The sequence below is a fragment of the Euleptes europaea genome, chromosome 3 (genome assembly GCF_029931775.1).
Source record: "Euleptes europaea isolate rEulEur1 chromosome 3, rEulEur1.hap1, whole genome shotgun sequence".
Taxonomy (NCBI): Eukaryota; Metazoa; Chordata; class Lepidosauria; order Squamata; family Sphaerodactylidae; genus Euleptes; species Euleptes europaea.
Window position 1 is genome coordinate 7,102,752 of NC_079314.1, and position 70,959 is coordinate 7,173,710.

The following is a 70,959-nucleotide window of genomic DNA, read 5'->3' on the forward strand; positions in this document are numbered from 1 at the left end:
AGCCGGGTATTGGTGGGAAATGGCGGGCCACTTCAATCTACAATTTACCTGCAGTCATGTTAGCAGACAAACATTACGGGATGGGGGGAGCTCCTCGTGTAGCCAGATTTACTAAGAAGGAATCACTGCATTTGGGAGGTGACTCAGGAACATACTTCTGGAAGAGAGGGGGGTGAGCCATTTGTGGGCACAGGGACCTGTTTTGGTTGCTCGCTTCCGCTAGGTCCTCTTATTCTAAGCCACCGCCAAAACTACTCTGTATTGCCAATTTTCTAATAAATGAAAAACTGCTCAGGGTGGTGTCTCTTTGTAAACATGACACAAAGGTAGTATATTTTTCTTGGTGGCCATCAAGTCGCTGCGACCCCGTAGGGCTTTCAAGGCAAGATATGCAGAGGCAGGCAGTGGCAAACCACCTCTGAACAACAACCCTGGACTTCCTGGGTGGTCCCCCATCCAAGTACTAACAAGGACTGACCCTGCTTAGCTTCCGATATCTGACGAGATCAGGCTAGCCCAGGCCATCCAGCTCAGGGCAGAGACAAACAGAGGTGGTTTGCCATTGCCTGCCGCTGCATAACAACCCTAGACTTCCTTGGTCTCCCACCCAAGTACTAACCAGGGCCAATCCTGCTTAGCTTCCAAGTTCAGGCTAGCCTGGGTCATCCAGGACAGGGCTATATTTTTCTTAGGGCACATTAATAACATTCAGGTCATCTGGCACCAACAACAAAACCCTGTTGGGCTGAACTATACATGGCACTGGGAGCGCCATGAACAGCTGCTTGAAGTCTCCATAGACGTGGGTACTTCCCCCCCCCTTCCTATCAAGGCTTAAGGTAGCTCAGAGTAGGTTATGCTTTTTAATCAGGGAAATGGCACCACAAAAGTTAAAACCTCTTCTCCCCAGATTCATGTCAAGCTCCTGCATCTTTCATGGCCGTGTTACATGTCTGGAATTCTCTTGGGAGCACTCCTGCCTCACCTGTAGCTTGTCCCTTTGCAGCTGTGGTTGACTTCAAAGAGGCTCAAGCCTGTGTGGAAACCACACCCTTCCTTCCTACCAGGTGCCTTCGGGGAGTGCCAGTGGCTCAATGGCCGAACACCTGCTTTGCATGCAGAAAGTCACAGGTTCAATTCCTGGCATTTCCAGGTGAAGGAATTAACGGGGTTGGGAAAGGCCCTTCCCTTCTGTGAGACCCTGGAGAGTCGTTACCAGTCCAAGTAAACAATACTTAGCAATATGAACCAATGGCCAGTCAGGGCAAAACTAGACGTGAATGGGGAGTTCTGTGTTTCAAGCTCTCACACACACACAATTTAAGGAGCACAGGGTTCCAATCTTGATCACAACTGTGGCATAAAGGACAGAGGTCTTTAAGTTTTCCCTTTCCTCCTGGACCTTGCTACTAACCTCACACAGCTCAAGAGAGATGCTGTTTACCCCACTGAGTCCAAATTGCCCTCTGAACTAAGTTTAGCTCAGCTAAAAAAATAGCAGCTCTCTGGGGCCATTTCAAGTAGGGAAAATGTTGTGTGGAGGATGGAAGGCCTAAAGACTCCACAATGCCAATCTGAATCACCCACCCCACCCCCGCACAGATTAAAAAAACAAACACTGGAACCTCCATCACAGAACTTCCATGTAGGTCTGGTTTGTCCTCAGCGTAAGCCAGCTTCATATGCCTTTACCCCCAATGCCTACTTTGTTTATTGACTTCATTTATATTCCACCTTTCTCCCCAGTGGGGCCCAAAGCAGCTTACATCATTCTCCTCCTCCATTTTATCCTCACAACAACCCAGTGAGGGAGGTTAGGCTGAGAGTGCATGACTGGCCCAAGATCACCCAGCAAGCTTCCATGGTAGAGTGGGGGGATTCGAACCTAAGTCTCCAGATCCTACTCTGACACTAACCACCACAGCACACTGGCAGTGATGAAGGAAAGGCCCTGCAAGTGTCCAGGGATGTGGTCTCTGTTTGCAGAGAGGTGTTTGTTTTTTAATTTGAAGGGTCATTTGAAGCTAGAACCCACCATCTGAAGTTGCGCAGTCCATTCAACCACCCCAGGGCTCCTCCTCCATATAGGTAAAGATGCTTCTGTTTCCTTGGGCCTTTTGGTACCCTCACCTGGGTTATTCTTTTCAGCTAGGGATTTTTTGTGTGCATTCCACTGTGGATGCTGAGCTTTCCCTTTAGTTTCTAAATCATTGCCTTAATTGTGCGTGTGTGTGTGTACTTTAAAATAGCATAAAGCTGCCTTTGACACCAAAAATGAGGCAGAAACTGAGGTACAAAGACTTTAAATGAATGTAAACAAACAGAATGTTCCAAGCAGCTCTGATCTCTCCAACACAGAAATAAGCAGCAACTGTAAGAAATAATTGCCCAGGACCCTGTAAACCTAAAACAAAGGAAGAGCTCAGTTTAGATGGAAGCAGCGGGGAAAGTCAAATGGATGGAACACGTCATTAAACAAGCCCACAACATGGTTTGAGTTGCCTAACCTCGGTGGCTTGGAAAGACAGATGGCTGCTCTCCAGCACTGACAGGTGTTGGCACTTTTGATTCAGGGGTTGGCACTTTTGATTCCTGGCCTAATCAAGGCATATGCTGGGTGGAGCTCAAGCCTTACTTAGCAACTGTCTGCACCTCCCAAAGGAAGCCTGCCTCCTGCTTGTAGAGTTTATAACAGATCTTAAAAGTATCAGGGGGAGAAGAGAAACAGATGCAACAAGACTGTTAGTGAGTTTTAAGGCTAGTTTTTATTCTAAAAATAGAGACAAGGAATAAAACTGCTAATAAATATATAAATACATAAATACAACAGTGGAAGAAACCCAATCAAGTCTTTAACAGAATTTGAAATGCCAGCTGATTATGAACATGGGTGAAGTACAATTTAAGGGGGAGGATAAGAATGGTTGACTGAGAATTGCTTCCTCAATCAAAAGTCACACAGAAAGCCCCTGGTCCCTACACTGAACCGCTACAGTCCACACTGTTCACCCTTTGTCAGCTCAGTCCAGTGAATCTTCAAAGCCTGGTTCTGTCTCCCGACTCCACTTGAACCAACAAGACCTCTATCGACTGGCTCATGTCAGCACAGACGCCAAATGATCCAGAACAAACCTCGTTCCTCCCCACTGGTTTCCTCCAGGCAAAAGCAGAGAAAACACCAGAAGCAACTGGCTACGAAACAAAGCGGCCATTTTTGCCATACAGTAAGCCCACATGTTCTTCAGAAACTACATTTCAAGCCACATCAAAGCACGCAGTGGAGAAAAGGGGCCAATAACAAAGCCAACGGGGCTGGGTATGATTTAAAAAAACCCTGCTCCCCAAACTGGGGAAGGAGAGGTAAAAAGCTTTGCCAATAAATAGTGTTATGGAATATTTTAAAAACAGACACCCAGTTTTCCTCCTCTATTAGATATCCCTTCCCCAGTTATTTCACACAGAGCAGCACTACTAAATCCCACACAAATACCAAAACTTGCATGCTCTCAAATGGCCCACCACATTCACGTTTGCCAGATCCCCACACTTTCCTTCACCATGAAAAGGACACCACAAGAGGCCTGCTTTTGGGTCACAGGAACAGGGAAGGACATAAGGCAGTTACTGCACAACCTGGAAGTCAGCTGAGCTTTTCCTTGTCCAAAAGGAACAAGCCTTTGATAAGCTTGAGATAGAGCAGCTAATGACAGACTAGGGGAGGGAGGGAAGATGATTTGTAATCAGCAAATAGGAGCAGTGAATGGGGGAGGGTCCATGCTTTAATGGTAACATCAGAGGAATCATGACCCCCCCTCCCCCACACACACTTCACTGAACAATGCCCCAGCCTACGGGGTCCCTCTCACCTGGTAGACTGCTCCGAAGTGGGAAGGTGAACATTAAAGCTGACAATTCCTCAAGTGGAAACTCATTAACTATCACAAATAGACCAGAGTTGGGAGCCATCTTTCTAGTGGATGGATAAGCCATCACCCTTACGGTGTGACGAGTCAGGGAATGAGCTCAAGCAAAGAGAGGTCCCCAAAGTTCTGGGTGCCAGGAAGGGATTTCTCAGCCAACAGCAGGTGAAAAGGTTTAGGTGGCTCAAGATCTTCCTCTTCGTCACTGGAGAAGTCATCCCTCACAATGCGATTGTTCAAGCGGCTGAATCTCCGGGCTTTCATGCTGAAAAGGAAAAGGGACAGAACGTATGTGGCAAAGCTTATCAATGAATGAGTAGTTTCCTGATGACAATGACAGCAGCCTTTAATAGCGAAACTGCAAGATTCACCACCAAACCTACCATTCAAGAGCTGTCACCGTGAAGAAGCAAACAAAGATCATGGGAGTAAGCTTGCAGGGAAGCTCACATGTTAAGTTTAACAGCTTCCCATGAACACCTGTGAACATACAAAAGTGTCTTGCACTGAGTTACACCATTAGTCTGTTAAGTGGTGAAGAGCAGTGGTTTGGAGCGGTGGACTCTGATCTGGAGAACCGGGTTTGATTCCCCACTCCTCCACATGAGCGGTGGACACTACTCTGGTGAACTGGATTTGTTTCCCCGCTCCTACACATGAATCCAGCTGGGTGACCTTGGGCTAGTCACAGTTCTGTTAAGAGCTCTCTCAGCCCCACCTACCTCACGGGGTGTCTGTTGTGGGGAGGGGAAGGGAAGGTGATTGTAAGCCGGTTTGAGTCTCCCTTAAGTGGTAGAGAAAGTCGGCATATAAAACCAACTCTTCTTTTTCTTAGTATTGTCTATTCTGACCGACGGCTTGGGATCCTGGATAGACAAAGGTCTTCTACCAGCACCTGCTATCCCAGGTCCTTTAACTGGTGATGCCAGGTACTGGATCTTGGACCTCATACACACATAGTAGGTGGTCTGTCACTGAGACACAGCCCTTCATTGATCACAAAATAACTGATATTCATACTTAGTTTCAGAAGGGAGCAGTGTTGCTCTGCACTAGAACAGCCAGATTCAAGACCAATAGCACCTTGCGTGTGTCATCAAGGCACTTCTGACTTATGGCGACCCTATGGATTCATGACCTCCAAAATGTCCTATCATTAACAGCCTTGCTCAGGTCTTGCAGACTGAGGGCCGGGCTTCCTTGACTGAGTCAATCCATCTCATATTGGGTCTTTCTCTTATCCTACTGCCTTCAACTTTCCCTAGCATTATTGTCTTTTCCAGTGAGTCTTGTCTTCCTATAATGTAATCAAAGTACGATGTCCTCAGTTGTCATTTTAGCTTCTAGGGAAAGTTCAGACTTGATTTGATCTCGAACCCACCGATTTGTCTTTTTGGCAGTCCATGGTATCCGTAAAACTCTCCTCCAAAACCACATTTTAAAGGAATCTACTTTCTTCCTGTCAGCTTTCTTCATTGTCCAACTTTGACACCCATACATAGTAATAAGGAATACTATGGCATGAATTATCTTGATTGCAAGCAGCACATCCTTACCCTTAAGAATCTTTTCTAGCTCTTTCATGGCTGCCCTTCTCTGTCTCAATCTCCTTCTGATTTCTTGGTTGTAGTCTCCCTTTTGGTTGATGATGAACCAAGGAATAGAAAATCTTGAACAATTTTAATTTCTTCATTGTCAGTCTTAAAGTTGTATAATTCCCCAGTAGTCATTACTTTCATCTTCTTGATGTTCAACTGTAATCCTGCTTTGGAACAGTAGTCATTTCATGTCTTTATTATCTTCTGCCAGTAATATTGCGTCATCTGCATATTTCGGATTGTTAATATTCCTTCTAGCAGTTTTCACTGCACATTCATCCTAATCTAATCCAGTCTTCCTTATAATGGACTCTGCATAGAGATTGAAGAGAAAGGGAGATAAAATACATCCTTGGTCCGACACCTTCACCAATTGGAAACCATTGTTTCTCCATATTCTGTAGCCTCTTGTCCACAGTACAGTTTGTGCATCAAAACAATCAGATGTTGTGGCACACCCATTTCTTTTAAAACCAACCATAACTTTTCATAATCCACACAGTCAAAAGCTTTGCTGTAATCTATGAAACACAAACTGATTTTCTACTGAAATTATCTTGTATGCTCTAGGAACCACTGAAAATTTGCAACATGCTCTCTAGCGCCTCTTGCTTTTCTGAATCCAGTTTGAACATCTGTCATTTCTCGTTCCATATATGGTAACAGACTTTGTTGTAGGATTTTGATCATCATGATGGGTAGCCATGTCAGTCTGTCAATACCAGTAGAAAAGAGCAAGAGTCCAGTAGTACCTTAAAGACTAATGAAATTTCTGGCAGGTTATGAGCTTTCATGAGCCACAGCTCACTTCTTCAGATACAGCTAGAATATGATTCCATCTATGCTTAAGTAGAGAGTGAATTAGACACACAATGACAATATAAATTTCAAAAGCAAGTAAATGACATTCGCGGGTGTGATTGCATTAGGTGTGATATGCAGAGGGGTAGTAGGGGTGGAGAAATTAGCATTGGTAATGTGACAGGAATCCCAAATCTCTATTCAATCCAGGAGAATGCTGTGAGGGTCTGTACGCCTTTGCCTTGGGTAAGGCCTTTGCCTTGTATGGTTTCCCCCCCCCCCTTCCTGGACTCGTAAAAGCAGTCCAGGCCTCTTGTCTTTCCTTGGTTCAGACGTGGCGTCTGACAGGCCCAGGTTGGAATGTCTCTTTCCTCTTCCCACGTTCCCCCCCCTTGCTTTCACTGACTCCCTTCCACCGGCCATGGCCTTGGAAGGCAGATAGTACTAACAAGCTCCCTGAGGTCTTTGATGTTTTGTACCATGCACAGTTATCGCTTCCCATAATATGCGCTTGACATCTGCTTCCCTGTAGGGGTTATAATGCTGTCTTTGTGAATCTCTAAGCACTTGCAACTTTACCAGTGTAAGGCCTATACTACCTGAAGCTTCCAATAAAGGTCCTTGTTTCTGCATGACAGTCTGAGAAAGTGATTTTATGGAGTTTGCACAGGGAGGTTGGGAACCCTCACATTAAGTTGCAAGTCTTTTGCCTCGTTATCCTGCTCCTGTACTGTTCTTGGACAGCCATGGCAGGCAACGGGGATGACGACGACAAGAAGGACGACGCTGTACCCAAACAGCCCGACCTGGCCCCTTCGGAAGGGAAGTCGACTGGGAAGACGCCCAGTGGAGCCGATTCAGGATCGGGTTTGGGTGCAAAGTCCAAGCCCACCCGCTTGGAGACCTGGCTGGAATCTCCCCGGCATTGGTCGCTCCCGCAGAGTGACGTGCAGTCAAGACGGACTGTGGTTCACGGGTTGGGGTTCGAGGACGATCACGCCCGCAAGGAAGCCCTGCTGCTTCACCAGATGGATGAGGAGTGGCAGCGCTGGCAGAAAGAGCGCCAGGAGTTACTGGAACGGATGGATGCCATGAACGCAGTGATGCTGGACATGGCCCAAGCCATGGACGACCTGAAAGTTCAGGCCCCACCCGTGGACCCCGCGGACGGAAAGCAACCACCAGGCCCACCCGTGGTCCCCGCACCTCCTGTCCGTCCCGCTCCACCGGCCCGCCGAGATCTGAAGGTCACGTATGATGGGTTGAGTGACCAGCTGACGTTTTTTATGGTGCAAGTGGACATTTTTATGCGTGAACAGGCCCGGACTTTTACTTCGGAAGAGTCTCGGGTCCAATACATGGCCTCCCTCCTACTAGGTGAGGCGGCCGCCTGGATGGTACAGCAGTATGAGCTCCGCTCCCCGGTTTTGCGAAGTCTAGATGACTTCATGGTCGCCCTTCGACACCGTTTCGAGGACCCGCATTTGGGTGAGCGAGCAAAAACTGCCTTGCAACAACTGCGCCAAGGGACTAAATCTGTCACGCAGTATGCAAGCGAGTTCCAGTCACTCTCGAGCCGCATTTTGGACTGGAGTGAAGCTACCAGGGTGCAGTGTTTCCGCGAAGGTTTGAACCCGGAATTGCAACACTGGGCTTTCATGCAGGGCAACCCTCCTGATGTTGAAGGCTGGGTTCGCCACGCCGCTGACATCGAAAACTGAAAGCAACTGCTGCTCCTGTCCCGACAACGCACCGGACGGGAGACCAAGACCCGTGGAGACAGGCCTGGCGGTCCGAAGGACTCTCGTCCCCCCTTGGGGGGAGGACCCTCCGCGACCGAACGCCGCAAACGCTTTGAGAGCGGGGTCTGTCTCGTTTGCGGGGGGAAAGGACACTTTGCTTCTCAATGCCCTTCACGACCCGGACGTCCGGGACCGTCTCGTCCAGCAATGGCCGAACCTGAGAAGCCCCCTCCTGAGGGGCAACCTCGCCGCCGGAGCGGCGCACTGAGCCGAAGGAGCACACCCTCGGCCTTGCACGCACGTGCCGAGGTCGAAGCCTCGGGCTCTTCCGACCCATCGGGGCCACGGATTACAAATGAAGCCTTTGACTCATCGGAGTCACGGATTACAAATACCGCAGCTACTTCCTCCAGCGAGGAGGAGGACTGGGACGTGCCGGCAAAAAACGCCGTCGGTCTGCTGTAAAGGGGGCTCCTCAGCAGACTGCTCCAAATGTTGTGCAAGGAGCTCCATTGATGGTAAGCGCTCAAGAAGACAATGTGTATGTAAAGGTCAACCTCTCACTGCCAAAAGGGGGGCCCACGTTAGAATTTACGGCCCTAGTTGACTCGGGTTGTGCCCGCACCCTAATAAGCGAAGAGGCTGCCCGACAATTGCGATTTAAGCGCAAGCGGCTACCTGAACCCATCCGCTTTTCCCAGATGGATGGCAGTGACTTTAAAAAAGGACCTGTGACTCACCGCACCGCCGCGGTCGTCATGGCTATAGGGGAGCATTGGGAACGACTTTATTTTACCATTGCCCCCAACACCGCACCCGTTGTGTTAGGGATGAATTGGTTGCTGGGGCACAATCCCTCCATAGACTGGGTTGAGCGGACGCTCACCTTTCCCCGCAACCCGTGTGAACTTCATGACAAAGACCGAGTACTGCACACTCCCGTAGCCGCCCTCGTAGGGGCCCCTTCTGTCGGGACTCCGCTGCCCCAGCTTCCCAACGAGTATTCCCAGTTTGCTGATGTGTTTGACGTGCGGGAATGCGACGAGCTGCCCCCCCACCGGGAGACGGACTGTGCTATCGAGATAGTGGGGGATGGCAAATTGTCCAAGGGGAAGGTCTACCCCATGAGTCCTAGTGAAAAGGCGGTGCTGCGAGATTATTTGGACACCAATTTGGCGCGGGGCTTTATCCGCCCGTCTAAGGCTCCATACTCGGCCCCCGCCTTCTTTGTTAAGAAAAAGACGGGAGACTTGAGACTGTGTATTGATTTTCGTAGACTGAATGCAGTCACTCAAATGCATACCCCCTCCCTCTCATTCCAGACCTTCTCGCACAGTTGAAAGAGGGCTGAATCTTCACCAAATTGGATTTGGTGGAGGCTTACCACCGAGTCCGCATACGAGAAGGGGACGAACCAAAGACTGCCTTCTCCAGTTGTTTTGGAATGTTTGAGTATTTAGTGATGCCGTTCGGACTTTCGGGGGCTCCGAGTGTGTTCATGCAATTAATTAATGAAGTGCTTCATGATTTATTGTTCCGCGGGGTGGTGGTCTTCTTGGACGATATTCTCATTTATACGAAAACCATGAAGGAGCATGTACAACTGGTGCGCGAAGTGCTGCAGCGGCTGCGCGAGCACAAACTGTTTGCTAAAGTTTCTAAATGTGATTTCCACCAACCCTCCATCACCTTCTTGGGGTATGTGATTTCCCATCAAGGCTTAGAAATGGATCCCGAAAAGGTTCGGGCGGTAATGGAATGGGACCCCCCCACCACGCGCAGACATTTACAGCAATTTTTGGGCTTTCTAACTTTTACCGAAACTTCATCCCCAATTTTGCCCAAGTAGCGCTCCCCCTCACTTCGCTCCTGCGCACGAAAGGGAAAGGGGCGGGAGCCGCCTTGCCCTCGGCTCGGTTGCAATGGACTTCGGACTGCCAGCAGGCTTTCAATACGCTCAAGCTGCTTTTCTCATCCGAACCCGTTCTTGCGCACCCTGATTGTGAAAAGCCTTTCGTGGTTCAGGTCGATGCCTCTGACGTCGCCAGGGGGGGGCCCTCTTGCAATGGGACGAGAACGGTCGGCTGAGACCTTGTGCCTATTTTTCAAAAAAATTCTCCCAATCCGAAATCAACTGGGCCATTTGGGAGAAGGAGGCCGCTGCAGTTAAACATGCCCTCACCATTTGGAGGCATTTCCTGGAAGGGTCAGAGATCCCTTTTGAGGTTTGCAGCGATCACAAGAACCTAGAGGCCTTAAAAGGGGCTAGAAAGCTCACCGCGAAACAAATTCGTTGGGCACAGTTTTTTGCCAAATTCCGCTTTGTCCTGAAACATGTGCCAGGGAAGGACAATGCGTTAGCGGATGCTCTTTCTAGGCTTCCCCAATACCGCAATGACTTTGACCGGCCGGTAGATTCATTGTTTACCCCTGAACAGCGAGGGGAAGTCTCGGGACTTGCAGTGACCACCCGATCCCAGTCCCACCGCCAGGAGTTTCCCCCCCTCAATGGAATCCCGGAGGCTTTTCAACAGCGGCTCCGGGACGCTTCTCAGAGGGAGGCGGATCTGCAGGTCCTCCCCGCAAATCTCGACCAACAGGGCTCCTTGTGGCTGCAGGGGGGTAAACTTTATGTCCCCGAAGCGCTCCGAAAAGAGGTACTGGGACTGGTTCACGGGGCCAAGCTTGCGGGGCATTTTGGGTTTGTAAAGACTGCATCTATTGCGGCGTCAATTTTGGTGGCCAGGTATGAGGGCCGATGTGGAGTTGTATGTGCGCAGCTGCCCCATCTGCGCCACGGCCAAAAAACGGATGGGAAAGCCCCCCCGGACTCTTAATGCCTCTAGAGACCCCGACCATGCCCTGGGAAGTGATCGCCATGGATTTTATCACGGATTTGCCCCCGAGTCGGGGGAAAACTGTACTGTGGGTGATAACAGACTTATTTTCCAAACAGGTTCACTTTGTTCCTTGTGCGGGGCTACCATCGGCCCAGAAATTGGCTAAACTGTTTATTAGTCACGTGGTGAAGCATCATTCGGTCCCGAGGAAGGTCCTCTCCGACAGAGGGGCCCAATTCGTAGCCAAATTCTGGAAAGCCTTCCTGAAAGTCATGGGGGTGGAAGAGCAAGGACTTTCTTCAGCCTATCACCCCCAGACCGATGGCCAGACCGAACGTGTCAATGCTGTAGTAGAATGCTATCTCAGGTGTTATGTCAATTACCACCAGGATGATTGGGTAGATCTACTGCCTTTTGCTGAGTATGCCTATAATAATGCCCCCCATTCCTCCACAGGTTTCAGTCCTTTTCGTGTGGTTTATGGAAAGGACTTTGGGCCCTTTGGTTCCCCTAACATCACTCCTGAACTTGAAGGGGTGCAGGAGGTCCAGGATTGGGTACAAGTAGTGCAGACCACTTGGCCCTGGCTGCAGAAAAACCTGGAAAGGGCCAAGCGCAAATACAAAGACCAGGCCGATAAACATCGGTCTCCAGGGTGGGAACTCAAGGTGGGAGGGCAGGTTTACCTTTCCACCAAGAACCTACGGTCACTTCGGCCTTGCAAAAAGCTTAGTGACAAGTATGTAGGTCCTTTCTCCATCACCCGGGTGATCAATGACGTCACGGTGGAGTTGGAACTTCCCAAATCTCTTCGAGGGGTACATCCGGTGTTCCACATCAGCCTACTTAAACCGTACGTCGCTGCCCCTCAGTTCCACCCCCTCCCTAAGTCTGAAGTTCCTACAGTTGTGGGAGGGGAATCGCATCTTGAAGTTTCTAAAGTGTTGGACTCTAAGCTGAAAAAGGGAAAACTGTTCTATTTGATCCGCTGGAAGCATCTGGGGTCCGCCCAGGATGAGTGGGTGGCCGTTCCCCATGTGGCGGCTCCCCGCCTGGTTCGAGAGTTTCACTCTGCCTATCCTGACAAGCCTCGTCCGCCTGGACTCGGGGGAGGGGGGCCTTAAGGGGGCAGAATGTCAGGGTCTGTACGCCTTTGCCTTGGGTAAGGCCTTTGCCTTGTATGGTTTCCCCCCCCCTTCCTGGACTCGTAAAAGCAGTCCAGGCCTCTTGTCTTTCCTTGGTTCAGACGCGGCGTCTGACAGGCTCAGGTTGGAATGTCTCTTTCCTCTTCCCACGTTCCCCCCCTTGCTTTCACTGACTCCCTTCCACCGGCCATGGCCTTGGAAGGCAGATAGTACTAACAAGCTCCCTGAGGTCTTTGATGTTTTGTACCATGCACAGTTATCGCTTCCCATAATATACGCTTGACATCTGCTTCCCTGTAGGGGTTATAATGCTGTCTTTGTGAATCTCTAAGCACTTGCAACTTTACCAGTGTAAGGCCTATACTACCTGAAGCTTCCAATAAAGGTCCTTGTTTCTGCATGACAGTCTGAGCAAGTGATTTTATGGAGTTTGCACAGGGAGGTTGGGAACCCTCACAAATGCACTGTCTTGAGCTTCACTATTAGTTGTAATTCAGCAGTCTCTCTTTCTAATCTCCTTTGAAATCCCTTTGTAAGAGAACTGCTACTCTTTGTAAGAGAATCAGCAACTGAATGTCCTGGAAGGGTAAAATGTTCCCTACTGGTTTCTGAATGTTGTGGTTTCTGATTTCAGACTGATGTCCATTTAATCTTTGTCACAGGGACTGGCCTATTTGTCCAGTGTAGAGGGTGGAAGGGCATTGCTGGCATGTGATGGCATAAATCATCTTCTAATGATTAGAAAGGAGAAATGCCTGGGGGTAGAAAATTAGTATTTGTAGTGAGATAAGAATCCTGTGTCCCTATTCATCCCATGGAGGGGGGGCATCATTCTGAACTTGTGAATAAACTCAAATTCAGCAATCTAGTGTTGTAATCTCGTCTTGAAGCTTCTATGTTTGAGGACTGCCACTCCTAAATCAGCCATCTTCCAGGATATTTCATTGATGCATTCTACCTCTGCATACTGAGTCCTTTCTTTGCAACACCCTTCCATTCTTCTGACTGGGATATAAGGACTTAGAGACCTCTTTTCCAACTTGTATCTGAAGAAGGGAGCTTGGACTCTCAAAAGTTTACATCCTGATAATCTTGTTGGTCTCTAAGGTGCCACTGGACTCAAATCTAGCAGTTATACCTACACTCCCACTGTTCACTAATAATTTTCAGAAAAGTTACATATAATTAATAGGAAAAGTGGAAAGCAGCAGGAAAAGAGGAAGACCTGTGATGAGATGGATTGACTCGATCAAGGAAGCAATGGTCCTCCGTTTGCAAGACCTGAGCAAGGCTGTTTTAAGGTAAAGGTAAAGGTGCAAGCACCAGGTCATTCCTGACCCATGGGGTGACATCACAGCCGGACGTTTCCAAGGCAGACTTTGTTTGCGGGGTGGTTTGCCAGTGCCTTCCCCAGTCATCTTCCCTTTACCCCCAGCAAGCTGGGTACTCATTTCACCGACCTCGGAAGGATGGAAGGCTGAGTCAACCTTGAGCCGGCTATCTGAAACCAACTTCCGTCAGAATCGAACTCAGGTCATGAGCAGAACTTTTGTCTGCAGTACTGCAGCTTAACACTCTGCGCCACGAGGCTGTTTTGGAGATCATTAGTTCATAGGGTCACTGAGTCGGAAGCAACTTGATGGCACTTAACACCCACACACAGAATTAATAAGTGGCAGAGGGAGCGATGTGATGCCTTGTCAGAGGTTTGCACCTGTTGAGGTCAGAAGTGTTTACTGGAACTTCTCCAGGCACTGGGAGCAGGGGCATCGGTGTAAGGGACAAGGGGGGGAATGGAATCCATTTCCTGTTGACGGTTAGGATTTTGGGAAGCTGGCAAGGCACTGGATGCCTCCCTGTGGATTTACAGGTTGGGGGTGGCTCAGACACTGGCCTCTTGGGCGAAGTGCCAAGGTCTAGCCTGACCTCACCATCGTATTTTGCCCAGTGCCCGACATACCAGTATGGTTTCCGCTCCTGCTTCGTCATCATGCGCCACAGCTGGGCTAGCTCTCTCGTAGCAGCTGTGGAGGCCATACCTGGGCAAGCACTGTGGGGAGAAAAAAGCACCAATTTGGCTACTCTGCTCATGAGGCACCAGCAGTGTCCTTGTGTCCCCTCAAAGGCATGAAGTCAAAGGAACAAAGTTGCCATGGTAGCCTCTGGCTCTCTGTGGAGACTGATATTAAGAACACCGAGCAAACAAACTCCTGAATGAAACCCTAAACCCACCATCTCAGTCCATGGATGCATGGATGTTTTTGCCAAGATCCTGTATCAGGGCATGCAAAGAAGATATCTAGTCTTGGAAGCAGAAATATATATTTTTTTAATCATGAAAACAATACACAAGCATTTGGTTGCACTTATCTGAGGCCCAAGTTTGCCTAAGCATCGGGCTAAAAGTCTCCAGGCACAGCTCACGAGGCCTGTGCTTTTCTGCTCCCTGGCATCAGGTCTTTTGATAAAAGTCAACAGCATCTCATCTTTCATAGAAGTGGATTGTTTTTCAAAAATCAACCTCCAGGGCTGCTGAAAAACATGCAAGATCTGTATACAAAGAGATTTCCTGATATATTTTTCAACCTTAAAAAGCAGCTGGAGGGCATGTGGGGTGGGATGATTTTGATTGCGGGTATGGCACTGAATTATGCCCCCCAGCCCTGGTGTCGTTGTCCTGAAGAAGTCAGTCTCCCTGAGCTGATATAAGCCCCCCAGTAGCCCTGACCCGGATGCCCCAGGCTAACCTGATCTTGTCAGATCTTGGAAGCTAAGCAGGGTTGGTCCTGGTTGGCACCTGGATGGGAGACCACCAAGGAAGTCCAGGATCATGACGCAGAGGCAGACAATGGCAAACCACCTCTGTTTGTCTCTTGCATTGAAAACCCTACGGGGTCACAATAAGTCGGCTGCAACTTGATGGTACAATATGGATAGTTATTTCTCTTCCCTAATGGGGATAAAATCCACTGGGGGAAACAGATGTCTACTGGGAAAATGGCGTGTGTATTTATGAAAGTCCTCTTCCCCTTGTAGTTCCAACTGATATTAGCCCCCTAATCTGATATTAGCTTTAAAGGCAGTGTTGTTTGACCTTTTTTTTTGGCTGTCAAGTTGCAGCCGACATATGGCTACTCCGTAGGGTTTTCAAGGCAAGAGACATCCAGAGGTGGTTTGCCACTGCCTACCTCTGCATAGCAACCCTGGCTTTCCTTGGTGGTCTCCCATCCAAGTACTGACCAGGGCTGACCCTGCTTAGCTTCCAAGATCCAACGAGATTGGGCCATCCAGATCAGGGCGGTTTGACCCTAAGGTACGGTATTTTGTGCATGGCTGTTTTCCTCACAGTCACCCATCCAACGACTTCAGGTCTTTGTGCTGATTATGCACACCGTTCCCGACCGTCAGAGGTCACCTTGCTCTCCCCCTGCCTTTCCCCATGTTTTGAGGAACCTGTTTTATCTCAAACTTGAAAACGTGGGCAAAACGCAGGGGGAGAGCAAGGCAACCTGACAGTCGGAAATGGCATGCATAATCAACACAAAGACCCGAACTCGTCGGAGGGGTGATGGCGAGTCAAACAGCCATACATAAAAGATGTAAGACAGTTTTATTCCTTTCATGCTACTAGATTTTTACACTGTTTATACAAGGTGTAGCATTCACATGGTTTATAGTCTGTTAAACCCCACAATCATATAGAAAGCCATTGTCGTGATCCTCAGACCCTCACCGGATGTAGTGCTTGCGGTTCAGGCGGCAGAACATGATGAAGCCATTGACACATTTCTTCTTGAGCTGCAGGGGAGATGCATTGCTACGTTTGTCACAGGCCATTGGCTGGCGCTTCTGCCTCCTTCCCGCTTTCTTCTTCTGACGTAACGCCTGCAGTGGCTTCACTCTCTTGCAAGGTGTCCAGGTGCTGTCACTGTTCTCGTCGCTTGAGGACATGAAGCATTCCGGCCTGGTGTGGGCAGCCTCCTGGCAGGACAAAACAGAGGTGTGGTCAGGTGGCTCAGGGCAGAAAGAGACAAGTGAAACATTAGGGTGCCTTTCTTGGCCATCTCACCCAAACTATTTTAAGTCTCCCACATTTGTGTAAGCACTAGTAAATCTGACATTGGGGTTCATGCTCACATAGATCTGCAGTAAAATCCTAGTTTAAATCCAATGAGACAGTGTCTCTGATCTAATGTAAAAATAAGAAACTGTTGTGTATACCTGCTCAGCTTTACAACTAACTTGTACAAAACTGGTATCTGGGATTTGAAGTTATGCCCAATGTTGACTTTTATGGGACCTCACAGACCCGATACCTTTTTCTTATGCAATTTTTCTCTCCACTCAAACACTTCTTCAGGTATGAATTCTTGAAATGTTTAATGGTTAACCCCTCCTTATCTTAATGCCTGCATCAACACAATGCAACTGCTGTATTGATAAAGAACAGCCATCCCCCCCACCCCAATGTTCAGGTCCTGTACTGCCCTTTACTTTGGATGTGCAAAGTTTTATTGCACTTATAAGGGTCTGACCCTACTGCCCTTTTAATAAAACTTTAAGAATTAAAAATTAAATAAAATGGGGATAGGTAAGTTTGAAACAATCAGAATAATCAACTTTCCAATTTTAAGAGGATACATGATGGGACAGAAATGGGGGGGGGGATTTGACACACTTTTAACAGTCCCTTGTGGTCAGATGGGACCCCAAATGCACTGGAAGAATAAAATGGATCTGTCAGTCAAAAGGCCCAGTTTCAGACCCCATTCCATACAAACAACACCCCCAAACCCACCCCCATCTTCTTCCCACCTCCTGATGGAATTGTTTGTTCCAGGAAGATATCTCGTTGGTGGTTGACATGGGGCTGGAATCACTTTTACCCTTTTCACTGTAGGAAAGGTAGCAGTGGTCCAGTGTGAAAGCCGACTAGAAGAGATAAAGGAAAGATCAGAAAGTCTCTACGAGCAGAAGAGAAAGGAAAGAGGTGGAGCACGGAAGGTAGAAAGGAACACTGCATTTCAGTTTTCTGTCAGAAGGCACCTGCCTCTCACAGCATTCTACTGGGCTGTAACATGCCAGGGCTGTACCATGCCATTTTAATCCTGAAGAAGAGTTGCTTTTTATACCCTGCTTTTCTCAAAGTGGCTTACAATAGCCTTTTCCCCCATCCACACACGCAAAAGGACCTTGTGAGGTAGGTGGGGCTGAGAGTTCTGAGAGAACTGTGACTAGCCCAAGGTCACCCTTGGGTCAAGCAGGCTTCATGGGGAAAAGTGGGGAATCAAACCCGGTTCTCCAGATTAAGAGTCCGCAGTTCATGTGGAGAAGGGGAAATCAAACCTGGCTTTCCAGATTAGAGTCCGCTGCTCTTAACCACTACACCACGCTAGCTCTCATGAAGTCAGAGAAAATGTACCACGGTCAGTACCATATTATTTGACCAGCTTTCATCTTGAACACATGGAGCTGCCTTATACTTAATCAGACCCTTGGTCCATCAAAGTCAGTATTGTCTACTCAGACTGGCAGCGGCTCTCCAGGGTCTTTCCCATCACCTACTTGCCTAGTCCCTTTAACTGGAGATGCCGGGGATTGAACCTGGGACCTTCTGCATGCCAAGCAGATGCTCTACCACTGAACCACAGCCCCGCCCCAACCAGGAAATACCAAAAAGACAGGCATAGTATGAATTATGAGGATCAGGATGCTTGATCCTCAAAAAACTGCCCATGCTGTTAGGGCTAGTTCACCACTTGATTACTTAATATGTAACAACTCTCAACTGAAAGAGTGAACTGCCTCCACTGCCAAGCTTCTTTCTGTGGTTACTCATCTCCAATAGCTCAATTCACACATGCACGTGCTCATTTCATTCTACAAACAACAAGCAGTGAATGTACATGTGGGAATCAGCCCTCAGCACAGTGTGGGCAGGAAGCTGTGGATACAGATGGAATACAGATTCTGACAGTTGAACAAACATCAGAATGCTTACCTGTGAAATAATAACCTTTACAAGAACCAAGAACCTTTGCTGTTGATACAGCCTCACCTAAGAGCAATGGTAAATGGATGCTAGGCAACAAAGTACATACTTTTCTCAGCGGCGAACTCTACGCTGGGGATTATTAGTAAAGGGATTTAAAGTCAAATGGCCAATATCATAATGCCCCCGTATAGATCTCTGGTGCAGCCTCATTTGGAATACTGTGTGCATTTCTGGTTGCTGTGTCTCAAAAAGGACATTGCAGAGCTAGAAATGGTACAGAAAGGGGAAACCAAGATTGTCAGGGGGTTGGAGCCTGTTTCCTATAGGGAAAGGCTGAAGAGTCTGGGACCTTTCAGTTTAGAAAAGAGATACGTAAGGGGGGGGGTCATGATAGAGGTTTACAAAATTATGCATTGGGTGGACAGAGTTGACAAAAGAGAACTTTTTTTCCCTCTCTCCAAATACAAGCTCGAGAAATTACAATGTGGAATTTGCTGCCAGAGGATCTGATGATGGTTACAGGCATAGAAGGCTTTAAAAGGGGATTAGACAGATTCATGGAGGAAAGGTCTATCAGTGGCTACTAGCCATAGTGACTAAAGGGAACCTCCACATTCAGAGGCAGTAAATCTCTGAATCCCAGTGCCAAGAGGCAATATCAGGGGAAGGCCTCGGCCTCTGTGCCCTGTTGTTGGCCCTCCAAAGGAACTGGCTGGCCACTGTATGAGATAGGATGCTGATCTAGATGGACCACTGGTCTGATCCAGCAGGGCATTTCTTATAGTACTTACTTTTCTCAGCAGGGTTCCTGAAAGGGTATGGGGGGACAGATACACATCTTCAAACAATACTGCAGGGAAACAAAAGTTGATTTCTTTCTAAAAGTGATGTTTTTGAGATTTAAAGTCAGTTATCCATTGCTTCATGTCGCAACTGGACAAAATGGATAAACTTCAGTAAAGATTACTCAACTTATCCAGTTTTATGATTTGCTCTCAGATTGCCTATACCTCCCCCTTCTCAATGTCACATTTATCTTACTGCAAGTCCCACATGCAGCTGAACTTGTATGATGATCTATCATAAAAAGGTAAAGGTAAAGGTCCCCTGTACAAGCATTGGGTCATTCCTGACCCATGGGGTGATGTCACATCCCGACGTTTTCTAGGCAGACTTTGTTTACGGGGTGGTTTGCCAGTGCCTTCCCCAGTCGTCTTCCCTTTACCCCCAGCAAGCTGGGTACTCATTTTACCGACCTTGGAAGGATGGAAGGCTGAGTCAACCTTGAGCCGGCTACCTGAAACCAACTTCCATCAGGATCGAACTCAGGTCATGAGCAGAGCTTGGACTGCAGTACTGCAGCTTACCACTCTGCGCAACAGGGCTCTTGATCTATCATACACAAGGCAAAATATTTGAGCAAATTTGTTTCCACAAATAAGGCTTTCCTTAGCAGAGATTCTGGATTTCATTTGTAACACAGTAAACAGTACTGTGGTTATTAACAATTTACTTAAAATGTTTGCCTGCATTTCATGAGACATGAAAACTACTTCTGGGCATTACCCTGTGACAAACAAAATCAGAGCATAAATTAGCTTTTGCAAAAAAGCTGTCACCCCTGCTTTCCCCACCTTACAGGAACAGAGAGTTAAGACACAGCCAACTGAACCCACATGGAAACAACAAAGCCCTCCCTGTCCGACATGTTACCTGGAGAAAGTTCCTCCTGACCCTCTTGAAAGACATGCTTGGGGAGCAGCCGAGCTGGTGAGGAGAAGAGAGAGGGGCTCAGCCCCAAATCTGAGCAAGTGTTGCTTTGGGCCCCAATACCAGGAGAACACAGCAGCATATTACCTAATTAGAAAGAAAAGAAGTGTGCTTTACAAAGACATTTAGCTTTCTGCCTTTGAAAGGATGTGGAAGGAGCAACTCCTTAGACTAAGCAGCTTATCCCTCAGGACCATGACATCTCAGCTAAACCTCTGGAGGCCCTTCGGCCTCCTTCTTACCCACCAGCAATGCCTTTTCTTAATCTTAGGTGTGACTTACCATGGGAGATGCCCACAGGAGACTGGATGGAGAGCCAGGGACTGGCCTTTGATGCTTCTTCCTCTTCTTCCTCACAGGAGGAATAATAATACACCAGCTCCTGCCTGAAAGCACAACTGATTCAGCCACAAAGCCAGACCTTCATTTATTTGTTTTACGATTTTATTATCTGTGCCTTTCACACGTTCATGGTGACTCACAAGAACACACACAAAGCTGCCTTATATTGAATCAGATCTTTGGTCCATTCAGTATGGCCCACTCACATCAGCAGCAGCTCTCCAGGGTGTCAGGCAGGGTGTCAGGCAGAGGTCTTTCACATCACCTACCACCTGATCCTTTTAACTGGAGATGGCAGGGATTGAACCTGGGACCTTCCGTATGCCAAAAGAAGATGCTCTACCACTGAGCCACATTCTCTCCCCTAATTCAGTGGTATTGGGTAAGTTTAAGACACCAGCAATAAAGAGAATGGCACAGACCAAGCAGTGGGGCACGGAGTCATGCAGTTCTCTTTTGGGCTTATGGCACTTTGGTACATCTCTGCGTTGGACAAGTTTGCTGCTGTTGGTGTATAGGAAACTGGAGGCCCTGGGGATCAACCTCACCCACCCCAGAATTCCTGTCTGGCCACCATCACCCATTCCATCCTAGCCCCCCTTATTATTATGCAGCTTAACATGAGCATGAGGCACAAGCCAAAGGCTTCGCAACACCTGACGCCTCCTTCTAGACCTCACCAGTTGAACTTGCCAAGCAAGCTGAGGCTCATAGAAAGGGACCGTTCCTCCACAAGCCTCTGTTGCTGTTCACAGTGAGAGGAAGGGGGTTGAAAATTGCTATTATTTTTAAAAAACATTTTTCTGCCGCCTTTCCACCTGATCAGGGTTCACAAGGCGGCAAACATTAAAAGCATTAAAACATTTGAGGAATTAAAAATACAGTTAAAAATGATAAAATAATTCAATTGATAACATATAAACAAACAACACCAGAAGGAGGGCCAGTAACCATTATTGGGGGCATTCCAAATGAAAACAAGAAGTCTTCACCGGCTGGCAAAAGACACCGGCAGAGGGAGACAGGTGAATGGGGAAGGAGTTCCAAAGTTTTGGTGGCACAACCAAGAAGGTCCTTTCTCAGGTTGCCACCCGTCTAGCTTCAGATGGCGGGGGCAACTGAAGCTGAGCCTCCAAAGATGACCGGAGTGTACAGTTAAGCTCATATGGGGGGAGGAGGAGGTCCTTAAGGTAGGTTGGTCCCAGGTCATACAGGGCTTTAAAGACGTTTACTTGTGTCTCAGTTCCTTCAGGAGAGTCAGTGGGCACAGCAGTGCCATTGACCCCAAAGCTCTTGCTCAGTTCCAACTGCAACCCCTGTTAAAATCTAGGGGCCTTTTTTAAACTCATACCACACGCACACAAAAAACCCAACAACGATTTTCACACTCCCAATATGCCAACCATCTGCCTTCTGCTCATACCCCATCAGCGAACGCCCAGGTCCCTCGGTGTGCTGGCGCAGCTCATCGTAAGCCATTTGTGCCACAGACGCGGAAAACCCACTTCTGTCCTTGATCTCCTCTTGGCCACTACCCAAGTGCCAGTCTGTCAATGAAGTGTACAACAAAAAGACCAAAAAAAGTGTTAACCCCTTTCTGACCACTTATTTTATATAGGAAACTAGAGGGACCAATTTTTATTATGACTCTGATTTTGTGAACTTAGGCAGTTCATGAGAGGGAGGGCAGGAAGGGTTGCGTCAGTGCTTGGCTCTCATGGCCCTTTATTACATGCCCAGGATAATGCCGATCGCCACTTTGGAGTCAGAAAGCAGTTTTCCTCCAGGCCAGTTTGGCCAGGGATCCTGGAGGTTTTTTTGGCCATCTTCTGGGCATGGAGCAGCGGTCACTAGGGGTGGAGGGGGGGAGGTAGTTGTGAATTAGATGACCCTGGAGGTACCTTCCAACTCAATGTTTCTGATTCTATGACCCAAGGGTGCAGAAAACAGTTCCTTATGGCTCCTCTCCAGCTTTTAAGAACTCCTAAAGACCATCAATTTTCTTCCATAAGTAAGAATTGTGTGGCTGGTTAAGACCTGGAGATTCTGTTCGCATTACTTTTTTATCTCTCTGCCAAAACACTGTAACTTGAGGGCATCCAATGAAGCTGATTGGTAGTACATTCAAAATGGACAAAAGGAAATACTTCTTCACAAAGCAAGTGATTAAAATGTGGAGTTTGGTGCCAGAGGATGTAATGGTGGCCACAGGCCTAAACGGCTTTAAAAGGGGATTGGTCAGATTCTTGGAGGTCTACCAACAGCTGCTAGCTATGGTGGCTAAAGGGAACCTCTACATTCAGAGGCAGTAAACCTCTGAATCCCAGTGCTAGGAGGCAACCTCAGGGGAAGGCCTCAGCCTTTATGCCCTGTTGTTGGACCTCCAGAGGAAGTGGACGTCCACTGTGTGAGAGGATGCTGGACTAGATAGACCCTCACTGATCCAGCAGGCTCTTCTGATGTTCTTAGTGGTAAATATTTAATGTATTTGAAATGCTATTCTTTCAATGTGTTAGGCAAGGCCCACCTGAAGCACTTTCAAGTTCCACAGATAGTTTGTGTGTGTTAAATTAATGCTGTACCTGCTTCCATGTGGATTCCAGAGAATAAGACACACAGAGATCAGGTTGACATATTTTTTATCGGATCAACTAAGGACAACTGGCTTAACCGAGACCAGTCTGCTTGTTGTTAAAGCCTAGCCTATGTGTGAAAAGGAAACCTTGTAACCCATCCTGCTGTCCCTACATAATCAACTGGCTACCATTTCATTCTGCGTCATGAAGACTCCTGTGTCTCCCAAAAGCTTCTTGGTTGGCAGGACTGGCAGTAGGTTCACGACAGATAAAACAAATTACTTTTTCCACACAATGCAAAATTATTATATAGAAGTCAGTGTCACAGAATGTGGAGATGGCCACCAGCTTAGATAACTTAGCTGACAAATTCATGGAGTGTATGTATTGATGACTATTAACAATGATAATTAAATGGAACTCTCTTATTTAGAAGCATCATGCTAATTAATACCAACTAGGGAGGGTGGAGAAAGGTTGCTAGAGGGGCCAAAAGCTGTTTCCTTCATACCTTGTTTGTGGGCTAGCAAATGTTGTAAACAGGATACTGGGTTTGAAGGACCTAAGGTCCGATCCAGCAGGGCTCATGTTTTTATGTTCCTATACCCAAAGACGTCACAGTTCACTAAATGATATTGCTTTTTTTTTTGTTCTTGCAAATAAGTCTCTTTAACCGCACCCGTGCTTCAAGCTAGCAGGACGGAACAAATGCTCCTTTTGTTAGATTATTTTTCCCTCATTCTTTCAGGGAAAGCTTTATATGTAAAGCTGCCACAGTTGCACGCACCTGAAGCACAAAATGGGTCTCTGTTTTTGGTGAAGTCCCAAAAGTTATTACTTGAAGGCCAGTGAGATCCTGGCCCTGGATCCTGGATGCGAGGGAGGAAAGGGCACTGCTTTTGGGAGAGCGAAGGAACGGAGGACACGTCTTCTGCATTGGACAGGCTCTGTTCCCTGTGTGCACCAGCTTGGAAAAGATCCTTCCCGGGATCCAGCGTAAGGCATTTGCACACTTTCTTGCTTGCTCCTCTTCGCTCTGCAAAAAAAGCGATACGGAAATTCTTGAAGAGATTAGGCTCAGGTATCACAGCCACCTGCTTTGCTGCAGGGCCACCAGCAAAAACAAGCAAGTTATCCCTGTGCAGCACAGAAACAGGAGGAAACCTTGGCAGCCATGATCGTGCCCTGATCTTCCTGGGTTCAAACACCCCACACACTTCCCTTTTTCTGTGCCCAGCCTCTGAAAAGACACAAACACACCAAGGGCCACCTGTTTTCCCTGGATTTGGCTGGGATTTGCCAGCACTTCTTCTCCAGCTTCCCCCTACACCAAAAGTAGTAAGTAAATTGCACTCAAGTCCACGGCCAGCCTTCTCTTCCCTTTGGTCCTGGACATCAGCTATATGGACCAGGGAGGTAGGCTGAACCCTCTCATGGTTTTGAGGAGTGAGCTGTGGAAATCAGAGACACTGCAGGAGTTACCAAGAAAGAGCAGCAAAAAAGAAAAGCCCACAAACAGAAATACATAAAAGTAGTATTTGCGAAATCTGCCCCCAACCTGATTTTCGGATGCGTCTCGTCTTCCTGGGTTTCTTGCAGACAACTGGAGGCTTAGTTTTCTTTCCACGTGGTGTGGCTTCTTTTCTCCTTCTTTTCAGGGCAGATGGGACCATCTGCTCAGATCCTCCTGCTTTTATGAAAGAGCAGCCAACCTGTTCATAAAGGTCTCTCTCATTCTCTTTTTTCTATTCTCTATAATGACTGCTATTTTTTTCTTGGGTTTTATTTAAATCTCTTGCCCTCATTTCCAAGTATTGTCATTCTATTGCTCCCATGTATCTGCATATTTAAAGTATAAATTTTACCCCTTCCATTGACAAAGAATTTCCAAAGTGACTTCTCAGTATCAAAATCATGAGTCAACATTCTATCAAACTAAAGAGACAACCAAGAAACCCTGCATCGGACAGCTGATATCAAACAACCATAAAACAACACTAAAACAGCAGTCAAAACAACATTGAAAATTATTAAACTAATGGGGAAATATCAACTGTGAGGGAACAAAGGGTGTTTCTTCACACCAGCATTGATTAACACCTCTGGCAAATAAAACCATTTTAGCTGGTGCCTAAAATTCTATAAAGTATATGGTAGGCAAGCCCCCCTGGGAAGGAGATTTCTCAGTTGGGGCACAACTACATAAAAAGGGCCCATCCCCAGTTGTCCTCTATCTATGTCCGATGACAGGGGCACTCACAGAAGGTCCTCTGAAGATGATCTTTAAAAACCAGGCAGATTCACATGGGAATAGCTGGTCCTTTAAGTACGCTAGTCCCAAGTTATACAAGGCTTTATAGTTCAAACACAGCACCATGATTTGTGCCCAGAAACCAGGAAAACAGCAGAAAAGTTTTAACCCCAACAAGATGTTTCGTGTGGCCTCTTCCAGTAAGTAGTCTCGCAGCTGTGTTCTAAAGTAGATGTTTCAGAAAATTGTTCGAAGGCAACCCCTCTCTGTCTGCCACGAAACCAAAAGTATATCCTCTTCCTCTTTTGCTGCTCTATACCATCCACACACCTCCTGGCATCTCTCTAGCTCCATTCACTGACATATTTAACCACTCCATTTAAAAAGGTACCTCTTCAACCTATCATCCTTTAACTGATCTTGCATTTTCTCTTTCCTTCTGTATCATCTCTCATTAATTGCAAGGGAACAACCTGGGTCTTTTATTTTGTTTTATGTATGGTCCTAGTATACAGAGATGTCAGAATTGGAAAGGACCTTGAGGATCATCTAATACAACCCCCTTCTGGAAGCAAGAATGGGCCACTTAAACAGGATTCTGAAGAGGTATGTCATCCAGATGCTGACCAGAGTCAGGCCTGCCTAGCTTCAGTAAGGTAGCTGCATCACACCCTCCCAGTCATTTGTGCTCCAGAAAATAGTTAACTGTACGTGCTTGGTAATCCCATAATAAAGCTCTAATCTCATGCAGCTGGGGAAAAATATTCTGATAGAATAAATTTTGCAAGTACATTACCGAGCAAATAATTTGAGCTTCCTGAAAGGAGAATTTAATCTGCCTTCTATACCAGGGTGTCAAACATCAGACCCGTGGGTCGGATCCAGCCCCTTGATAGTTCTTATCCAGCCCGTGAGCCAACTGAGGCAGCCACCCCCTCCAGTTTCAATCTGGGTTGACGAGGCATGGCCCGGCCTGACCAAATGACATTTATGTAGGGTTGCCAACCTCCAGGTACTAGCTGGAGATCCCTGCTATTACTACTGATCTCCAGCTGATAGAGATCAGTTCACCTGGAGAAAATAGCCGCTTTGGTATTTGGACTCTGTGGCACTGAAGCCCTTCCCCAAACCCCACCTCAGGTTCCACCCCAAAAACCTCCCACTGGTGGTAAAGAGGGACTTGGCAACCCTACATTTATGTTATATCTGGCCCATGTAACAAATGAGTTCAACACACCTATTCTATACTATTCACAGCAGCCTTGCAAATTAATCCCTAGGAGTTACTAGCCCATCAAAAGAAGGAAGGTAGGTGGCCATTCTTGCTTTCTTTTGCCACAAGTACAAGTAGCTGAGATTACTTAACTGTTTAGTAATGTGTTTTTACTTCATGACACATTTCTTGTCAAGAAGTCACACCACCTATTCCTGACTCTGTCATCATGTTACCTTTTTGTTCCCCACAGCGGACTTGGAGCAGCGATCTGGCACTATGAATGCTTGTCTGCAGGTGTTCAATATACCGGAGAACCCGGAGAAGAATTTCTTTCTGTTTCACGTGAAAGCATGCAAAGAAAACAAGGGGGAAGAGAGAGAACATCATTCACACAAAACTTTGCAACAGCAGCACCATAGGGCCAGCTGAACACACATTAAACTGGCTGTACTGCCAAGGCTGTGCAAAGCAGCTGTGCAAAGCAGACTTCTACAGAAGACCTTTGAATGCAAATGATTAAAAAAAAATACGATACCTTTGTCAACCTTTTGGAGCTGGTCCGTAGAGGGATGGGCAACATCTGAGCCAATTCTTTAAGTGTACTGGTGTAATTATTGCTTTTTTTCCTGTTGAGAAGGAGGGCGGCAGATCTTTCAAAGTTATTTGCTAAAAGATTTTTTAAAATACAGATAGGTCTTTTTATGTTACGTTTTCATGTCTAAGGGCAACATGACAACTGCATGGATTCTGCAACTGCATTGCTCAAGCACAAAATTTGCAATCCTGTAAATCTCAAAAGTGTGGGTGTTTTAAATGACTGTGCAAAAAGGGCATTAAATGAATACAAGTAAAGTGAGCCTCAGGAGGATTTCCAGGGGAAAGGGAAGCATCCACACCTTGCATAGCTTTTTGTCTTCCTTAAAGATTGCCAGAAGTAGGGTTTGTGTGGAATCTCATTAATTGCATAGCTCCCTGTGTAGTCAATACCCTTAAGGCTGTGGATCGGGACAACTGTCCAATAGACATCAGTGCACTAAATGGACCATTTGCCTGAATCAGTACAAGTTATTGCACTGATGGCAATTCTGAATTTTGAGTATTTTTTTAAATAGGACATTGCTTGTCCCCACCCTCTCTCACCTGTCACCAGAATCCTGCTTGCAATTCTTGCTGCTTGGCTGCAGCTCCTCAGAGCAAACGAGTCCAGTTTGGTCCCACATCTAGACGGGTAACAGAACAGAAATTCTGTCTTCCTATCTCAGGAAGGAACAGAAGAAGAAAATGGAGAGAAGAGAGTGTGGGGGAAATTAACCTATAAGAGAGCTAAACAGCAGAGAAAGGGACTTGGGAGGCAGGTCAGATTCAGATGGGGAAGCTGGAGGCAAATAATATTTGCACTAAACCAGGTTCAAGAACCAGAACACCCCCTTTCCTGCAGGGTGGGTACAGAAAAATTGCTTAACAGCCAACAGGCTTACATAACTAGCAGACCATGAAGAATCTGGGAGCAGAACACCCACCAAATATGCCCTGGAGCCTGTTTTTTCTGCTTGCCTGGGGCTGTACTATAGGGCAGGGTGGCTGGATTTCATCTGATAGGCCTGGCCTAAAATATGCCCTTATACAAGAGCTGGTGAAAACAGCTATACTGCAACTCCCAGGACAAGAAAAGCTGCTGTGTTTCCATGTAGGAAGGCTGCGGAAGTAAACTATGCATGATGATACATGGGGGGGTATAAAGGGGGGAAAGGAAGCTAACTAGAAATCCTGTGATGGTAATGGTGCACAGGAAAGAACTTCTAGGTTTAGGATAGTTGTGTAGAAAGTAGCCCCCACACAGGTAAGATGGTGGAAGGATCTTCCACAAGAATAACTTGGGAAATTGCTTCAGAGAGAATGGTAAAATGGGGACGGTCATTAGCTTTCTGGACCCAAAAGCAGAGGAAATCAGGAAATAATAGCCATTGGAACCAATTTGAGGACACCCCACCCCCTCTCATGAGGAAGGCCCAAATTGAAGTCTAGACCTTGATAATGAGGGTCTTTTCCAGGGTATGCCAGAGGGCATCATTATTTCTTCAGGGTTAACAGATCCCAGTAGTTGGATCTATGGGTTGGCAATCGTTCTCAAGATGGTTCCCAGGGGATGGGTTTTGTTACTGGTGGCCTGAGCACGGGGACAACGGTTTTCTCCAGGGTTTGGATGCAGAGGAAATGAGGAGAGCTTCATACAGCATATCCCTCCTATAAGTTGAATCTTATGGGGCAAGATAGTAGAAGAAGGCTTAGGTGAGGGGGAGGGCCTTTTTCACTTTTTAAAAGGCTACTCCCTGGAGAATGATAAGAAATATAGGTATCTTAACTAAGATATAAGATAGATGACCCCTGAAAGATTTTAGTGGCAATGGGCTTCTCCTCACCTTGAGAAGGGAGTGTTCAACAAGAAGCGATTCAGCAATAGGGATATAGGGTTTTTGTAGGTAACATAGGGAGATGTTCTTAAAGGGGAATCTTTCTTTAAATTCAACAGGGCCAACATTGCACTAGGAAGTTCCTAGCCAACTGGTGGGAGAAGACCATGCTTTGGGGTCAGCTGGGATCGAAGTGTGGTTGAGGGACATCCCTATGAAAAAGGCTGAGGGTCTTTAATAGGCAATTTTTTAGTGTGGAGACTAATTGGGTTTACAGGGGATGGGGGGCAGGGGTTTATGTAGAGGAAGTATTTCCAGAACTTAAATTGGACTCTATGGAGAAGCTATAAAAACAAATTATCCACGCACTGATAACTCTGAGATGGCTTTACAGAAGATGGCCAGAAAAGGGTGCTAGATAGAGGAAAGTGAGCAGCCTTAACTCCACAGTCAGGGGCTGTGTGTCTCTTTACCAGTTTCTTGGGGGCTGGTAGACCCAATATTAGAGAGGGGAAAGGCCCGTTACCTTTGTAGGAGCTTCTCAAAAGCTCTGGCAGACCCCTGCAAAACTAGATGGACCTTTGCCCTGATCCGGCCCTGCTTTTCTCAGGATGTGGGGTGGGGGCGACCAGGGCATTTTATTTGGCGGGTTTGTTCATTTGAGAGGTTGTTTGTAGAGGAGGGGCTTCAGGGAACCGTTTTCAGAGGGTTAATACCTTGTTTTCTGAGGGGGTTATATTTTTAAGGGGAATTATTTTTTTTTCTTCTTTGTGACAGGGGTCATTAAATATTATTTTATGGGTGGAGAGGGGAGGTGCCCCTGAATTCACGTTGAATGAGAAAACGGATCAAAGTCCAGTACTGAAATTTAACCAAGAGGGAGAGCCTGACCAGGACTAATTTGTGGAGGAAGGTGATATATTTTAAGGGGGAGGGGCGCCCGTGGGGGGGGGTTAGCAGCAGTCCCCCGCTCCCCCTGGGCGCCCCTCCTTTCATCCCCTCAGGGCTACCTTCGCGGCAGCCAAGCAAAGGCAAGGCGCCCTGGGGGGGGAGGGGAGAGCGCGCGCGCGCGCCCGCCTGCCTCCTCAGCCCGGGCCCGCGAAATCCAGAGGCGCGCGCGCGCGAGACAGAGGCCCGCCGGCAGAGGCGACCAAGCGGGGGAGGGCGTGGCTTTCGCTGCGATGGGCGGGGCGGACAGGAAGGACAAAAGAGGTCCTCGTTACAGGAGCCAGCGCCCAGAGGAGCGCCACTGAGCATGCGTTGTCCTGTTGGCGCATGCTCAAAAGCCACCGCTGAAGTCCTCAGAAATCGTTGCTCTTGCCCGCACTTAAAAGCCCGTGGCTAAGATGGGCCACTTTTAAAAAAAACTGACCCTACTTCTTATGTCTTTCATAAGCATCGCAAGACCTAGAAAATAAGCAAGTGAAAGGCTTTTCTCATTACCTTAGCTCTCCATGCCGGCGGGTTGCCAACGCTACGTTGAGAAATTCCTGGAGGTTCCTGGGTGGAACCTTTGGAAGGGAGGGAAAGAAGGAACCTCAGCGGGGTATAATGCTGTAGCATCTCTCCACCATGTTCTCCACGGGAACCGATATTTGTGGTCAAGAGATTAGTTGCAATTCCGCTAGGTGTCCAGGCCTCACCTGGAGGTTGGCAATCCCAATTCAGTTTAAGCGGTTTCAGAATATCAAATATTGTTATTAGTGTAATTTCTGCCTTATTGTATTAATCTTCAATCACAATAAAACAGTTGGAAGCTGAAGATTCAAAGCAGGTTGTTTTATTGGCCCATATAACAAAATGCTGGTGAAAATTGCCTAAAGCACAGAGCAATTTCCACGCACATCAAAGGATTGCAAGCATGGATATAGACTTTGATAATGGGTGGTTACAGAAGCATAATACACACGTCAGACTGAACTGTCCAATAAACCTTTTGGACGTATAAGCAATTATTTGCATATCCAATAGAAAACACTCTTCAAGGCGTTGCCTAATGGTTAATGAGGAAGCACAACTTCACATTCCAAAATGACACTTCTGGTCTTAAATCAAAGCTCCAGGCTTAATTAAGGAACTTGCCTGTACCAAGAGGGAATGATCTCATCTAGTCAGCTGCCTGCAAACTGCTTGCTGGGTCAAGCTGACCCAATTCCCTTACAGTAGGAAATGTCTGTTGACCAAAGAATACAGGTTACCCATAATGCATAGTGATTCTAGATCTGTACATAAGAATCTATATATGTGTGTGTGTGTGTGTGTCTCATATTATGTAAATATGCATATATGTGACAGCATATATGTTTTCTTTATAAACTAAGTTAATTAGGGCACTACATTAGCGGCGCAGGGGCGGTCAAAAATTTGACCTCAGTTGGAAAACAGTCTGTTTAGGGCACTGGTTCCCAACCAGGGGTCCGTGGACCCCCAGGGGTCCGCGAGAACTAAATTAAGGTCCGTGAAAGAAAGTTATAAACCCATAATAATTTTTTTCAATTAAAAGTTCTCTATTATAAAAATATATATATTCAAATATTATTCTAAGTTTAATGTTTAACTAATAGTTATGATTAAAGTTTATTTTAAAATTCTCAGAATTTTTATTTTGAACCTTGGGGTCCCTGCACCGAACTAAAAAGTCCTAGTGGTCCCTGGTCAAAAAAAGGTTGGGAACCACTGGTTTAGGGGGAAAGGGGGCGTGCGTGCATGCGAGTAGGGTTGGTAAATTCCTGGAGATTTGGGGCAAGAGCCGGTGGTGGTGGAGTTTGGGGAAGGGAGGGAGTCCAGCAGAGATCTGATGCCAGAGTCCACCTTCCAAGGCTGTCATTTTCTCAAAGGGACCTAATCACTGTGGTCTGTGTTAAATTCTCTGAAAGAGACTGCACTGCAGGAATAAAAGCAACACGTTTATTGTTGCTCCATAAATCAACGACCTTCCAAACAGCTGCAGCTGCCGCCAAAAAAGGAGATAAAAGCAGTGAGGCGCGAAGCATAACGCCCCTTATTTAAAGGGTAAAGCTCCCACACAAGTAGGTATGGCAAGCCAGGCAGGCCAATACATTACACCCTGGAGAGCAATCGTAATTCTGGGAGAACACAATGCACCACCTGGAGGTTGGCAGAGGGTGATATGTTAATTGCAGAGGGTGATATGTTGCAACTACAAAGGGCTCAAGTCACTGCTATGTATATGTGTTCATCATATATAACATTTATCATTGTGAAAATCTGGTAAAACACCAGGATGTTTCAAACAGGATTTGTGTTTGAACTGGATTACAGATTATCTGGCTTCCCCTTGGATGGATCAGATTACCCACCCACTGGTAACAAAGAATCTCTGTTCTTTTGCTTCTGTGGGCCCTATATTGTGTTCATTTAATCAATATTTATCTAGCTGCCTAAGGCAACAGAACGAACAAACGGAGTTTTAAAAATTTAAAGCAGCCAGCATGCCTGAAGAAAACATCAGTTCTAAACATCATCATGTAAGAATAAAACAATCCAGAACATGGGCTAGCGGTGGAGTCTTTTGGGGGCTATGAAATCAGGGTGTGTCCCATCCCATCCTACATAAAACGCAGCTCAAGCGTCACAGTCTCCGTTCACCTTGTTCCCCCAAGAATGTGCATGTATCTGCTCTGCATCTCCAGCTGTGCCCGGCTCCCTGTGCCAACCTTGACAGCATAACAGACTTAATGAAGCATCCTGGCCATAAAAGCTTTCCACAATGGGGTAGATTTTTCTCCTTCCGGGTATCCAGATAAGAGTTTTCATAGGTTTGTTTGATTAAAAGGTAAATAATTGGGAAAAAACTCTATTTGCTGACCTTCCCACTGTGGAGAATCAACAAGTGCTGTAAAATCTGGAGTGGCCTCCATTCTGCAGTTGCCAATAAATTATTTTTTCCTGGCAGGGCCCTTGGGCCTTTAATGCCTCCATTACAAGCAAGGAAACAAGTCAGCAGGTAAATATTTGCCCAGCACTGTATCTTCTTTATTTGTTTACTTTATGTAAAGCCTGCCTTTCTCCTCAACGGGGAACCAAAGCGGCTTACATCATTCTCCTCTCCTCCTCCATTTTATCCTCACAACTTGGGTTGCCAATAGGGTTGCCAACCTCCAGGTGGTGGCTGGAGATCTCCCACTATTACAACTGATCTCCAGCAGACAGAGATCAGTCCCACTGGAGAAAATGGCCGCTTTGGCAATTGGACTCTATGGCATCGAAGTCCCTCCCCACCCTCCACCCTCCGCAGGCTCCACTCCCAAAATCTCCAGGTATTTCCCAACCTGGAGCTGGCAAACCTACTCACAACAACCCTTTGAAATAGGTTAGGTTAGGCTGAGAGGGTGTGATGTCACCCAGTGAGCTTCCACAGCAGAGCAGGGATTCGAACCTGGGTCTCCCAGGCCGTAGTCCAATATTCTAACTGCCAACTCCCAAGCAAGGGGTGGCCCATTACCCCATGTGAGGGGGTGGGAACCACTGCTGCCAGCTGCTCCTGCCACAGACAGGACAAGCATAGGGTTGCCAGGTCCCTCTTTGTCTCCGGTGGGAGGTTTTTGGGGTGGAGCCTGAGGAGGGCGGGGTTTGGGGAGGGGAGGGACTTCAATGCCATAGAGTCCGATTGCCAAAGAGGCCATTTTCTCCAGGGGGACTGATCTCTGTCTGCTGGAGATCAGTTGTAATCGTGGGAGATCTCTAGCTACTACCTGGAGGTTTAGCAAAAAGACTCAATGCCACTGTTAATACAAAGCTGTAAGAACTAAACAGGGACAGCTCAAAAGTCAGAAATATCAAAATTGTATATTAAACGTTACAACAAGTGCAAAAAATCAGAACAAACAGTGTGAAGAGCTATATACAAATATGTACAAAAGTAATTATAAGCTATTACAATTCTTATAACTTCAATTAAGCACACTGGCCAAGTCCAAAACGACGTGAAACGAAGTCCACTTCGAACGGGTGAGTAAATGTCAGTTTCACTTGTAACAAGTCTTGCCGTTGCACGGGCACAAGCAAGAACAGAAAGGAAACGCTTTCCCGGATATTTCTGGCGTTTTCACAAACAAGCTTCATCAGCCTGAAGCTTCATCTTGTGCCCATGCAACGGCAAGACTTGTTACAAGTGAAACTGACATTTACTCACCCGTTCGAAGTGGACTTCGTTTCACGTCGTTTTGGACTTGGCCAGTGTGCTTAATTGAAGTTAAAAGAATTGTAATAGCTTATAATTACTTTTGTACATATTTGTATATAGCTCTTCACACTGTTTGTTCTGATTTTTTTGCACTTGTTGTAACGTTTAATATACATTTTTTATATTTCTGACTTTTGAGCTGTCCCTGTTTAGTTCTTACAACTACCTGGGGGTTGGCAACCCCAGACAAGCATGAGTGGTGGCAGGAACCTGCTTTTCTTATTTCTCCCCTTCTTTGGGGGGGGGGCAGGGCTGTGGGTGGTCCCAGCATGGGGCCCAGGGCAGCTTCCCTGTTGCCCATTGGTTAAGACCACTCCTGGCCTGAGGAAGTGATGTCAGACTTTGGGGGGGGGGCTCCTGATATACGGACTATCCCCACATGGCTCTGAAAGTCACAGCTAAGCAACAGGCTAGCACAGGGGTCCCCAACCTTTTTGAGCCCGGGGGCACCCTTGGAATTCAGGCACAAGGTGGAGGGCGCAGCCCCAAATGGCCACCATGAGATTTGGAGCCAACCACAAAATGGCTGCCGTGAAAGGAGGAGCCGCACACAAAGGAAACCCAAGTGCAGGGGACACGAGGAGCAATTTTAAAAAATGCACTGGGAAAGAGTGGTGAGAGAGAATAAAATCCACAGTGTAGAGTAGCTGCCACCAAAACGTTATTTTAATCTGCACTCTCCAGTGACCAATGATGTGCTCCCCCCATTCTCATAGAGTCCAATGAGAGCAAATGAGGGCAAGGAGGTTGGTTTGAGCTTACAGCAGGGGTGGGGAACCTTTTTTCAGCCAAGGGCCATTTGGATATTTATAACATCATTTGAGGGCCATACAAAATTATCAACTTAAAAATTAGCCAACTAAGCGCAGGCAGCTGCCCCAGATGACACCCCCCTGGCATGGGCAAGCAGGCAGGAGTCCAACCGGTGGTGCACTCGCCCACCTGGTGGCACAGGATGGTCTATTGCACCTGCCAGGCATAGCCGTCCAGCCACACGCTGGAGTTGCTCCTGCTCTGCATGGTTGGGGCCGGATTCTTCAGCCGGCTCCTGCTACCTCTGCCTGCAGGGGTGAAATTAGGACACACTGGCTAAAAACTCACCCCATTCTGGCCCTGCCTCCTTTAACCCCTCCATTGTCACCAATTCTGCCCCAGCCCGCTTGTAGTACAGAGGGAATACATTTCTCCATGGCCCAGGTGGGAAAGGGTTAGCAGTTTCTTGGGCGGTCCTAGCAGCTCCATAGCGAACGACTCTTCTGCAAGGGGGGAAAAAGGTTCCTTTTCTCGGCAAAACAAACTCACGTCCGCCTTGAATAGAGGCTTTTCCTGTCAGCGGGAGGGGGCAGATCACCAGTCTTAGATCCTTCTGAGCTAGAGATCTGCCAGAACCCACGAAGGGCCAGACCAAATGATTTCGCGGGCCTTATACGGCCCCCGGGCCTGACGTTCCCCACCCCTGGCTTACAGCTTGCTTTATTGGCCAAGAAGTCATAACTGGGTGAGCCAGGATACAGACAAACAGCTCTGCGATCCTGTCACCCTGAGGCAGGGCAAATGCAAGAGGTTTTAGAGACGTTTGACATTCCAATACAACAGTGATCCTTATCAGACATTGGAGTGTGTGTGTGTGCGTACGTGCTTGGTGCTAAAGGAAAGGGCGGGTGGCACTGGGAAGTGGCTTCTGTGGTTTTGCTTGTAAGCAACTTCTGCATGTAGCTTGCGTGTATATCTGAATAGTGATGCAGGTATGATTACTCAGGCACAACGCCAATCAGAAGCCCCCCTGGGCAAGAGCCCCGCTTGGCCCCACCTACTTTCTAGAAACACTTGGCAGGCGCCATGGCGCCCATGAGCACCACATTGGGGATCCCTGGGCTAGCGTGTCAGTATATTGTGTGTAAAGTGCCGCCAAGTCACAGCTGACTTATAGCAACCCCAACAAGGGGCTTTCAAGGCAAGTGAAAAACAGAGATGGTCTGCCATTGCCTTCCTCTGCAGTGAGTTCCGACAAGATCGGGCTATACCATGTTGCCTTCCCTCTCTGTCAGTATGATACTACTTTGCAAAACATCTTTTTATTTGACTGGCGAGTTCAGAGGGTGAGGTGTGAGCTGCATTTAAAACCTGTCTTGTCTAGAACGTTTTTGTTCCATCCGTCCTCCAAGGATTACACAGCAGCGTGCCTGGTTCTCATGTTCCCATTTTTATCCTCACAACAACCCTGCAGTGTTAGGCTGAGCAAGAAAGTGACTGGCCTAAGGTCTGTCAATGAGCTTCATGGCATAGTAAAGATTCGAACCCAGGTCTCCCAGATTGTATTCCGACACTCAAACTGCTCCCCACATCCTGGCTCTTTGGCTTGTCATGTCCTGCATTATACCTGCACGTTGCCTCTGCCATCCCACACCCCCTCCCCTTTCCGGCATAGACAAACATGTTCTGCCCAACCCTCCTCCATTCATTTCCCTAGTCAACACAGGTGCTTTTTATAAGCCACTTATCAGATCTAATTTTTGCAAACCTTGGAAGGAGTGGGTCGCACACCGATTGGCTTTGGTTGCACATGGGGGGGGGCACACAAACTCGATTTGAGGCCCCTCCAGATGACACCTCTTTGTGCTGGGAGATAGCAGGCTAGCGGCACAACAAGGGAGAGCTGCAGGTGAGTCATACTGTACCTTTAAGTTGCTCTTTAACAGACCCCCAGCTCAGCTTCTTTGCAAAGGGAAACACTTTCCCCGAAGCGCCCAAAGAGACTGTAGTTCCTACCCCTATTTGAGCTGAATGTTCAGTGCTTGAGTGGCAAACCTGCATCTTTTGTACTCCCTGGCTTGCATTTGATAGACATCTTCCAGAATCACATTAATTGGCATTGAGATCAGTCTGGAACCACCAGGTCAGGCAGCGTGTGAGTTAGAGTGTCAAACTCAAGCTGGGAAATCCCGCTTCTCCTTCCTGCTCGGACATTTATTTACTTACTTCATTTATACCCACCCTTTCTCCCCAGTAGGAACCCCAAAATGGCTTACATCATTCTCCTCTAATCCATTTTATCCTCACAATAACCCTGTAAGGTAGGTTAGGCTAAGAGGGTATGACTGGCCCAAGGTCACCGAGCAAGCTTTGATGGCAGAGTGGGGATTCGAACCTGGGTTCCCTAGATCTCAGTCTGACACTCTAACCAATGCAGCACGCTGTCATGAAGCTTACTGGGTAATTGTACTGATGTATTAGCAAATTGTATTAGCAAAGAGGGGTATTGTGCTGATCAAAATTGGGGCAGACCGTGTCTACCTTTTCTCAGCACCCACCCAGCTTGCCAATGTTGCATTTGCAAATGTCTTGCAAATGTTTTGCATTTGCAAATGTTGGATAATTTTTTATAACATTTCCCTCCTTTTAAAGGGGAGCTCTACTCACAACTGGTGGGGAAATCCATAATTTCTCTCTCTCTACATAAGGCTTCAGGTTAGCTTGTGCTTCAGGGCACCTTGCATAAATATTTACAGTAGGCATGGATATACACTGTGGGAAGCCTGAGGAACATGTGCTGAGGAACAGCAACATTTAAAAAATATGGAGAGCTGTTTGCCACTCTCCCGATTAAATAGGGTTGCCAACCTCCAGGTAATAGCTGGAGATCTCCTGCTATTACAACTGATCTCCAGCCGATAGAGATCATTTCACATGGAGAAAATGGCTGCTTTGGCAATTGGACTCTATGGCATTGAAGTCCCTCCCCAAACCCTGCCCTCCTCAGACTCTGCCCCAAAAACCTCCCACCGGTGGTGAAGAGGGACCTGGCAACCCTATCTCCAGGTGAACTTATCTGTATCAGCTGGAGATCAGTTGTAATAGCAGGAGATCTCCAGCTAGTTTGGGAGGGACTTCAATGCCATAGAGTCCAATTGCCAAAGCGACCATTTTCTCCAGGGGAACTGATCTCCATTGGCTGGAGTTCAGTTATAATAGCAGGAGATCTCCAGCTACTACCTCCAGCAACCCTAACTGGAGAAAATGGCCACTTTGGCAATTGGACTCTGTGGCAATGAAGTCCCTCCCCTCCCCAAACCCCGTCCTCCTCAGACTCCGCCCCAAAAGTCTCCAGGTATTTCCCAACACAGAGCTGACAACCCTATCCCCCTGCAGATTTTCTACAATGTGGAGGGGTATATCAGCAGAGCAAAAAATGTTCTTTTGCATGAATGCAAATATATAGACGATTAAGGGGGGGAATGGGTATCATATTGACTAGCCAAGGGCTGGTCCCATGCGGACACAAAAATCTGTACAATGGGGCCAGCCAGGGCTATAATTTAGTTTTCTACAATTCCAGGAGAACCTCCAGATTTGCAGAAAGATCTCATTTGTAAAATATATTATTATTATTGCAGGTTGAGTATCCCTTACCTGGAATGCTTGGGACTAGAAGTGTTCTGTCTTTCAGATCTTTCCGTATTTTGGAATATTTGCATATACATCATGAGATATCTTGGGGATGGGACCCAAGTCTAAAAACGAAATTCACTTATTTTGTATATATGTTTTATATGCACTCTGTACACATTGCCTGAATGTAATTTTAAACAATATTTTAAATAATTTTGTGTACCATCGGAAGCACCTTGGCGTGCTGCTGAGGACCTATGAGTAACGTCTGCATGCCAGCTCAAAACGTCTGTATTTCGGATCTTTCCGTATTTTGGATGTCCAGATGAGGGATACTCAACCAATATTATTATAATTAGTAGTAGAAATCTCTTGGTTTTTCCTTATGAGGCGAAAACTTCTCCTCCTCCCTTTTCTTGGATCTTTGCCTGTGTAGCAGTTAAAAGCTGCCGACTCTAATCTGGAGAACCGGGATTGATTCCCCACTCCTCCCCATGAAGCCTGTTGGTTGACCTTGGGCTAGTCACAGGTCTCCCTCAGCCCCACCTGCCTCACATGGTGCCTGTTGTGGGGGGTGGGGAAGGGAAGGAGATTGTAAGCTGCTTCAAGACTCCGTCGGGTAGAGAAAAGTGGGGTGCAAAACCTACTGTTCCTCTCTAGACCCATCTAGCTATCAGTTTTAATTTAAATGTGGACACATTTAGGCAATTTAGTGCTGCTCTTTTATTTCACAGCTTCGTGGGAGTTCCCTGGTGATTGGGATGATGGACACCATTGTTCTTCTCTGCAAAGCTGACATGGGCTGATGTCCCGTAATGGACACACTTGACAATGCATCCTCTTCGCTGGGGTGCTTCCGAGCATCGAACATGATGACTCCAGTTCTGGACATCCCCTACTTCCTGAGTGAGAGTGCCACAGCACTGTTCTCCATCGTGGGCAACCTCTTCATCTGCATGGTTTTCTTGCGGAATAGGAAGCTGCGGGCCGTCGTCACCAATTACTTCCTGGTCTCGCTTGCCGTGGCAGACATCTTGGTGGGGGCAGTGGCAATCCCATGCGCCCAGTTTACCGATATGGGATTGCCCCGGTACAGGCCACGGCTTTGCCTATTGATGCTTTGCACACTGCTTGTGTTCACACAAGCCTCGGTGTTTGGGCTGTTAGCCATCGCGGTGGAAAGGTACATCTCCATTTTGAAGCCTTTCCAGTACAAATCCTGGATGAACCCCCGCAACTCACTCCTGGTTATCCTAGCCTGCTGGTCACTGGCTGTTCTCATTGGCCTCTTCCCTCTGATGGGCTGGCACAACCCTTTCCCGGCCAACGGGGAATGCCTGTTCAACAGCATCATTAAAGACACCTACATGGTCTATTTCAATTTCATGACATGCATGCTGGTGCCGTTGTCCATCATGATGGTGCTGTACGGCCGCATCTTCCTGGAAGTCAGGCGTCAGATCCGCAAGGTGGCCCAGGGGGAGGTTGATGTCAGCGCTCAGCAGAGGCGACGGATCGTCATCCGCAAGGAAATGCAGACGGCCACCTCTCTCTTTATCATCCTCTTCTTCTTCGCCATCTGTTGGCTGCCGGTCCATATCCTCAACACCATCATGCTTCTCTGCCCGACCTGCTGCATCCCTACTCAGCTCATCATGACGGCCATCATTCTGTCTCATGCCAACTCTGCCATCAACCCGATCATCTATGTCTTCCGCGTGAGGTCCTTCCGGAAGGCTTTTGAGAGAGCCTTTTCCTGTGTCTGGTACTCCACGGCTGTGAGCGTCTTCTCTACGTCTGGGATGATGCCATCTGCCATCTCGGAAATGCCGCTCCGAAATATCTCTCTGCCAGGGAAGTGAACGCTACGACTTCCTCGAATCAAAACCCGAAGTTTCTTGCCAAGTGAGGAGGTGACATTTCAGACCTGGTCAATTTACTCAAGACTGTGTGCACTCTGTGAATGCAAAATTCTGCTCGCAAGGAAATGTGCAAATTGAGCACATGTGCAATCATTTATTTTGCATAACTTAACACATGAACCCATGAAGCTGCCTTATACTGAATCAGACCTTTGGTCTATCAGTGGTTCTCCAGAGTCTCAGGCATAAATCTTTTGCATCACTTACTCCCTGACCCTTTTAACTGGAGATGCCGAGGATTGAACCTGGGACCTTTCATGTGCCAAGCATATGTTTTACCATTGAGCCATGGGTCTCCCCTTAAAACTTGGTGTAGTGGGTTGGATTCCAGTGTGCCCTTTTACACAATCACAGACTTCTCCTGTGAAAGGACTTCTTCTGTGAGTAGAAATGCACCCTGGCCCAATGGATTCTGGTTTTGCTCAGGGGTAAAGAAAGTTGCTGCCAGTCAGAGCAGACAGTACTGAGCTAGACGAGCCCTCTGGCGACATCCATACGTTACTCGTGCCTGGTAGGAAGAACTGCTGTGATCTCTTCAGAGTCTACAGCTGGTCATTTTAAAGCAGCGATTCCATCAAGTCGAGGAATGGAGAAAAATGTCTGTCCGCTCTGCTTCTGGCGTTTCTCATTTTCCATAGCTTCTGCCGCACCAGAGCCGAACGTGCTCCACAAGAGGGTGCTATAAGATTGTGTATGCTTTTAAGGTTTTAATTTTGTCAAGGGACATCAAGGGGATGGGCTTCTGGGTCAGTCTAGGGTGGAGCACGGGAGCAAGGCCCCACGTTGCTTCCCGTTGAGCCGTGCTTCGACTCACAAGTGACATTCTTTTCCCAGGGAAAGGGTGGCTCTCCAACTTACCGGGGAACTTCCAGGTGGACCATTGCCCTCAGCAGCCGCTGGCCCCGGCACTGTAGGGCCAGGGGGCTCAGGTCCAGCCAGCGGTGGCGGTGGGCAGAGGCTCACTGGTGGTGATGAGACAGGAAGAGGCGAGCACAGGCCCATGATCAGCTACAAGCCTATGTCCCATGGCCACTGCCGGCTGGGTCCGAGCTAGGTGGCCCCTGCAATTCTGCCAACACCACCGGGGCCTTTTGGCTCAGCTACCTCCTGGGCGATCTGAGCGTCCCACTTTGCTCCTGCCCTATCCTCAGTCTGCCCAAACACCCAAAACTAGGCATCCCTGCTTGCCCCAAGTGAAGCGTGTTCCTCATGCTGAGGCCAAAGACTGCCCGAGCTTACTAACAGCGCTGCCCGATGTGCAAATGGAAAGACGCATGACTCTAAAGCAGGTGCAAAGTTCATGTGCTCCATTGCTCCAAACGGGTTAATTGGTGAGCCTGTGAAAGAAGGACGAACACACCCCTGAATAGAGGCAGAGGGGGTTCACCGAGGAGGAACAGCAGAAGCCTGGTTCACATTTTATAGTGAATACACACAATGATCATTTTTCATGCATGTGTTGAGTAATTCTCATGTTATGTTCAGCACAAGTATAGTTCAACATGTGATTTTAAACCTCACATTTATCCAGGTACTTGTCCCCAGTTGTATTTGTGAAGTGAATGTGTGTGGGCTCTTTCTTCCAAACAGATATATCATGTATAGGCAGGATGTACGTGCATTCACTGTAACTTGTGAAGAGAGCTACCGCATTCCCACTGAGGGGAATCGGAGGGTGAGTGACAGCCCTGGCATCTCTTGCACTAGGAAGCAAGCCCTGAGGTCCAAGAACCAGAGCATTAAGGATGGAGGAGGCAGAATTTGCTGGCTGCAGACCAGTAGATCCTCCCGGGCTGGGACAAATTTTATTCCTTTTTACTGACCAAAAGAAGGTCCTGCTTTTACTGTTGTTCAAAGCCTTGTCCTTTGCGTTCTGGCTGTCACTCATTAGAAGAAGAAGAAGAGTTGGTTTTATACCATGCTTTTCTCTACCTTTAATGAGTCTCAAAGCAGCTTACAATCACCTTCTGTTCCTCTCTCCACAACAGGCACCTTGGGAGGTAGAATTGGAAGGGACCACCAGGGTAATCTAGTCCAACCCCCTGCACAATGCAGGAAATTCACAAGGTAGGTGGGGCTGAGAGAGTTTGGAGAGAACTGTGACAGGCCAAGGTCACCCAGCAGGCTTCACAAGGAAGAGTGGGGAAACAAACCTGGTTTACCACATTAGCGTCCGCTGCTCATGTGGAGGAGTGGGGAATCAAACCTGGTTATCCAGATTAAAGTCCGATGCTCTTAACTACTACACCACGCTGGCTTTCTTAGGGGTGACTCCATTTTTTGCACCCTGTTCAAAACAGCTAGTCCCAGGGCCAGAGGCCGTCCAGCGGGCCTCTGTCCAGGTGCAGCCATGCCACAGAACAGGCAAGCTAATGGCAGCTCCCGGCCCCTGCCACATCTTGCTCACCTGCCCTGGGAATCAGTTGCAGCCGCCACCTGTGCACATCCCCCTCTTCCTGTGTGGTGGCGGCAACCATCATTGCTCATTTGGGTGGTGAGTGAATCATGACCGTTGCAGCCGGCCCTTTTGACAACCTGGTAGTGGGGGGAAGGGAGATACTGCTTCCACCTGCGGAGGGAGGAGTGCCCTGTCCTCCCAGTGGGGCCCACTGCTGCATCCCTAGGGAGGGAGAGCTGAAATTGCTGCTGCTGCTGCTGCATCAGAACAGGCCCTTCCAAGGCTAAGCGGGCCAACAGGGCCAACCGCTGGCACCAGCTCTGGCTAGTCTGCCCGAGCAGTGAAAACAACTCACCACGGAGGGCAAGAGCCAGGCATACCCCAGCATACTCCCATGCCACGCACCCCAGACAGGTTGAAGGACATTGAGGGAGGCCTGCCCAGTTGTGCCCAGGAAACATATGCCGCATCCCCTGCCAGTGTTGGGTAAGAGCGGTTAAGAGCGGTGGACTCTAATCTGGAGAACCGGGCTGGTTTCCCTGCTCCTCCACATGAAGCCTGCTGGGTGACCTTGGGCCAGTCACAGTTCTCTCGGAACTCTCTCAGCCCGACCTACCTCACAAGGTGTCTGTTGTTAGGAGAGAAAGGGAGGGCGATTGTAAGCTGCCTTGATGCTCCTTGAAGGTAGAGGAAATCGGGGTATAAAAACCAACTCTTCTTCCTTCTCCTCCACCACACTGAGGTCTGAGGGGCAGCCTATCCTTCCCCACCACAGCCACAGTACAAGGCCAGTTCTGTGTTGCTGTTCCCTTCCCTTCCGTGCATCCCAGCTTCACAAGGGCTGGGATAACCCAGCTTCACAAGGGAAGCACAGAGAGACAATCCCCCTGCCCCAAAGCACTCGGGCACAAAGGAGGGCTGTCTGCTTGGCCCAGTATGAATGTCTTTATGCAGAAAAGGATGAAGCCGGGTTGCTCCCTGCAGGCCTTCGCCCCAACCCAGGTCCTTGTGGCGTGGGCATCGGGCTCCGAGACTGTGCTGTAGCCGAGTGCCGGTGGGTCTTGGATCTGGCCTTATCAAGCTTCCCGCTGCCAGCCAGAAGCACCCTCTCCTCCTCTTCTTCCTGAATTAATCATCAGGGCTCTGCTGTCGCCCCGTTTCCTGCCCAGAAGTTGCCGCCGTTGCAAAAACCTCCTGAGTTGCCGAAATCCGAGCCGCAGCCTGCGCTGAACCTGAGCCGCAGTATTGAGCTGGCTCTTCTCGCCTGGATGCGTGACTGGGGGCGGTGGGCGCTCTAGGGACAGAAGAAGAGCCAAGGCTGCCAACACTGTTGTGTTGTTCGCCTCTCACTTATACCCCCCCTCCACTACCACAGCAAAATTTGAAATGCTGAGTAAGCCCTGGGGTGTTTTTGTTGTTGTTGTTTTGCAATCAAGTTGCCGCCGACTTATGGCGACCCCTCGCGGGGCTTTTAAGGCCAGAGATGGAAAAAGAGGTGGTCTGCCATCGTCTGCCGCTGCAGAGATCATCCAAACGCTAACCAGATGCGGTGCTGGGGATCTGACGAGATCAGGCTAGCCGGGGCTACCCAGGCCAGGGCATTTCTGTGCATTGCACAGGCTATGAGCACACCACAAAGGGTCTCAATCGTCACACCCACCAAGCCTGCAGACACACGGATTGTGCTGAGAATGTGTGCTGGGAAACCATGACTGGCCACAGCTGTCCAGATACAATGACCAAACCACACAACACGTGACAATTGGTATACAGCAGGGGTCCCGGACTCTTTTGAGCCTTCGGGCGTCTGTGGAATTCTGACACAAGAGTTGGTTTTTTATATCCTGATTTTCTCTACCTTTTAAGGAGTCTCAAACTGGCTTACAACCACCTTCCCTTCCCTCTCCCACAAGAGACACCTTGAGAGGCAGGTGGGGCTGAGAGAGTTCAGAGAGAACTGTTACTGGCTCAAGGTCACCCAGCAGGCTTCATGTGGAGGAGTGGGGAATCAAACCCGGTTCTCCAGATTAGAGTCCTCCACTCTTTACAACTATACCATGCTGGCTTACCCTCTTGTGCTGTGGTGGCAGCTGCTGCCAAAGCAACATTTTGAAAAATTTGCACAGCCAATCAAATCTTCAGTGGCCAATCAGAAGGCTTGCTGGGCAAAACCCCCACCAGGCCATACTTGCTTTCTATTTCTCATTTGGCAGGTGCCAGGAAAGGTGTCTTGTTAGTGGCTTCCTAGAGGCACCTGGTTGGCCACTGTGTGAGCAGACTGCTGGACTTGATGGGCCTGGGTCTGATCCAGCAGGGCCTTTCTTATGTTCTTATGTGTCTGCAAGCACCATGGCGCCCATGGGCATCACGTTGGGGACTCCTGGTGTAAAGCAATAGCTACCAGCTAGATTTTCTGCAGGCCACTTGAAAAGGAGAGCGCGAGGGCCAAGGCCATTCCTCTGAGCAGCCTGCTTGTGGGTCCTGTTACGCTGCACCTCTCTGGGGTCTGGCTCAGGGTGTCCAGTCACCAGGCAACAGTATACAGATTTCACTCCCACTTCACTACAATGCAAACATCTCTCATGCAAGAGTTCTGCCGTGGGTAAGAATCTTGGGTTGTCACCAGAAGCAGTTAATCACCTTTGGCTCGCTTTGAAATCGGCAGCAATCTCCTTCCCCCCTCTTTATCATGGGGCAACAAACATGTATAATCCCAGCAATATTTCTTTACAGTAAGAATTAATGGATCAGACATGCAAACCTAAATTCCAAAAGCATCTAATCCTACATTTAATCTTTGAATCATTTCAATGCTGCAATTTAGGGAAAGGGCAGTATATTTCTTAAGCATTCAGAAAGTGATGGAACTAATAGTTTGGTTCTGATAGAAGGCCAAAATGTTACATAAAAGAGGGCATATTGCCAGGGCTGTACACTCCTTTTTCACAGACAGGGATTTAGTTAGTTATTTCGTGAGTTTTGGTGCATCACAGTTTAGATCCTATCAGGCAAACTATGGTTGATATCTGTCCTAAAACCCAATGTTACAGGGGGAGGAGGCCGTGGTGCTGGGTCAGATGAATGGTCCATCTAGTTCTGTTTCCAGCAGCACCCAGATGCCACAGGGAAAACCACAACCAGGCAACGGCTGTTCCCAGCACCTAACAATCAGCTCTGAACTCAGAGGTTCAGTTTAGCAACCATGGCTAATAGCCAGTGATCGATTTCTCCTCCATAAATCTGTCCACCTCCCTTTTAAATCCACCTAAGCCAGCAGTTATCACCACATCTTGCAGCAGTGAGTTACACGAGACAATCTAAGTCATACTTAGATTGACACCGAGTTCTACTTTCATGGCGGAAGAAGAGTTGTTTTTTCATACCCCAATTTTCTCTACCTTTAAGGAGTCTCAAACCGGCTTGCAATCACCTTCCCTTCCTCTCCCCACTAGATACCTTGTGAGGTTGGTGGGGCTGAGAGTTTTTTTTTTCTTATATAATTCCATACAGTTAATTAACATTGTCATTTAATCCCTTCTAAACCTATATTTTAATCTACAGTATATAATACTACATAAATTATCAATAATCCTCTTTGCAATTATCTTCTAATTCATTATAAAATATTCTACCCTTATTTTAAACTACTTAATTTCCTCTTTCATTTAATAATACAATATTACTATTGTTAACAATTGAATTAGACTAAAACATAACCTTTAACATTCTTAATACTAAGTTCATTGTCACAATATAAAATCCATGCCTCCCACTCCCTCACAAATTCATAATTTTCATTTTCATTTACTAACGCAGTCAGTTTCGCCATTTCTGCTAGTTCAATCATTTTATTTATCCAGTCAATTTTGTCCGGTGTCTCAGACATTTTCCATTTAGCTGCATAGACCATTCTTGCAGCAGTGGTGGCATAAAGTAAAAAAGTTCTTTGTGTTAAAATATGTTCTGGTATAATACTTAACAACATCATCTCCGTTGTTTTAGGGATATTTTGTTGTAGAATTAGTCTTAGTTCATTATAAATCATATCCCAAAATTTTTTTGGTTTGTCACAAAGCCACCAAACATTGGGAAAAGAACCAACTTTTTCCTGACATTTCCAACAATTTGGTGACATTGTACTGTACATTTTGGATAGTTTTTTTGGTGTCAAGTACCATCTGTAGATCTTGTAGATATTCTCCCTTATCGACTGAGAAAGGACCTTTTTAATGTCTCTTGACCAAAGTCTTTCCCAACAATTCAAAGGAATGTTATGACCAATTGTCTGTGCCCAAGTTATCATTGTAGGTTTAATCCTTTCTTGTTCTGTATATATTAACAACAAAAGTTTATACATCTTTGAAATTAAATGGTCAGTATTGTCCAACAAAGCCTGTTGTAAAATTGATTTTTCTTTAAGAAATCCCATTTCCATATCTTGTATATATACAGACTTTATTTGATGATATTGAAACCAAGTTAGATAGTCTTTGACATCTTCATGATCTTTTAGGATACATTTGTTATCTTCCCATTTTAAAAGATCTTGATATGTTATAAATAGGGATGGTCTTAATAGTCGTAAAGTTAGCATTTCTTGTGAGGATATCCATAGCCGTGTCTTGGTCTCTAACAGATGTTTATATCTTAACCAAGTTTTTATCAAAGATGATTTAATAATATGATGTTGAACTGTAACTAGCCCAAGTTAACCCAGCAGGCTTCATGTGGAGGAGCGGGGAATCAAACCCGGTTCTCCAGATTAGAGTCCACTACTCTTAACCACTGCACCATGCTGGCTCTACCACATGTAATTTTGTAGATCTCTTATGTCAACAATTGCTTTTTCCCCTATATCTAAAAAGACTAACAATCTCCACTCTGTCATGAAAGCTTGCTGGGTGACCTTGGGCCAGTCACACACCCTCAGTATGACCTACCTCACAAGGTTGTTGTGAGGATAAAATGGAGGAATGATATAAGCCACTTCAGGTTCCCACTGAAAGGGCAGCTACAACTGAAATAAATGAATACTCTCATCCAAATCAATCTTTGGTGGTGTTTCCTTGAAATTTGAAGCTGGGACCTAGAATATTAAGCTACTTATTCAGATCCGCACCTTAGAATCTAAAAATACTTTATTTCTCCCACTCCCCAGCTCATTCTGTCTCCATAAAGATATTTTAGTGCACCACAAGAAGTCAGGACTGCTTCTCTGTTAGAAATCTTCTGACAAGCCATCCATCTGTCCCCATATAAGATTTCTCCCACGGTGACGGTGGGTTTTGCTGCACCCGGTCAATTGATTGCCCCCTTGGGGGTAATTGATACTTTAAGTAAATTTGTTTTTAAGTGATGCTGCAGCCCCGTAAGACACGACTGTTAGGACGCACGAGGCGGTAAAAGGTTTGTCCTGTATCAAAGCAACACAAAGTCACTTTCAGAGGCTGGGGAGGGTTTGGGTTTCAGCTGGGGGCGAAGGGGAAGAAAGACAGCTGGGTCTAAGGAATGAGCTCATGCTGACATAGGGACAGAGGCAGAGGGAGAGAGACAGATACTGGGCACCGCAGACAGCACAGCTTGAAAAACGGAAGAGCAGCGATAATGGCAGAAGCCGGCCTGGGGGTTTAGGGAAAACACTAGAAAAGGGTGTTTCAGTTTCCAAAATAATTAATATTCTATGCCCTATTCTAGAAAAGTCAACAAGTGCTAAAAGGGAAGATGAATTCTGGATCGTGAGAGGGTGGGATTCTAACAGCCCACTCCTGAGCCTCGAGGCTGAAAGTCCATAGGAGGTGCGCAAGTGGCCGTGCCATCATCTGTGCCACTTGCACCGCCAAGACTGGCATGGATGCTGGCGTACTTATGCTGGCATCTGTGGACTGGCGCTGCAGCATGGCCCTGTGACGCCAGCTCAGCCTCCCGCCGACATCCGGGGGCAGTTTTCCTAGGGGCAGAGCTGCTGGTAGGCAGCTTCCTAACCCTTCCAGCCTGGGAATGCCCCCAACCCCACTGCCTCAGTGGTGCTGCACCAGATTTTTGCTGGCACAGCATCGCTTTAGTCTATGGGGCTTTTCCCCACAATTTTTATTTTTTAGATTTAAATGGCCCTTTTTCCTGCTCACGGCAGCCTCCAAACCTCTTTGGAGGTGGCGCCCGGCCACACCATCCCCGGGTGCTACTGGGCTCAGGAATGGGCCATAGTTCATACCTGTTTGTAGATGCCTATGTTCTTGTAACTAGCAACATTCTCAATCACAGATGCAATTGCATTTAAAGGTCTTGGAGAAATAGGGGGTAACGTATTGTTGCCCTAAAGCAGTCAAGAATCAAGCATGGTTCAGGGTTTTATTGTGGCAATTTTGTGCTTCCTTAACACTAGATTTAAATTCTAAAAACTCCCAGGATTACAAGCTGAAACCCTTGCGGTCCTAGTAAAGACACATTTGCTTATTACGGTGTATATGCAGCTTAAGAATCCCCCCAAGGAAGGAGAAATTTTTTTAAATGAATTTTTCCTGCTCTTGAGGCAAAGTGTGTATTGAACATCCATCACTATACCACTATTCCCAAGATTGTGATGTGAGCAACCCAGGTGGAGACACCTGGTTCCAAAGCATAGACTCGGCCCAGACATTGGTAGACTTTTTTGATGAAACCAGGGAAGAAAGAAACCATACTATGGAAACTGGGCAATGATAGGGAATGATGACAGACCAGAAGGGGACAGCCAAGCCACAATTTCAATGGGGAAAAAGAAAGGAGGCCACAGAGCTAGGAAGTGGGTTCCTCTCATGTCCAGAGCTGTTTACGCAGAGGACGGGTTCTAAAGAGTTGGACACCTCAGCCACATTCCTAAAACCAGGAGCTGCCTCCATTCCCCTTCATGGGCCACTGAGAGTCTCTTCCAGCAGAAAAGTCTATACAAGAGAGGAGCAGACCAATAAATTTAACAAAATGTTTATTGCAAAATAAAAGAAATACACCAGCCAGTTCTCTGAGGAACAAGAGAGATTCAGTTACCTCACTTCCTCAGGAAACAAAATTTCGAAGGACAAGGCCCAGTTACAGAAGGAGCAGCTGACAAGGTGATCCAAGGGCTAAATCTAAACCAGAGTATCTGGTAGGTGGTCCCAAAGATAATCCCATGTCGAACAGGTTTTGAAGCTTCCATGCTTTCATCTGCAACCCCTAACAGCTCATTACTTTCCAGCAATAAGAGGGTTCCTCAGTACCACAATGACTGAATCTCCACGCAAGAACATCTTGGAGATGTAGCGATCCTTGTTGACGGGCTTTGATTTCTTTTTGCCTTTCCCACTCTTCGGCACCTCTGTCCACATCTCCTTGACATTCTCCAACACCATGTTGCAGTGCCTGAAGGGAAGAAATTATTATGTGGAGCAAGACTATCCTGCTAACAAAAGAGGAGGAAGAGATAGCACCCCAAGATAAGTCAGCTGTGATAAGTCAGATAATTATTTGTTTAGCCATCAAGTCACAGCTGACTTATGATGACCCCGTAGGGTTTTCAAGGCAAGAGATGTTTAGAAGAAGAGTTGGTTTTTATACCCCAATTTTCTCTACCTTTTAACAGAGTTGGAAGGGACCACCAGGGCCATCAAGTCCAACCCCCTGCACAATGCAGGAAATTCACAACTCCACACCCCTAGTGACCAGAAGATGGCTAAGATGCCCTCCCTCTCATCATCTGCCTAATCCCCTTCCCTTCCTCTCCCCACAATAGAGCTTGTGACTGACCCAAGCTCACCCAGCAGGCTGCATGTGGAAGAGTGGGGAAACCAACCCAGTTCACCAGATTAAAGTCCACCACTAATGTAAAGAAGTGGGGAATCAGCCCCAGTTCACCAAATTATAGAGTCCACCACTCCAAACCACTACACCATGCTGGCTCTAGAGATGATTTGCCATTCCCTGCCTCCATGTCACGACGTTGGTATTCCTTGGAGTTCTCCCATCCAAATCCTTGCCAGAGTCGAGGTTGAGAGTGTGTGACTGACCCAAGGTCACCCGGCAAATTTCCATGGCAGAATGGGGATCTGAACCTGGGTTTCCCAGATCCTATCCCAACACCTTAACCACTACAGCACGCTGGCTCTCCCATCTCAAGATACTCTTCTGCCAAACAACACCCCCAACCACGATGGAGAGTCCATCAACAGATACTAGCCATGGTGACTAAACACATGTTCAGGGGCAGTCAACCTCCAAATACCAGTGCTAGGAGGCAACATCAGAGGAAAGCTGATTGGCTGATGTGTAAAACAGGATCTGGACTAGATGGACCATTGGCCTGATCCAGCAAGGCACTATGTTCTTATAAGAGCAGAGGCTGTGACTCAGTCGAAGAACATCTGCTTTGCATGCAGAAGGTCCCAAGTTCAATTCCCAGCTGCTCCAGTTAAAAGAACCAGGCAGCAATGACATGAAAGACCCCCACCTGAGGCCCTGGAGAGCTGCTGCCAGTCTGGGTAGACAATAGTGTCCTTAATGGACCAATGTTCTGATTTAGTATGAGGCAGCTTCATGTCTATGTGTGTGTATAGAAGTCCAGAAGCACTTCAGGTGGCTGAAATTAATCTTCTGCCCTACTGGACCATGCCATTGAAAACCACAGGAGAGAGCCTACCTGTCAAAGGCCTTAACGCGACCGAGAAGCTTCTTGTTGTTGCGACAATTGATCAGCACTTGGGTGTTGTTTTTGACAGACTGTGTGAGGACAGAAAGGGGTCCTGTGTTGAACTCCTCCTCTTCCCGCTTCTGCAACTCCTCCGGAGTCATCTCACTTTTAGGCTTGTTTAAGAGGCTCCTGAGAAGAGGGGAGAGAAACAGCAGCTGTTGATCATTCTGTTTGGCAGGCTTCAGGATTACTACCAAGGTAGCTAGCGGAAGTTAGCCCACACTAATTACAAAACACACCAAAACAAATCTGTTGCTATTGGCAGGGGGGCACACTAAGGGCAACCTCTTCTACCCAAACATTAATTTTGTTACTGAAACAAAAGCTGGGTGATATCATATTAACTAAAACATCAAAATATGCAAGCGTTAGAGCTTTTTTATTTTGATAAAAATATGCCCTGCATTTTCTTCATAGTTTTTAATTAAAACTATAAAATGATTTTTATATATTTATAATTTTTATATTTATATATTTAATGTAAAAGTAAAACATATACACGAAATTAAAAAAATACATATCACTACAGCCCCCACCTTCAAAAGAGAGAGAGAAAAGGAAATATAAGCTGTTTCAAGGCAGAGTGACAAAGCACAAAGCCTGCAGCAGCAGTCTTATAAAAAGAACACCGCAAGTGATGGGGTGGTAAAGCCCATCCTCACAAAGAGGAAAAGCTTCTAAACCATGATTTCACCACCATGAGGCCTTTGGGCACCAGGCAAAACCCCTTCTGTTTATACAAGTTTTCTTTGATTTGAGTAAATTATGGGATTCTCCTTCCTATCCTCACTCCTGATTAGTTAATCTGAGTCTCTGTTGACATCAATTTATGCTGAAGAAAGCCAACTTTCTCCTTGCTAATTGCAGTCCCATTATTAACAACAATATTACTATTTTAGCAATGATATCAGATGCCTGAAAATTATTCAAATGCCAAAAAAACAACTACAATTAATTGGGGGGGGGGGGAAGGAACTTGAAGACATTCATGGAGTGATGAATAAGGAAGAACGAGGGCGAGCAACCCATTATACAGTGATAGTAACAACCCCCTTCCTCCGCCGCCCCCCAAATCAATCTACCAGGAGGGGCGTTCACAAAACCACAAACCCTCTTTGCGTGTTTTTGGCGCCACTATATTAATAGTTACGATAGAATTCGGGGGACCCGCTCTCCCTCCCAGCTACCTCTCTATTAAAGGGATGCCCCGCACTCCCTCCCCATTTAATTCCCCCCCTTCTCACATGATGTCGCCGTTAAACGAAACCACCAACACGCGTGGACTACAATCCTATTGCCTACGAGCAATGGTCACGCTCCTCACATCCGCTTCCGGGTTATGCCGTCTGCGCGTGCGCCGTCCCTGCGTTTATCAGCGGCCTCGACCTCCGCTGGGGGCAGTGCTGTGGCTACAGTTACGGCGGGTGGGAGGAGGCAAAAGACCTTCGAGGGCGTATTCTGTCCTCCATTCATGCAGGCGGTTTTCTTTGTTGGTTGTTAGGTTGAAGCAGATTTAAAAACGAACTGCGGAAGGGGGACAGAGAAGAACAGCATGTTCCAAATGCCTGAGCGTTTATTACTCTCCTACTTTACATTGTACCAAAATCTTTTTTTTCTCCACCTTTAATTTTTTTAATTTGTTCTAAAGCACTGGTTCCCAACCAGGGGTCCATGGACCCCCAGGGGTCCGCGAGAACTAAATTAAGGTCCATGAAATAAAGTTATAAACCCATAATAAATTAATATTTTCAATTAAAAGTCCTCTATTATAAAATATATATATTCAAATATAATTCTAAGTTTAATGTTTAACTAAACAGTTATGATTAAAGTTTATTTTCAAATTCCCGGAATTTTTATTTTGAACCTTGGGGTCCCTGCACCGAACAAAAAAGTCCTAGTGGTCCCGAGTCAAAAAAAGGGAACCACTGTTCTAAAGAAATATTATACATAATGGGAGTGGGAAGAGGTTTTCATAAAGCCATTTTTAAAAAATCTTGGAGCATGACAGTACATGGAGAGAGACAGTAACCATTATTTTATTTAGTTATACACTTTAGGGGTCACTGGGAGTGTGTGGGAGAGGTGGTTATTAATTTCCTGCATTGTGCAGGGGGTTGGACTAGATGACCCTGGTGGACCCTTCCAACTCATGATTCTATGACTCAATTGTAACATTCCACCTTCCTTCCTCTTACCAGAAGGCTGAGGGCAACCTTACCCAACAGCACAACCAACCACAAATCTTAATGCAACAATTTGCAAAGTCCTGCCAAAACTGACTCCAGCTGCCATTAGCTGAAATCTGTCAAAAACTAATGTGTTGCAGGTCTTACTAAAAAGCACAACGGGTAAAAATATGCCTCATTTAAATGTGCCTCACTTTAAAGTTACTGTAGCAGAAATAGGGTGCCAACCTCAAGGTACTAGCTAGAGATCTCCTGCTTTTACAACTGATCTCCAGCCGAAAGAGATCAGTTCACCTGGAGAAAATGGCTGCTTTGGCCATTGGACTCTATGGCATTGAAGTCCCTCCCCAAACCCTGCCGCCCTCAGGCTCTGCCCCAAAAACCTCCTGCCGGTGGCAAAGAGGGACCTGGCAACCCTAATCAGAAAAGACATTCAAGGATGAGCTGCAGCTATTCACTCCCCAGGGAGATGACACAACTAGAAAATGTGGGGAGGCTATGTGGAACATCCATGCTCAGAGACAGTATACCTCTTTGCCTGCTGCTGGGAGTTTATGCTCAGAAAATGGCTAGTCTTCTATTGAAGCACCTGTTGGCAAAAGAGTGGGACGTGTTTCCCCCTGGGGATTTCTATGAGCAGAAACGGTGTCAGATTTCTGAGGCTCTTTGCCAGCCCAACATGCTTACTCCCAGGTAAACACACACAGCTTTGTAGCCATACATTACTAATGCTATTAATCGGTGACATCTGTCTCTTGCCCTGCTTCCCAAAAGCCTCAGGCCTATGTCTGGGGAATTCATATTGCTTTTCACAGCAACCCTGTGAGGTAGTTTAGGCTGAGAAGGAGAAGGCAATATATGGCTTATCGGGATTCTTCAGAAGTCTTGGGATAGCACTCTGGCTACTATATCCCATTGGCTCCCCAAATACGTAGACCCATACAATCCTGTTGGTTTGGCCTGTTGCTGTTTGAGTTGGTGAGGGAAAGTGGTTTTTTTTTTTTGGGAGGGGGGAGAAATTAGGAGGGGGAATTTTTTTAAATTTTATTTTATTATTTTTTTTGAGAAATTAGTAGAGGGTGTCCTCTGGAGGGAATTTAGGAAGGACTGAAAGCAGAACTGAGGCCTCTGGAGATCTCTAGCAGGATCCTCATAGCTAGTAATGTTACCAACTCTAGCTTGGGAAACTCCTGGAGATATGAGGGTGTAACCTGGGTAGGGACCTCACTGGTGTAGATACTTTAAAGTCCGTCATCCAAGGGTACCCATTTTCTCCAGGGGAACTAATCTCTGTGGTCTGGAGATCAATTCTAATCCCAGGAGATCTCCAGGCCCCACCTGGAGATTGGTAATCCTAAAAGTCAGCGAGAGGCTCACGAGGCCTCCAAAAGAGTGAAAAAGGCTCTTGTTGCCTTTCTTCCAGCCTTAAATTGGGTCGCCTGACTTTTTATATATGTGTGTCCTACTTTTAATTACCCAGCCCTCCTTGTTGAATAAACCCTGTTTGCATTCTGAGTTCTACTTGTGAAGGGTACAAGGTGACTAGAGGGTTTGAAGTAGGGATGCCAGCAGCCTCCAGGTGGGACCTGGGGATCCCCCAGAATTACAGCTCATCTCTAGGCTACAGAGGTTGGTTCCCCTTGAGAAAATGGGTGATTTGGAGTGTGGACTCTGTGGCTTTGTATCTCACCGAGGCCCCTGTCCTCCCCAGGCTCCACCTCCAAATCTCCAAGAGTTTCCCAACCTGGATCTGACAACCCTACAACCACCACCACCCCGTTGGTGACCAGGGGGATCCTGACAACCTTGAGAGGTTGTTTTTAAATTTTATTTCTTTCTTTCTCTCTCTCTTTCTCTCTCTTTCTTCTTTGCATTCCCCCATCAGTTAGGACTAGTGTAAGTGCGTGGGCCGGAGACAACACTATTTTCTCCTTTTTATCCCCACTTCTATTTACCAGCCTGGGTGACGTAGGGTTGCCAGCTCCCAGGTGGGGCCTGGAAATCTCCTGGAGTTATAACTGATCTCCAAATCACAAAGATCAGCTCCCCTGGTAATAGCTGCTTTGGAGGGTGGATTCTATGGCATTATACCCCTCTGAGATCCCTACCTCCCCCAAATTCCATCTTCCCCAGTCTTCAGCTCCCAAATTTCCAGGAATTTCCCAAACCAGAGCAGGTAACCCTATCTAGGTCCGCTAATTTCTTCTCTCAGCTGGAGTTGATAGGAGAAACTGGGTGACAGTGGGAATCACTGTTCAGATTCCCATTGTGGTGATGGAAAGTGTTGTCAAGTCGCAGCTGATTTATGGTGACCCCATAGAATTTTCAAGGCAAGAGACATTCAGAGGTGGTTTGCTACTGCCTGCCTCTACGTCACGACCTTGGTATTCCCTGGAGGTCTCCCTTCCAAGAACTAACCAGGGCTGACCCTACTTAGGTTCCGAGATCTGATGAGATCAGGCTAGCCTGGGCTATCCAGATCAGGGCCATATTCCCATTGTGTGTATGTGTGTTAAGTGCCATCAAGTCGCTTCTGACTCATGGCGACCCTATGAATCAGTGTCCTCCAAAACATCCTATCGTTAACAGCCTTGCAAACTGAGGGCCGTGGCTTCCTTTATAGAGTTCAAGCCATCTCATGTTGGGTCTTCTTTTTTTCCTGCTGCCTTCAACTTTTCCTAGCATTATTGTCTTTTCCAGTGACTCTTGTCTTCTCGTAATGTGACCAAAGATCAAAGCCTCAGTTTAGTCATTTTAGCTTCTAGGGAGAGTTCAGGCTTGGTTTTATGTAGAACCCACAGAACCATAATTTGAGGGAAGAAACAACCTTGGGGGGAAAGGCAGTTAAACCCCTTCATGGTGCAGACTTCTCACACCTTTTTGCAAATAGCAGGCCATCTTAGCTGAGAAACATGGAAGACACAACCACGTTGTGGATGTGTTGAAGACCATAAAAGCCAACAGACGCCTGCCAGCGAGAGAGAGACACGCCAGTCTTATGTTTAATCAACAGACACTCTGGTAACCGGCAGCTGCCCACCCATCTCACATGTCTGCCTGCCCAGACTTCGCCCTTGAAGAACAGGCGCCCGCATTGCTGGTGTCCCCTGCATGCCAACTGGGCTGGAATGGAGGTTAGGTACTCTTAGTGGTTTGGTGGAAATGCAAGAAACCTGAAATAATGTTCACTTGGGCTCTCTGACTCACAGGCCTAGTGGGTTCACAGTGAAAATAGTTACAATGGGGACAACACCGGTGTGTATGTGAGAGCGAGTTTTTTTAAAGGTGTTCTTAAAAAATATTAGTGTGTTTTTGTGGTGACAGCTGACCTGGAAGTTTCCATCCGATTCAGATGTGATAGGCGTGAGTTCAAGATATAAATGAAGGTGGGAACCCACAAAAGCCTTGTGGTTGAGATAAAGTATTTGTTCCTGGATTTTCTTTAACTGCTCTCAACATTCAAAAGCAACAGTGATGCTTGGTCCTCATCAAACTTTTTTCCTTTTTATTTTTAATACACATTTCTCTGCATGACTGATATTCCAGGCTAGCCTGATCTCGTCAGACCTCAGAAGCTAAGCAGGGTCAGCCCTGGTTAGTATTTGGATGGGAGACCACCAAGGAATACCAGGGTTGCTGTGCAGGGGAAGGCACTGGCAAACCACCTCTGTTAGTCTCTTGCCATGAAAACCCCAAAAGGGGTTGCCATAAGTCGGCTGCGACTTGACGGCACTTTACACACACACATGCAGAACCCCACTGTATGAAGCTGCCTTATACTGAATCGGACCATTGGTCCATCAAGGTTAGTATTGTCTACTCAAACTGGCAGCAGCACTCCAGGGTCTCAAATGAAAGTTTTTCACATCACCTACTACCTCATCCTTTTAACTGGAGATGCCGGGGATTGAACCTGGGACCTTCTACATGCCAAGCAGATGCTTTGCCACTGAGCCCCTCTACCATGTCTGTGACTGGCCCGTTTTGCTGTCTTCACCCTCAACTACCAGGTCTGCTGCCTGTTAGAGGGTTAAAAGCTGGGGGCCTGCAAGAAACCACGGAAAGGATGAGGTGTTTGAATATAATTTCTGAACAGGTATGTGCACACTTGTTAAGGTTTGCTACTTACTCCTGCTGGGATCCGCCCAGCTGAACGGAGGACTCTGCTCCCCGCTTCTGGCCAGTCGGGTTCACGCCCGATTTTTGCCTCCATTGTGTTTCTCCTCACACCAGATGAGCTCCGCGCGCCGTGCCCCTGCCGCCCGGAGCTTCGTGACTTAAGAACTTCTCCGTTTGGTCTCGTCTGCCTTACAGCAAGTACACAGCTACACAAACGTATATTTGACTGACCATTTGTTATGAACTTCAGATGATTTGTTCTAAGTTTCAATTTTGAATTGTGAAGAATTGTGAACAATTATTATTAATTTGTATATTTGAACTACATCATTACAGTGTATTAGAATTTATTCACTGTGAGCCTCGTGCTGTCCTTCTTCTTTACTAGCCTCCAGGTACTAGCTGGAGATCTCCTGCTATTACAACTGATCTCCAGCCGACAGAGATCAGTTCACCTGGAGAAAACGGCCGCTTTGGCAATTGGACTCTATGGCATTGAAGTCCCTCCCCTTCCCAAACCCCACCCTCTTCGGGCTCCGCCCCAAAAATCTCCCGCCGGTGGCGAAGAGGGGCCTGGCAACCCTACCTCACAACAAGGCTGTGAGGTAGGTTAGGCTAAAAGTATGTGACGGACCCAAAGTCACCCAGCAAACTTCCATGGCAGGGTAGGGATTCACACCTGGGTCTCCCAGACCCTATTCTGACACTGTAACCACTGGCTTTCAAATACGGGATGTTCCGGGCACAGAATCTTACCTTGTTTGGCCCAGCTCTTAACTGCTCTCAGCATTTGATGACTCCTGGAACGTGTCCAGGCCTCTTTTAGTTCTTTTTCAAAGTCATATTTTTATGCAGACCTTGGCGGGGTTTTTTTTTTCCTAAGACCATTTAGGCAGGGGAAATTTGCACTGGGTTTGCCGCTCTGCAAATGCACAGTTTTCTTATCCACAATCGCAGAACTGTATGCATGGGGGCTTTTTGCCCTGAATATATTTTTTTGTCTTTAAGTGTTATTTTGGTGGGGAAAACGCTAAAATAGTTAATGGAAATGAAGCGGGTGGGTGGGGGTGAACAGCCCACTCTTTTCTGGAGATCTTTACACTCACTGCTGAAACTGACCAGAGAGGATGCCTATGGGGGGGGACAACAACCACCAGCTCCATTTGGAGATCTTTACACTGCTGCCGAAATTGACCAAAAAGGGTTTAACTGGGAGGGGGTGGATGAGGGAGGGACAAGCGAGAACAAACCCAAAGTTTAGTCTATTTACAGAAATTGCCTGGATTAGCTTTGCTTTGAGATTGAGGCAAAATTTAAATTACTGATAAAAACAGGCTCCTGATAACGTGGGACAAGTGCGCGGCGGCTGTGCAGTGAATTCTGAAGGTCAGAAAAACCATGAATAATCCAAATGAAGCCCTGAAGCTCTCCCGCAGGGATTGTGAGGCTAAGTAACCAAGCATAAATGGTCCATGTATGTAAAAAACCCTACTTTATCTATGGGTGGTCTGGTTTTGCATCAGCTACCCTCTTTACTATTATATATAGCAACCATATAATGATAAATATTTTCAGCCTAAATATTGTCGAAGGCTTTCACGGTCAGAGTTCATTGGTTCTTGTAGGTTATCCGGGCTGTGTAACCGTGGTCTTGGAATTTTCTTTCCTGACGTTTCGCCAGCAACTGTGGCAGGCATCTTCAGAGTAGTAACACTGAAGGACAGTGTCTCTCAGTGTCAAGGGTGTAGGAAGAGTAATATATAGTCAGAAAGGGGTTGGGTTTGAGCTGAGTATTGTCCTGCAAAAAATGATTAGCACATTACTTTTGCAGGACAATACTCAGCTCAAACCCAACCCCTTTCTGACTATATATTACTCTTCCTACACCCTTGACACTGAGAGACACTGTCCTTCAGTGTGACTACTCTGAAGATGCCGGCCACAGTTGCTGGCGAAACGTCAGGAAAGAAAATTCCAAGACCACGGTTACACAGCCCGGATAACCTACAAGAACCAATTTTCAGCCTAGTTTAGGGGGACTGCAGAGAGACTCCGCAAGTCGCTGTGGTATAGTGGTTACAGAGCAGTGGTTAGAGTGATGGACTAGGATCTGGAAGACCCATGTTCAAATCCCCTCTCTGTCATGGAAGCTTGCTGAGGTATGTGACCTTAGGCCAGTCACATACACTTTGCCTAACCTACCTCATACGGTTGTTGTGAGGATAAAGTGAATGAGAGAACAATGTGAGTTACTTTGGGTTCCCGCTGGAGAGAAAAGGGTATAAGTGAAGTAAACAGATACATAATTCCCACCTTCTTTCTACCCCTTCTTGCAAGGGAGTTGCCCCCATCCCCACTGTTAGAACCCCACATTAATCTGGCCAACTCGTCTTCTATTTCTCCCGTCCTCTACAATCACAGAAATAGCAAGTCTGAGAGAAAACACAAGCACCGCTGCCTGAGAAGCTCATTATAAATATCTTTATTGAATGCTGGGATATTGATTCACACAGGTTAAATTAATTCATGGTTTGGAACATCAGAAGTTAAAGGTACATTCCCACATGCAAACAGAATTGATTTAAAGGAAGCTCTGTCGGCAAAGGCTGCTGATCACACGGTCCCTGCACACTGTAGGATTGTGCATATGGGCTGGGGGTGGCATGCTAGGAAGCATTAGCTTCCCCGTTCAAAATGAGCAACATGATTATGAAGATAACATTGTTAAAACATGAGCCATATTCCGTCTTAAGAGAACACTTTCCACACACCCTGTCTTGGCTCCCTGCCATTTTAAAAATAAAAAACGCACATGAAAGTACAAATCAGAATTCTTTAAGCAATGTAAATTGTGCTTCTTTTCTTGAAGGGGTGATAGACACAAGCTTACATCTGGGCTTCAAGTCAGAGGACCTGCTTTTCTCTAAATGAAGGAAAACTAAAAATTAAGACAAGTCCAAATTCATAGCAATTATAACTACAACAAAAATACCACACTATGACAAGCACTGCAAAAATTAGACATTAAAATTCTATTCTGTTACTAAATGGTTTTCCAGCACCCTGATTCTCACATCAACAGCTTGATTGATTTAATGAAGCTGTGTGAAATCATATGTGCCAGAGCGTGGTTTGATGCTGCTATTCAAGACACACATGATCTGAATCAATGGAAATCAGTGGGTGCCAGCTCTTGATCCATGAGCCAATTAACCCCGAGCATTTGGATTAAAACTAATTTGTTCATTCCAAAGCACATTTGTTTGGAGAAATCTCGCTGGAGGGGCAAATGAAGAGGAGGTGGCATTCAGATCTTCCGAACGGTAGTCTGAACGGAGCCACAGCAACTCATTTAGAGGATTGGGTGTGCTAATTCCGAGAGTTTAATGGTGGTGGTGGAATGGCGACCCCACAGGCAAGAGACATTCAGTGGTGGTTTGCCATTGTCTGCCTCTGCCTAGCCATGCTGGACTTCCTTGCTGGTCTCCCATACAAGGACTAGCCGATCCTGCTTAGCTCCTGAGAGCTGATGAGGGCAGGCTTGCCTGGATCATCCAGGTCAGCAAGCTGTTATTTGCTTTCAGAATGCTAGAACTCCAGGGTGTCCAATACGAATTACTGACAAGTTCAGGACAAATGAAAGGAAAGACTTAACAAAATTAACTGTGGGCAATTCACTTAGGAAACTCTTTTCTGCAAATTTCATTGGTGGCCACTAGCTTCACTGTTTTGTTTTTGTAAACAAAACAAAAAAAGTTAAGTTCACAGAAATCTGCTTTATGAATGGTCACAATTATTACAAAAATTAAACTTCCATATTCAGAAGCAGTATACCTCTGGTTACAGATGTTGTGTCCATCATCTTGCTAGTGAGCTTTCTTGAGGCCTGTGAGGGTGGCTCCTGCTGAAGGGTGCTTGAGTGGATGGACCTGATCCAACAAGGCGGTTTGCACGTTGTGCACTTCTGAAATATCCAATCTATAGATGTGCGGTTCAGCAACTTGAAAGGCTCCATGTAACACCGCAAGGACCAACGCAGGGTGATAAAGCTGCACTGCTGCCTTCTCAGTGAAGAAAAGATGCATGGTTTTTCTTTGGGGTGTTTTTGGCATTCCTGATCTTGCAGTACAGCTCCAGATGACAACAGGCTAAGAATGAAGTCTGAGTTGAAATGACCCAGGAGTATTCTGAGCTGAGCCACCCACACTGCAGAGGCCACTCAGCAATGAGCTTGCTCACCATCATTGCCTCTGGCCAGATCCAAGCTGAGCGGCCGATGCCCTGTTGAAATTTATACTGTAAGCTCCTAGGGGCCAAGACCTGGCATTTGTTGCTTATGAAACACTGTAAAGCATCATTAACACGGATGATGCTGTATAAATTAACACCCACAGGATAAGTCTGGAAGATGCCTTCTCAACATGTCTTAGCCTTATCAAGTTTGGCTCCTCAGTCCTAAATGTCTTTACTTTAAAGCGAGCCTTGCTGAGGACCGTAGCCTTACAGTGCCAACCTGAAGAGGAGTTCCACCTTTCTAAGCCTACAAAGCCAGCAGGATTAGAAAGGAGTATCTCTGTCTATGATGGCACTGAGCTTAATGCATGAACCACAGCCTAGCAAAAGTGGAACTTTGCTGAGCGTGTATTCAGCATCTCTTTGGCTCATACATCCAACATGAGAAAATGTCTTAGATCCGTAGTAAAATAAAACTGCAACTACCAGGTGGTATCCGTGTTAATTTGTGCCTTTCCAGGGGTTTTATCTTTGTTTCAGAATGTTAGTAAAAACACCTTCTGCTGTAGATGTTCTCAATTTATGGCAGTCCTACTGGCTAGTACCCTCTGAGGCAGTCTCGTCTCACTTGAGCCTCAGAGTTCCAGCCTTGATTCCAGTCGCAGACGCAAAGAAGAGTTTGAACTGTGTATATGTCAGAAAAATGCAGGCTCTCGTCAGTCAAATACACAGTCTTTTCCAATTTAGGATATTAACAAGATGCATGAGAAGACGTAGGTTCATGTTGGTGCTCCCAGATGGAGTCTGAGGTCTCTTACACCAGAAATTACAGTGAGAAAAAAACGCATGGATTACAGTGGAGAAAACTGTCCACCTCCTGAGTTTTTCACAGTCTGTGGAAAGCAATACCGTGCAGACCACAGTGCATCCCATTGTATTAGTCTTCGATTCACAGAGGCTGCTTGGACTTAAGTAGCAACGACCAAGATGCTTCTTTCAGTGAAGAGTATAATCAAGGCAGGGTTGGACTGAAGGGAACTGCTTGATTCTGACAAGCGAAGTAGCTCGGGAACTCCGGAGAGAGCCGTCCGGGGAAAGCTGGGGGGACTCCGCTGAGGAGATCTCCGGAGCATTTGGCAGGGATGCCAGCCGGTGGACTAATTGGCAAGGCGTGATGGTGTCTCTGAGAGAAGATGTAGGTTGCCTGACCCGTCAGAAAGTTGACAGAGCTGGAGTTCAGGCGCTCAGGCACAGACAAGCCATAGGGCAAGGCCGAAGCCAGATTTGTTGTGGCAGTGTACTGACGGCTGTTGGAATGGTCACTGCTTTCCATCTGTATGTGCGTTCCTGAAGGAGTTATAGCCTGATGGGAGAAAACAGAAGAGAAAGAGCCGGGGTGAGGGCCCAGGTAGGCTGAGGCGGCGCCGTAGAGAGGGGAAAAGGGCCAGTAGAAGGATCCAGTAAGGGTCATCCCAGCCGAAGCTAGCCTGGCTCCCCTCCGGAAGGCCAGCTTGGCCCGGGAAGCAGGTGACCGCCTCCTCAGCTTGCCGGTGGTGCCTCCGATGAAGACGTCCTCGCTGGAAGGGTCCAGCATCCAGTAGTTGCCTTTGCCGGGGTCATCATAGTGCCGGGGCACTTTGACGAAGCATTTGTTGAGGCTGAGGTTGTGCCGGATGGAGTTCTGCCACCCTTGCTTGTTCTCCTTGTAATAAGGGAAGTTCCCCATGATGAATTCATAGATGCCGTTGAGTGTCAGCCGCTTCTCTGGGCTCTGTCGGATGGCCATCATAATCAGAGCGTTGTAGCTGAACGGCGGCTTCTCATGTTTCCCTCTCCTTTCCCCAGAAAGATCCTCTTTTCTCAGCCTCTCGAGTTGGTCGCCGGCTGCCGCTATGCTCCCTTCTTCCCTTGGTGGTGATGACAGAGGTCCCTCAGGAGTTTCGTTTGAGGCCACATCTTGGAGGAGGTTGGTGATGCTGAAGGGAGATTTCAGGACCCAGCTGTTTGCGTTTAACCCTTCCATTGCTGACCAAAAAGGCTGGACTTTAGCTGGGTCTTCTTGGATCCACACAACAGTCAACTGTCCCGGACAACGTGTCCAGCAAATCAGCGGGAGATTTTGCTTAACACTCGGGCAAATTAGCCACTCCCCTATCAACCACTACCATTCCCAACACCGAGTTCCCCCGTGTTTTACCCAATCAAGGTGGCGAGCCATCTCGGTCTTTAGCCAATCCTGTCTTGACAGCTTTGCTGGCCACGCCCTGAGTTTCCTCATTCCCCTCCAAGTAGCAGAACTGACTGGACTCCTCTAGCTTTGATCACAGCTCATGGGTGCAGATATTTCTTCTTATTTATGTCAGCGTTGGCGTGATCCACAAGCCAAATCTTAATCTGATAGAGGTTAATTCCATACTCCTCCCCTGAAATCCCTAAATCGTGTTGATATTAGTTGCCATCTTAACCCAATATTGATTTCCTATTGTTGTTACGGGTTTCTTCTGTTCCCCCCAACTGTAAATATTATTTTTTGCTCAATCTAAAACATAGTATTCATTTATTAATCCAGCCCTTTCTTCACTTTATCCTCACAACAACCCTGTGAAATAGATAAGTCTGAGAGATAGTGGATCAAGGACTTTGCAGGGTGAAGATTGGAGCCCATGTATTCCTTGGTTAACACACTGTCTCGTCTCGTTCATACTTAACATTTCTTATTTTCATGAGTAATTAATAGAGGAGCCAGCTGGATGGCTGACATCATCAGGAGGGGGTATTTATCTGGGTTTTGATTTATTAATAAAAGAGACCTCAAAATAAGTTCAACACTCATCAAGTGGTGTTGAATAAATCTAATATTTATTAGATTTATTCCAATAGTTCCTTTGGTTCGATCCAGAACACAGAGCTTGGAAAAGATCCGAGAAAGGGATTTTAAGGAAATTCGTATTTAACTTTTAGGGTTTGTTTTTTTTAAGTCTACAAACACAGCAGTGCCTGACAGTCTCAGCTTCCCAAATCCCAGGGGACAGATTGAATTAATTTTGTGAAATAACCCCTCTCCCCTTGCTTTAAAACATATTGAATAATTAATTGTGTGCAATCTGACCAATGTTGTATTTTTACAGTTTCCCAAGAAATATTAATGTGTATGTTTTAAAAGATGATTATGCTGCTTTTGTTTCATTTATGTATTTATCTTGACATTTTCGTCCTGCCTTTGAACCCAAACTGGGATTCCTCCCACCCGTTCCCCACCCCAGTAGTGAATAAGAAATTAAAATATTAAAATATAAAACAACTAATACATTTAAAACAACTAATTTAAAATTAGTCTTCAGTATCAAACTATTTAAAATTGGTAATAACACAGCAGCATCTGCAGTATTATTTTCTTTGGAAGTAGAGGTAGTAAAGTGGATTATTTAAATCAATTTAAATAGTAAACCTTTCAGGATTCAATAGAATCCCTGGTTCTTTTCTGTAGCTCCTAGTAGTATTTATCATTATCTGAGGCATTCAAGGTACTTCAAATACACTCAACCCATTATCTTGTTGCCATCTATACAACAGCCCTGTAAAATAGGACAGTCTTATTTCCATAATTTAGGAGGGTGGGCTGAAAGTCAATGGCTACCCAATAAGTTCACAGCAGATGTATTCCCTCCTTTTTTGACCCTTTTGTGGATCTCTAAGAGAGGCATTTCTTGGGTTATGTCTTTGCCGTTTATATTTATTTATCTATAGCTGAACACTGAAAATGTTTGTATCACATAAAAATTGCACAATGCACAGTTTGTGTTGCTAGGGGTCAGTTCTCAGTGTATCCACAAGATGCTAAATTGCAGAAAAGGAGTTGATCTAATTGGGTTTTTAACAAATATTGTGATTTTACATTGCAAGACAGCATTGCTATGTACAATAAACCGTTTGTGAAATAGGCAAAAAATGTATATAATAAGCCAATTGTGATGTTTGTGGCAGAGATGAGATTCACACTGGAGACTTTCTTATTCATAGATCAGTCTCCATGTGTTAGCATCCCTATTAACTGCCTGGATTTGAGCATTTGTGTTTTGATAGCTCACGTCAGATATTTCTACATCATTTCAGATTTAAACCACAGACACACAATTCTGAATATGTTTCATTGAATTTTGATTTTAAATTATTTTTCATGGATGAATTTTCACTCACTTTTCTATTCAGATTTTAAAGCCAGGTTTAAACCAGAATGGTTAAACAAAATGTATTAATTTAATTTAATTTAATTCTTTTATTTTCTTGGTTTACAGTCCACCTTTCTTGCTGCAACTCAAGGCAGATTACAGGATATAAAACAGTGCCATCAGACAACATAAAACAACCAACGAACACTTAAACTGGACTAGGATTACAGAATTACCCAACAGCAATATGAACAACAAACTATCGGCAGGTATACTATACACAATGGATAATAAGGCATAGGACAATGCAATAAAAGCATTGATATCCACAATAATCATTGCAATAATAATTTGTTCATGGTATTTAATTTTTACAATTGTTACCCTGTGGAATTTCATCATGTCCACAAAACGTTTGGGACAAGAACATTCTCTTATGTGTTTCAAAACAAACTACGGTACTTGAAATCCAGTAGATAATTAACCTGAATTCAGTTTCCTGAAACCTTTCCAGACTAAGGAATATTTCATTTCTTTTGAAAATACATGTGTGGTTTTTAAAATCTTGATCATTGCTTCCCAAAATTCATAGAAGTAGCCCAGGTTTTTTTTCTAACAATCTAACAATATCTAACAATAACTTTTAGACTTTTGATCTCGGTAATTTCTCTTCCCAAATCAATGGGAATCTCTGCTCTTTTTCAGTTGTCTGTTATCTCTCATTCTATCCTACCTGCTACTTTCATTTAATAATTGTAACAATATGCCAGACTATTGACAACCAGTAAAGAATAATAGGTAATGTTTTTCAACTGCAGAATCTTGCGATGATCAAAAGTTGTTGCTGTAATGTATCCACTGGCAGTTTCTTCTGTCTCTCGGGAATGCAGTGAAAATATCCAAACAGTATCCAGGTAAATTATCTCTTTAATTAAATACATTTCCAAATTTCTTTAATTCGGTGGATAAGACCAGGATCTAGAGAAATCTGCAACTACTTCTGCCGTTTGAACAACAGGAAATAATCTTCCGGTTGCAATCCTCTTAAATTTCTTCCGTATTTGCCTTTTAAAGATAAGAAATTTTTATTGTTAGTAACAATAAAAGATGCAATTAAAATTAAATTGGTGGGATTTGTAGTTCACAGGAAAGGGGGGAAAAGGAATTGTAGATATTAAGTTCAAAGGTAGAAACAAGCAAATAAATGTTTGTAAATGAAAAGAATAACAAGAGGAAACAGTTGCAGAGAGAGAGAAACATGAGATTTTGTATTACTGTAGCTTCTGACCAATTCTGAAGCTGCCTTTAGCATTTCAAAATTTACAAGAATTAAAATTTTACTTACATTTCAGAGCTTTGGGATTTGTGCTGCAATCACAGTTTGAATGATCTTGAGGAAAAAAACATTTCCATGAAAATTCTCCCTCTGTATGAAGTTGGATCTTCATGAAGATCTACCCAAACACTTGGCAATTCTTACTTAACCAAATGAAAGGAAAAGTAAGCGCTGGCTGACAACTGAATTTGAATGTAGATTGGTTTGCCTTTTTTCAGTCTTTGGGACCCGTCATTTGGTCATTACCTTTTCACATCCCAATCACTTAAAAACAATTTTAAAACTTTATTTTTAATTTCCTTCTTCACTTATGACAGAAAAGAAAAAACTGGGAAAGCAGAGGGAAAAGATATCGTTGATATTTTGAAAAGGGAGGGTAGGAATTGCCCTTATTTTGGGATAAGGATGCTTGGGGGAACTCTGGATTCCCTCTCCTTTGCATTGCATTTGTTTGTTTGGTTTTAAACAAAGAGGTGAGCCTGGAGTTGTTATGTAGAGCAGGATCCTTGGATGCAGATTGTGCCAGCGTTTAGAGACTAAATTATGGCTCCTGCTCATTGCCGCTGGTCTTGCCCCGGCGAATGCCCTGCTGGGTTGTGTTGGTGGTGCCGTTTTGATTTTCCACCTTGGGACTGACTCCCAATGGGTTAGGCTAGCCTTGTGTTACCCACCAAATGGAGCTGCATCTCCAGCTTTCAAGGTTGCCCCCTCTGCAACCTCTACCTCACTCTTCCCAGCATGATATTTTACCATGGTTTTCATTATGGGCTACAGATTTTCTTGTGTTTTTCTGCAGCTTCATTGCTGCTTTTATGGTGCTGTCATTTGCTGGCATTTTTGTTTTAGCACTTTAAGTGGTGATAATTACATCTTGAACACATGATGCTCCCTAATGCTGAATCAGACCGCAGATCCATCAAGGTTTCCATTGTCTACTCAAACTGGCGGCGGCTCTCCAGGGTTCTCAAGCTGAGGGTCTTTCACATCACCTACCTCCTGGCCCTTTGAACTGGAGATGCCGGGGATTGAACCTGGGACCTGTATTTATTTATTTATATTTATTATTTCAATTTAATGCTCTGCTCTCCCCAGCCAAAACCAGGCTCAGAGCGGCTTACAAGGCCTTCTGCATGCCAAGCAGATGCTCTACCACTCAGCCACGGCCTCTCCTCCAACTGGCTTTAAAATCAGGCTTTAAATTGCCTGGAATGATATTTTAATAGTAGAAAGGTGAAATATTAATGCAATGCAAGCCGGCAATGGTGTTGTCAGTTCCTTTCATATCCACTTTGTCAAGTGCCCAATCGCCACCTTCTGTCCTCCTCTTGTGTCTTTCAGCTCCCCCCCCCTTTGGTCTGTTTCCTGCCAGACCTTTCCTATCTCTCCGCACGCGGCTGCCTCCTCTCTGCCTCCTCCTCCCCATCTCTCAGCATCTGGGCAGCTGCCCTGATTCCCCTTTGGCCGGGATTCATTTCCTTTCTGTAGGCTTGAGCCTCCCTCCCTGAACCTTCCCCTCTGCTACACGCCCACCACGATATATTGAAAACACCCTAATACCAGCTCTGATCTGGAGAACTGGGTTTGATTCCCCACTCCTCCACATGAAGCTAGCTGGATGATCTTGGGCTAGTCACAGCCCCACCTACCTCACAGGGTGTTTGTTGTGGGGAGGGGAAGGGAAGGTGATTGTAAGCTGGTTTGATTCTCTCTTAAGTGGTAGAGAAAGTCGGCATATAAAAACCAACTCTTCTTCTCCTCCTCCTCCTCCTCCTCCTTTTTATTGGCGGAGGAGGGAAGGAGATGGTATTATCACACCAACTGCTATTTATCTTGTTGAGACTGGAGTAATGGCGTTGTAGAGCAGGAGTCCCCAACCTTTTTGCGCCTGTGGTAGGGTTGCCAACCTCCAGGTACTAGCTGGAGATATCCTGCTCTTACAATGGATCTCTAGCTGATAGAGATCAGTTCACCTGGAGAAAATGGCTGCTTTGGCAATTGGACTCTATGGCATTGAAGTCCCCCCTCCCCAAACCCGGCCCTTCTCAGTTTCTGCCCCAAAAACCTCCTGCCGGTGGCGAAGAGGGACCTGGCAACTCTAGCCTGCGGGCACCTTTGGAATTCTGACACAAGGTGGTGGGTGCAACGGACATCTGCTGCCTTGCCAAATGTCGTCGGTCCAGAGCAGGGCGACTGGTCTCTTGGAAGAGGTTGGAGTCTCTTGGGAGCCCGCTGGCAGCCACGACACCTTGCGGCTTGCTGTACTACCAAGGACCTTCAGTGTAAATTTTGCCCTGCAGTATCCTCAGGCATGGCAGCCCCCTGAGCTGAGGAGCTTTTAAAAATGAGCAGTAACCAGAGACAAATGTGAGCAAATGTGAGTCACACATGGAAAGTCATTCATTTCTTCTTATCCTTACAACAACCCTGTGAGGTGGGCTGGAGGGACAGATGGTGAGAGGTGCCTATGGTGGCTGAGAAGGGATGTGAACCCAGGTCTTCCCAATTCGTCATCTTACCCCACTGCCTCTTCCTTTGGGCCCCATTTCTGATTAACACCAGAATTTCCTAAAGCTTGTTCAGAGACCACCAGGTGTGGCAACAATAAAGTTTGCGGGCACGATCCAGCCCATGTCTGTTTGTATTCTTGGGCAAAGGAAGTCCTGACATGCTCAGCATCTTTTTGGGGGGGGAGAGGGAGGTTTGCCATCTTTATTGCAGGCCACGGAAAGGTATATTGTTCTCACCGTGGCAATCGCCTCTCGTCTTGTTATACCCCCAGGTACCGTCACTCAGCTCAACTATTCCCGCTGTGTCTGGTTACTGTTTTCTGCTAAAAGGGTTTTCTTTCAACAGTCTCATTAGCAAAGTGATAAGTGAGGGGTGGGGTGGGGAGCCGATCCTCAGCCTCACTGCCCTCTGGCGAGAACAGAAGGGATTTATCCATCAGCCGGTGATTCCCATAAATCAGCCATTTGAGTTATTGCAAATTATGGAATTTTCCCTTTTCATCGCCTGGCTGTCAAACAATATTGTTGGTCAGGCTCTGCCACCTGGGTCATTTTATTATTCTTTCCAGTGGTGGTCAAAGTAGGCAAGGGGCATACGATCTACAGCTGGCACTCTGTTTCATCATCTCACTTAGAGAAAGGCAGAATCACTGAAAAATGTCAAATATTAAATGTTAAGGACAAGAATTGTATTAAGCAGTGGAGGAGACTATATAAATGGATATTCTATTTATGCAGCTTGACTTTGTAATATTCAAACTATGGGTGGTTATTTATTTATTTATTTATTTATTTGAAACATTTATTAGCCCCTTTCTTCCTTAGGGAGCTCAAGGCGGCTTATAACATAGATAAACACATCAAATAAAACACATTAAAAACATAAAAACCACAATTTAAAATCTCAATTCAGGACTACTAAAACACTAAACCAAATGCAGTCCTAAATAAAATAGGGTTGCAACTTGCCAGGTCCCTCTTCGCCACTGGCGGGAGATTTTTGGGGTGGAGCCTGAGGAGGGTGGGGTTTTTGGAGGGGAGGGACTTCAATGCCATAGAGTCCAATGGCCAAAGTTGCCATTTTCTCCAGGTGAACTGATCTGTGCCCCCACATTGGCCAACATCTACATGGTAAATTTTGAGAATAATTTTATTTTTAATAATAACCCGTTTTCATCTTGCA

General features: G+C 46.4%; 4 protein-coding genes across 4 annotated transcripts; 1 reads left to right on the forward strand and 3 right to left on the reverse strand.

The window, feature by feature from the left end:
* Positions 1-4,008: 4,008 nt before the first annotated feature.
* On the reverse strand, positions 4,009-27,416 carry MEIOSIN (meiosis initiator). The gene is made up of 13 exons (XM_056847022.1): positions 27,337-27,416; positions 26,732-26,822; positions 26,430-26,529; positions 24,288-24,419; positions 23,517-23,765; positions 21,577-21,700; positions 20,094-20,197; positions 19,755-19,898; positions 18,833-18,891; positions 16,862-16,978; positions 15,780-16,027; positions 14,007-14,096; positions 4,009-4,185 (listed from the first exon to the last, which is right to left on the reverse strand). The coding sequence occupies exons 1-13, from the start codon at positions 27,414-27,416 to the stop codon at positions 4,011-4,013; spliced, it is 1,713 nt and encodes a 570-aa protein (XP_056703000.1). The 3' UTR covers positions 4,009-4,010.
* An 11,601-nt stretch (positions 27,417-39,017) lies between these two features.
* Positions 39,018-40,064, forward strand: LOC130474258 (adenosine receptor A1-like). The gene has a single exon (XM_056845799.1). The coding sequence runs from the start codon at positions 39,018-39,020 to the stop codon at positions 40,062-40,064; it is 1,047 nt and encodes a 348-aa protein (XP_056701777.1).
* Positions 40,065-49,697: 9,633 nt separating this feature from the next.
* On the reverse strand, positions 49,698-51,375 carry SNRPD2 (small nuclear ribonucleoprotein D2 polypeptide). The gene is made up of 2 exons (XM_056847025.1): positions 51,173-51,375; positions 49,698-49,899 (listed from the first exon to the last, which is right to left on the reverse strand). The coding sequence occupies exons 1-2, from the start codon at positions 51,322-51,324 to the stop codon at positions 49,725-49,727; spliced, it is 327 nt and encodes a 108-aa protein (XP_056703003.1). The 5' UTR covers positions 51,325-51,375; the 3' UTR covers positions 49,698-49,724.
* Positions 51,376-62,776: 11,401 nt separating this feature from the next.
* Positions 62,777-63,787, reverse strand: LOC130474259 (forkhead box protein G1-like). Its single transcript, XM_056845800.1, has one exon. The coding sequence runs from the start codon at positions 63,785-63,787 to the stop codon at positions 62,777-62,779; it is 1,011 nt and encodes a 336-aa protein (XP_056701778.1).
* Positions 63,788-70,959: the final 7,172 nt, after the last annotated feature.

Bases quoted from the DNA above. Each gene is read 5' to 3' on its own strand.
- SNRPD2 (XM_056847025.1), bottom strand. From the start codon at position 51,324: ATGACTCCGGAGGAGTTGCAGAAGCGGGAAGAGGAGGAGTTCAACACA. The intron at 49,900-51,172 runs GTAGGCTCTCTC...TCTTCCCTTCAG, and splicing joins CGCGTTAAGGCCTTTGACAG to GCACTGCAACATGGTGTTGG.
- MEIOSIN (XM_056847022.1), bottom strand. From the start codon at position 27,416: ATGTGGGACCAAACTGGACTCGTTTGCTCTGAGGAGCTGCAGCCAAGC. The intron at 26,823-27,336 runs GTGAGAGAGGGT...CCTTCTCAACAG, and splicing joins AAGCAGGATTCTGGTGACAG to GAAAAAAAGCAATAATTACA. The intron at 4,186-14,006 runs GTATGTCGGGCA...TTTCCTTTTCAG, and splicing joins CAGGAGCGGAAACCATACTG to CATGAAAGCCCGGAGATTCA.
- LOC130474259 (XM_056845800.1), bottom strand. From the start codon at position 63,787: ATGGAAGGGTTAAACGCAAACAGCTGGGTCCTGAAATCTCCCTTCAGC.
- LOC130474258 (XM_056845799.1), top strand. From the start codon at position 39,018: ATGGACACACTTGACAATGCATCCTCTTCGCTGGGGTGCTTCCGAGCA.